The 72,089-nt window shown below is 38.0% G+C and overlaps 2 protein-coding genes across 8 annotated transcripts; both read right to left on the bottom strand.

Annotated features, from left to right (window-relative positions):
- Nucleotides 1–8,347: 8,347 nt before the first annotated feature.
- Nucleotides 8,348–14,387, bottom strand: LOC126596552 (uncharacterized). Of its 4 annotated transcripts, none has more exons than XM_050263173.1 (9): nucleotides 11,083–14,386; nucleotides 10,636–10,986; nucleotides 10,467–10,553; nucleotides 10,153–10,305; nucleotides 9,778–9,900; nucleotides 9,508–9,675; nucleotides 9,155–9,277; nucleotides 8,973–9,060; nucleotides 8,348–8,764 (listed from the first exon to the last, which is right to left on the bottom strand). In XM_050263173.1, the coding sequence occupies exons 1-9, from the start codon at nucleotides 13,354–13,356 to the stop codon at nucleotides 8,577–8,579; spliced, it is 3,555 nt and encodes a 1,184-aa protein (XP_050119130.1). In that variant the 5' UTR covers nucleotides 13,357–14,386; the 3' UTR covers nucleotides 8,348–8,576. The 4 variants fall into 4 exon arrangements, 3 of the variants coding, with proteins under 3 accessions (XP_050119130.1, XP_050119129.1, XP_050119131.1); XM_050263172.1 differs by having other exon boundaries at nucleotides 9,508–9,655; nucleotides 9,737–9,900; nucleotides 11,083–14,385; XR_007613991.1 differs by lacking the exons at nucleotides 8,348–8,764; nucleotides 8,973–9,060 and having other exon boundaries at nucleotides 9,160–9,277; nucleotides 9,737–9,900; nucleotides 11,083–14,387.
- Nucleotides 14,388–35,892: 21,505 nt separating this feature from the next.
- LOC126596166 (probable voltage-gated potassium channel subunit beta) lies at nucleotides 35,893–58,879 on the bottom strand. 4 transcript variants are annotated; one of them, XM_050262676.1, is made up of 10 exons: nucleotides 58,453–58,879; nucleotides 58,148–58,339; nucleotides 57,117–57,453; nucleotides 56,638–56,855; nucleotides 56,268–56,458; nucleotides 55,676–55,957; nucleotides 55,308–55,430; nucleotides 38,502–38,645; nucleotides 38,044–38,208; nucleotides 35,893–36,497 (listed from the first exon to the last, which is right to left on the bottom strand). In XM_050262676.1, exons 1-10 carry the CDS (start codon nucleotides 58,835–58,837, stop codon nucleotides 36,384–36,386), a joined length of 2,151 nt encoding a protein of 716 aa, XP_050118633.1. In that variant the 5' UTR covers nucleotides 58,838–58,879; the 3' UTR covers nucleotides 35,893–36,383. The 4 variants fall into 4 exon arrangements, with proteins under 4 accessions (XP_050118633.1, XP_050118636.1, XP_050118635.1 ...); XM_050262677.1 differs by lacking the exons at nucleotides 35,893–36,497; nucleotides 38,044–38,208; nucleotides 38,502–38,645 and adding an exon at nucleotides 54,841–55,167 and having other exon boundaries at nucleotides 58,453–58,873; XM_050262679.1 differs by lacking the exons at nucleotides 55,308–55,430; nucleotides 55,676–55,957; nucleotides 56,268–56,458; ... (2 more) ...; nucleotides 58,148–58,339; nucleotides 58,453–58,879 and adding exons at nucleotides 40,694–41,300; nucleotides 54,209–55,051.
- Between the last annotated feature and the right edge of the window lie 13,210 nt (nucleotides 58,880–72,089).

Below are 72,089 nucleotides of genomic sequence, written 5' to 3'. Positions count from 1 at the left end.
GATCACCAAAGTTGGCGTCCTAGGTTTCTAGGAGGGAAGTTCATCATACATTTGGTACATCTATCTTTGCAGGCACATTCGCAGCTGGAATATGTGATCTTGTCACTTGCGCTAGATTGGTGAAAGTATTTGGCATGCTCTGAGCTATGCTCTGGAGATCTAATATGCGCTACACTTCAGTTTCAGATTGAGAGGTGTAGGGATCTAAATGAGACAAAGTGCGAGTTGTCCACGATAATTCACGTCATTTTTTAGGAACGTTGACACTCTTATCTCCCCCTAACGACGAGAATATTGTCTCATAGAAGTGACAATCTGTGAAATAAGCGGTAAACAGATCGCCTGTCAAAGGTTCTAAGTAACGAATGATCAAAGGAGAATCATATCGACATAGATTCCAATCCTTTGTTAAGGCCCCATTTTTGTACGTAAGGGTGGCGAAATTGACTTATAGGCCGCACAACAAAAAACGCATAGATGCAATATGTCGGGTTCGTATCCGATAACCAACTGAAGAGCGCTATATGGTTGGGTAGCAACAGGCCTCAGGCGGACCAACATGGCTGTGTGCAATATTGCATGGCCCTAAACAGCAATCAGGCCTCAGGCCGTTCTGGGTGTGAACATGGGGTACAAGATGTTCAACTTCAACCCTAACTGAAATGCAATAGTCATCAAAAGTTTTAAATGTGAATTCTCCAGCATTATCCAGTCGAATAGATTTGATCGGATAATTAGGATGGTGAGCCCTGAGCTTGATAACTTGAGCCAACAGTTTAGAGAATGTAGCATTCCTTTTGGACAAAAGCACACATATGAACAACGTGTGGAAGCGTTAACCAAAACCATAAAATATCTAAATGGTCTGCATGGAGTGTGAATCAATCCATAAATATCCCCCTGAATCCTTTGTAGAAAAATAAGAGGATTCGAACAAATCTTGTCATAAGAAGGCTTAATAATAAGCTTTCCTATTGAACATGATTGACATTCCTTGAATCGAACCTAAACTTCGGGTTAGTGGATGCATGTGTGATGATTTAAAGATACGTCGCATCGTTGTTCATCCAGGGTGTCCTAAACGATCATGCCAAAATGTAATTTTGTGCACGATCCCAGAGGTAGGGCCGACCACCTAGTGGCTTTCTATGAGGCGTATGGTCGTAATATACAGACCACTCGAGATACGCTCCATCTTCTTTAGAATATGCTTTTGCCCATATTCATAGGAAGTTATGCACAGAAATTCAACTCCGTTTTCTACATAGGTTTCAGCGTGGTAATTATTATCTCTAATGTCCTTAAAATTCAACAACATTCTTCCAGAATGCGAAGAATAAAGTGCCTCATCAATGGTCAAAATTGTACCATTGGACAACATTATATGTGTTTTACCGTATCCTTCGATTAGGTTAGATAGGCCTGAAAGGGTTGTCAGAGATGCATTCTTAGGTATGAAGTTAGTGAAATAGATGCGTTCACACAAAACAGTGTGCGTGGTTGCACTATTTGCCAAATAACTAACTTCCCCACTAGTCATACCTAGAATGAAAAATTAATTTGAATCGGTCACATGCATAAAAGTTCTAAAAAAAAATATCCATTCAAAATAATTTTAAGTATTCAAGGATGGTAATTAATTAAAAACTTAATATCCAAAAAACAAATCACCAACAAACAATCCAAACATAAAGAAAAATTGTTCAAAATTAACCAAAACACAAGGGGGTTTGGCCATTAGGTGGAATTCGGCCCCAATGTCTAAATTTCAACTAGAAAAATAGTTTATGTCTAAGATTCTAATCTTCCATAGGGGTAACGGCCTCTTGAAAATCAGAAACCTCAATTTTGGTACTCTCCGATTCGTCCACTTGCATAAAGTTTGATTCCAACTTTTGACGATGAGAATGATATTCAGCTACAACCTTCTGGGGAGTTCGAAAAACATGGGACCAATGGTCCTTTGAACCACAGCGATAACACATATCCACATCCATGGTTTCAGGTGCTTTGCCCTTATTCTTGAAGTTTGGGGCATTGGGAATGAGGTTAGAGTGCTTCTGGGCTTTGTTTCCTCCTTAGATGGGCCTTGGCTCTGTTGACCTTGGCAAGGTGGCTTCTGGCCACCCCTACCACGCCTATTATGGCGTTTTGGGTGTTAATTCGTGCTTTAGTGTCCTTCAAGCATAGCAGCCGCCCCAATTGGTCGAGCTTGATGGTTTTTCATCAACAGCTAATTTTGTTTTTCAGCGAAAAGTAAAACAGAATCAAATCTGAAAATTTAGTGAACTTCTGAGCTCTATATTGTTGTTGCAGGATAATATTAGTAGCAAAAAGGTCGAATAGGTCTTCTCTGAGAGATCCTCTTTGGTCAAAGTCTCGTTACAAAACTTAAAAAGTGATCAGATTCGACAAACTTCAAAATTATATTCATTCACAGATTTAACGTCTTAGAAGTGCAAATGCTGCTATCATGTCTTACTTCCGGCAAGAAGATGTCCTTTTGGTGATCAAAACGATTAGCCGAAGCGACTTATAGTGCTCGTGGATCCTTATCATCTTCAATGGTGGGACGCAAATTCTTTGCAGTGAGGTGAAACCTCACATCTTGGACCCACTTGAGGTAATTCCTTCCACATACCTCCAAAGTAGTGAAGTCGAGTTTGTTCAAATTTGACATGTTCCTATCACAAAATAGATGGATAAGATGTGGTTAGTGCAATGGAGAAAAATCAATCCATTCACTTAGGAGTAGAACATTCAGGTTCTAATAGACATGTATTGGTTAAAATTCGCATGAAAAAACTTCGGGTTTTCATGGGTGATATTTTTAAGCAAAACTTCGGGTTTTCAAACAAGGCATGTTTTTAGAAACTTCAGGTTTCGAAATAATTATGAACTTTAGGTTCATATGTTCCTACAGACAAACGCAAATATATATATACATAAATATGCAACAAGAAAATATGCAAATAGAACTTAGAGTCTATGATTATAATTGAATTAATTAATTGGACTTCGGGCCAAACCTAAAGTGTGGGTGAAAAAATATAAAACCCATTGGGCCTAAAATAATTAGGCAACTAAAGTTAGGGCCCAAAAACTTGGACCAAAGCCCACAGGTAGGCTGAGTAAATTTGAGTCGTGCGGTCTAGGCCCAGAAACTGGACTGGAATTGATTCGGCTGATTAGGCCCCAATATGGTTGGGTTGCCAGCCCAATTGGCAGCAAACGAGCTACAGTAATAGGTCTAAAAATGATAGGCTCATGGAGGCATTGATCAGGTGCGGCAAGAAGCAAACTGGGACTGTAAGCCCACTCGAAGGTGCGCTTTGGTGCTTCATGGTGCAGTGCACTGATGTTCTAGGCTTCGAGCTAGAATCTAGTGTGACGCAGACACAAAGACACCATAACCCTACGGGCTGGTGTTGTGTTAAGGGCCGAGTCATGGCTTGGGCCTTATCAGGCGAGCCTAGGTATGAATTTTTCTTTTCATTCACATGTTGAGGGAGCCAGCCTAATTGGGCTTCAGTTTCAGCCAATCGAACACCCCAACATCGCTGTGTGTGGTAATCGGGGACGAAGGTTGGCGCTACTGTTTCAAGCGGCTGTGTTTTGGTCAAAAGAACTCGGTGTGAGTTAAGGGCTTGACATGGAACTTGGATGGAGTGACGGAGAAGGGTCTCGACGTCCAAAAACAAAAACATAAACTTAGAATTTGAATTTGGTTTTTCAAAATCCGGGGAGATTTAGGCGAATCTTAGCCAAATATAAGTTTGGCGACAATTGCAGGTCGTCGAGGATGGCAACCGTAGTCACTGGGCATGGCTGTAGGCCATGCGTGTGACGTTGGGATGGGCATCAAGGTATTTTTTGGTTGAGTTCCAGAAGCTGTGAGCTTCGGGCTTTGGTTGTGGGCTCGGGTTAAGGTTCGAAGAACCTAGATTACGTTTGCAAATTATTTTTTTCTTTTTTTTTTTCAATTAATTCAAGGCATATATGATATATAATTTAATGCATGAGCATTTATTTGATGCAATTCATGACAATATCAAATTCACATAATTCAACAATTATGAATATAATGCATACACAATTTATGTAGAATCTAAAATTTGAAAAACGTAAAGTTGGGTCATGCATTATGGTGAATGTTCATGCTATCAGGACTGCAAAAATATCGAGATAAAAATTGTTGTTTTGGAAGAATCTGATTGCGTGATGATATGGATGAACTAGTTTGATGCAGAAAGCTTCCACGTCAGATTCCTAAGCGCAGTGGTAGGAGCGTGCTGATAACGTGTTGTAGCCTATTTTATCTGACAATGGGAAGGGGGCCAGCGGTAGAGAGAAAAAAAGAGATATGTGTTTGTAGAATTGTGTAGAGGAATGTGTGTGTTATTCCCCCCTATGTAGTGCCTTTATTTATAGTACTAAGAAAGAGAAGAAATCCTTCATCCCCAAGGAATACAAGTCCATATAGGAAAGAATAACTAGAATCAAATTTAATCTAGGATTTACACAATCACAATTAAACTAGAAAGTTTATAACACAATAAAATATATTCTAATTTTAAATAAGCCAGTGAAGCTTCTTGTTGATGCACAAAATCAGTGAGAACTTTGTATAACAGAAAGTGTTAAGTTTGTGACCTTCGCTAGATTGCTCCTGTCACTAGTGTGGATAAGTATGTAAATGGATAGGGACAGGGAAACAAACACAAGATAAACGTGGTTCACCCAGATTGGCTACGTCCACGGAGTAGAAGAGTTCTCATTAATTGTGAAGGGTTTACACAAGTACATAGGTTCAAGGTCTCATTTAGTGAGTACTAGTAAATGATTGAGTACAAATGACATTAGGAAATATTGTGAGAGAATGATCTATATTTATAGAAGAGAGTTTCTAGTTTCATTCTGACATTGACACGTGTCGTGTTGTGATTAGCTTCTGATGTTGACACGTGTCGTGCTATGATTGGCTTCTGATGTTGACACGTGTTGCGCTGTGATTGGCCTCCTGGTTGGAGGGAAACTCTTTTGGGTCCTTGACGGTAGAACGTTGACCGGTGCTCAGTAGTTTTAGGATTGGTCAAGTATGGTACAAACACTTCTGATACACTATAGTCTATAAGACATCAAACAAACAATATTTACTAATTCATGCATAACAGCTGGCAACTTTCAAGTTCTTTTATTTCTTATTAGGTAAGTCTCATGCATCACTCCCACGTCTCATATGTTTCATACCTTGTGCGACTTTGTGGATTTAGACAATGCATTGCAATGTCTATTTTCTGTTTTGTTTTCTACATTTAGATCTTGGTGTTGCGTTGCAATGTCCGTTTAGGTCAATCCCACACATCACTCACACATCTCTAAACTTCATTCATCACGCGACTCTATGGATTCAGAAACTGCAACAATGTCTATTTCTTGATTTTATTTTTTTTTACATTTAGATTTAGATGCTACATTGTAGTGTTCATTTCTGGTTTACCCTCTACTTTTAGGTTTAGACTCACTGTAGTCTCTGAATTTGGTTCTGCTTTTACATTGGGTTCAGACTTTACAATGCAGTGTCTGTTTATGGTTTTGCTTTTACATTTGGATTCAGACCTTTTAATGCAATGCAGTGTCTGTTTCTATGTTTGATTTTACATTAAGATCATACTCTGCAATGCAGTTTCCATTTTTTTAGTTATGTTTGTTTATGAATTGTCTTCAAGTTTCCTAGAGATGCAAGCATTGCCTTCCACCAATCCAAACACAAATTCAAATACAAAATTAAATAACAAAAATGGTAGAAAATTCGAAGCACGAATTTCGCAGATTTGAACCATAGCTCCATTTCATCCTTAAGCTCATTCCATGACGTCTTCTAAGCCTCATCAATACTCAAGTTAAACTTTTACGACCTTAATCCTGACAAGCTTTCTTCTAGAAACTCTCTTCGGTTGTTGATGTGTGACTACTCCTTCCCAAAACTCGTTGCTACCATCCGCTTCACGTTCTCGTGGAGGTCGTTGATGGTTCAGGAAGAAATTATGTCAATCATGATGTCATAGTCACTGATCGACTGAGCCGTTGGGAGCTAGTGCTACTCGCCATTATCAATGACCTTTTCTTCTTCATAGGAGAGAAATATGGGAGAGAGGGGATGAGAGAAGGACATCATAGAGTGAAGAGATAGAAGGAGAAAGAGAGACACAAGAGAAAGTCAAGAGAAGGGAGTAGATAAGGAAAAAGAGAAGGAGGAGAGAAGGAACACTATAAATTGAAGTGAGAGAATGGTTGAATAGTTATTTTCTAATTAGTCTAAACCTATGTGACATGCTTCATTGACCAATGTCTAATTATTATAAATATTTTATTGATTATGTCCAAAACAAATGATGACCATTAATATATGGCTAATTAGTAAAGAATCTATTGACCTTTGACTAAATAAATTATTAACTAAACAAGCTAACATGCATGTCCCACAAAATATTTCGCAATTGCTGGATCATATATATAGGCAAAGCCTTTAAGTGGAGTGATCTTTATTTTTTCCAAAAAGATGGGGATTAGTTGTAAAACTCACACTACATCGAAATTCAACTATTATAATTGTCTATTTTTCAAGTTACACCTCATGGATTATCCTTACAAAATATTAGCTAAATTGGAAATATTTGGGGCAATTAAATTGAGTCTTAAAAATTTGATGAATACTATGTTTTAAGCATGGTCTAAAATATTCATAATATCCCGATATTTCCATCGAAATTTCCGTGTTTTTTGAACTACCGATATTTCCGATATCATCGATATTTTAGACCTTGCTAAGTCACTCATGTATCTTACCATGCAATGTATAAAGTGTAAAATATTGTACTAATTCATTATATATAAATGATTATGGTGTGTTTAAACTTCTTTCATTAAGTACTACATATTTTCTACACTCACAATGTTTGCCAACTCGCTACATAATCAACTTAAATCAATTATATCTATCATGAAATGCATTTCCTTCCAATTTTTTTGTGATAAACTAATAGATAATTGACTAAATAAACATCCTGCAAAGTTTCAATAAAAATTTCCAAGTTTTTCTTACAATTTCCGTGGTTTTTATTCAATTTTTATCGATATCGATAATATCCCGATATTTCCATCAAAATTTCCGTGTTTTTAGACTACCGATATTTCCGATATCATCGATATTTTATACCTTGGTTTTAAGAAACATTGAAATTTTATCGTGACAATTAAATAGGCACAAATGGTTTTGGATTGAATTGAATTTTTGCAAAGATAGTCTATGAATCCAGGCTTACAAAATAAACGATTTAGATCATTGAAGTTTGATCTGGAGTGGGTTGCACAATTAATCCCTACTTTTTTTTTTCAAAAAATGGGGATCCCTTCTCTTAAAGGACATTATATATAGATGACCTCAATTGGTTATCGTCATGTACATGTGTTCTTCTCCTCTTTTTTTTTTTTTTTTTTTTAACAAACAATATTATCCATACTAAGGGGTGGGGGAGTGAGCTAAGTCTCATAATGAGCTAGCAATAATGTGGTTCAAATTCGTTTTTGGCAAGAATCGAACCTAAACCGCTCACTTCCAAGTAAAGAGGAACACCACTAGACCGTAGTACTAAATGACAATATAAATGTTTAAACAAAGACGTATTATAGCAAAGCAATTAGCTAACCCTACATGTGGCATCCAATAGCTTGCAACACAATGTGAATGAGCGAGCATGTCTAATGTTTGAGTTTTTTGTGGGACTTGGCTTCCATTCCATAAGAAACCAAGCAAACCACGATGCATTGATGAACTACATAAATAGTAGTAATTATATTCCATATTATAGCGTTGTCGATCTGTGTATCGATCGATCATTGAGTAATATATGCCTATGCTTCTTATAATGCGTAGGCATTTATTTAGGATAGGATTAGCCACTAAACATAGATGTTAATTAGTATTTGTTTTCCTTTTGTGTATCAGTTTTTCAAGAAGATGATATAGAGAAGACAATCAGTCCGACAGATATTGATAGGAAGCGGCGATGATGAAGAACAACATATTTCCCACTTGCTAAGCTTCAACGCATAGTTTGCTGGTGTTTGTATATGAAGGTATATGAACAAGAACATCATATATCCAAATGGAAAACGATTTGTCAAATTCAGAAAGCTTCTTCTTTTCATCATCTTTCTTCTTGGTGTGTAACGATTTGCTTAGAATGCACAATTTATAACAAATTCCACAAAACATGTTTTAAGCATGTATACTTTTTCTGACTACAAACCGCCCCATAAAATACTTCCAGTATCCAGATAACAAAATTGTGTATAGGAATGTTTCAAAGTTGTAATACCAAATGAAAAGATGAAAAATGTGAATTTTGACACCAACAACTTAACTCCTTAATATGCCAAGTTCGAACTAAAGGGAATTTATAGATTTCGTTCATGTATTCATCTACGAAGGTCAAAATTTACAGGGATAGTGATTGTATTATGCCGAAACTATTTCTATGTTAGTGAGTCTGACTTACATGCGATTTTACGTTTCATCTACTTGCAAGACTGGGCCGCTTTTTCTGGAGTGCCATTGACATGTCACGCAGCCTATGTGTTATCTCTGTGAATGATGGACGATCAGCAGGATCCGGCGACCAGCACCGTTCCATTAGTTTTTTCCATTCAGAATCACAGCGCTTTGGAATAGAAGGCCTCAGTGTGTTATTTACAATTCCCCCTTCAATGGAAGTTGATGAAAATAGAAATTCAGTAATTCAGATAAAACAATAACAAATCAAGTTTCAAAGTGGAAGGTAACAGTTTATGCAGGGATGCTGAAATCATACGTTTTTCATACTACATTTAGGCAGAATGAAGTTTCTCAACGCGTTTAAGAATAAATTTAGATAAAACCACTCTTTAAGCAATATGCTAGAAAAACTTACCTATGATAGCACCACAGTGCATGTTAGCGTACGGTTCCTCCCCAGTCAGGATCTCCCACATTACAATACCAAATGAGAAGACATCAACCTGTCAAAGAATGGACACCCACATGATCAAGTTAAAATTTTTAGGCATGATTTGCTCAGCCCCATTCATAAAAATGATATTCCAAGTTCCTAACCTTCTCAGAGACCCGGTTACTGCTACCATTTAATAGTTCTGGTGCCATCCACGGAAGGGTTCCTCGAACACCACCAGATACTAGTGTGTTGCGCTTAATTCTTGACAAACCAAAATCCCCAACCTGCAAAGCATCATATAACCACCAAGGAGAACTGTATAGTACCTTCCATGTACAAAGAGGCATTCTTGCCTGGTGAATAAAAGGACTATTTTTAAAAGAACTACTTTTTAATTGAAAAACATAGCGAAACTAGTAATTATGTCTGAATCCGTTGTCAAAAATAAAAAATAAAAAGGTAAAAAATACAGAAGACAAGAAGGGTATGCTAAATTTTTTATTGAACAAATTACCTTGCATATGGGCCGTTCGGGATCCCTCAAATTAACTAGTAAATTGTCACACTTCAAATCAAAGTGAACAATATTTTTCAAATGCAAATACTCCATGCCAAAAGCTGTGTCCATTAAGATTATGAGCCTCTTTTGACGATCAAGCACTCTGCATGAAGAATCTGAAGACTGCATAAATCTTTTTCATGTCAGAGGATATATTGATCAAAACAAAGATGGATCAACTAACCTATCTTTTCTTATTAGGACATGCCTCAACGATCCATTCACCATGAATTCAGCTACAGTTGCTAACGTCCCCCCAGGCCCATCAGGCACCACGCCATAGAATGCTACAACATTGGGATGGTGAAGGGTTGACAGAATCTTTGCCTCTCTCCAGAAGTCCTTAGTCTGTCAAAACAAGGGATGTTTGCGTTTTCATTGTGAAAATATTCAAAATGTTGGATCTACGTTTAACCCCAAGATATTTTGTATGTATATCTCGAGGCATTGGGAAGCTGTAACATAAATTTAGTATATAATTGAATTGTTTTCTTAAGTTTTTGGTTGTGAATAGCCTGCACATTATGATATAATTTACAGTACAAATGATCCCAATATGTACTGTAATTAGATATGAAATTCCGAAATTTGAAAACTAACCAGTCGATCTTGCTCTGATGATCTGCCGGAGAAACAACTCTTTTTTATCCTCTTAATTGCAACATCTGTTCCTCTCCACTTTCCATGATAGACAGTTCCATATGTACCAGATCCTAACTCTTGCAGTTCTTCGAGATCATCATTCTTTATGATCTGTATATAGGGTAGATGATTTTACATTAAAGATAGTATAAGAGAGTTGCGCGAAAAACAAAATTGCATGGTAGAGAAACAAACTAAGCATTCATAATATGTAGAGAAGAGAGAATTAACATCCGATCATGAATATATCAATCAAGATAGTAGTTCTCAACCTGCAAACCATAGATGCCTGCTTCCATTTCAGCTATTGCAACATCGCTAATAGTGTCATGCCTATGACTTCCGTCAGCTGTCACAGCCTATAAAATAGAAAATAGGACTTCAAGTTTACCATCGAAAAGTTCCATAAAATCATTGCTAAAATTTTAATAGGGAGCTTACCTTGTTATCAGATGCTGTAGCTGAACTTCCAGTCTCTGTTTCTCCAGTTGATGAACAATCATCACTGGCCTCATCTTCTATATGCGAAACATTATAGACCACTTTGGAGGCAGGGATACCGGGTGGTGTATTATTAGTCAAGTCTTCTACAATAATCATCGAGTCCGTCACCTTGTTGTCATGCCGATTATCCAGTGGCTGTGATTGGGCAGGGATAGCACCTTCACAGTTGGTTACTTCAGAAGACTGTTTGTTGAGACATATGTTTTCAACCAAATACTCAGGATAATTTCTTGACTCCTTATCATGGAGAGAAAATTCTCTGTCTGGTGCAGCAGTTGTAGCCAATTTCTGAACAGGTTCCAACAGTTGAAATAAAAATATCAGGAGACTTGAGGCAGAGATTCAAAGCAATAAATAAATAAACTCAAAGGGCTGAGTACTTACAGATGTTGAGACTAAGAACTCCTGAGATGCAACAGGTAGTCGTTCACGTGACTGATGAGAAACTGTTTGACTGCTTACCGTCTCAACTGTAGCACACTGCTGATCTCTAGTACAGTTTTGGTTCCTAAGAGAAAACTGAGAAGTTGTGTCAAATCCATAGCCTTGGGGGCCCGTAGTATCTTCAGAACCTTCAGTTTCAGGGTTTGATGAACCAAAAATCCCACTTTCAGGGAACTGTGAATGTTCCATGGCTAAGCAATCACTGAGAAGGCAGTTTGCATTTTGTTCCTTCTTAAATTCTATGACAATATCATTTGATGTAACTTCAACATTTCCTTCTAAGTGTTTCCATTTTTTATCAGCACCAGTGTCATTCCTGTCCGTCTGGTTCAACATCTCCAGACCTCGTTCCTCTTTACATTGGTCAGGTTTCCTGATCGTGAATTGATTACCATGTTTAGCAATTTGATGTTTCCCATCAAGAATCACTTCCTGTTGCACAGACCGTTCTTGCGAGGACCTTTGTATCTTCAATGAAGGTGATTTTTCTAGTCTGTATTTCAGTGAGGACACTGGGATAACTTCTCCTTCGGTGTACCTCTGAACATGTTCCTGCAACTGAGAGTCAGAAAGTACTGCATGCATTATTCTGTGGTAAGAAGCATCTCTTTCCCCAGACCCTGAAGATAGTCCCTCTCTATCTTCAGGACGAGAGAGAGACTTTTCCGAATGGAGGGCCTTTTCCAGAATCACAAGTCTCTCAGATTCCATACCACTTTTGCCATACCGTGCAGAAGGCACAAAATTTTCGCTAAAACTACGATTGTGGGAGTGCAGAATGTGAGACTTTTTAGCCCTATAAGTTTCAGCCAAATATTGGTTATGATGATGATGATTTAACAATGGAGGCCCGTGATGAAGATTATTGTTATAACCTCCCGCATCAAGATAATAGGTATTGTCACATGGATATTTTTCCATACCATAAGGAGCAATGCCTGCATTACCGTCACAATATGATTGGTCCAAATAAAGCTGCACATTGGAACTCTTGGGATCTCTGTGTTGAAGTGGAACCGGGGATATGGGAGGGGATTGATTAAAAGACTTCTTTGGGATCTGAAGAGTAGCTAAGAACTGAGGAGCAGGTTTAGTTAATGTGCCCACTGCACTTGAGGAACTAGGGCTATAGTCTTTGGTCTCAAAATATGCACCGGTAGGAGAGTCTCTATGAAAGGTTGGACTATAATCTGAGGGATTTCCATTCTGGCTGGGCAAACTTTGCTCGCTAGAGCTTTTCTGAGGACTTGGGTCTAACATACCATTAACAGCGAAAACAAATTCGCAGTCAGCACCGATTGGATGTGTTACCCTTGCCTCGACAGAACTTGGGCTCTCTGTTTCAGTTAAAGGTACAAGGAAGAGCCTCAGTCTTTGAGAACCCTCTGTTCTCTCTAGCTCATGATATTCCTCTATCATATGAAGAAGGTCCTCATCGGAACAAACGGATACAAGTGCATCAAGATCCTCACCGGGAAGCTGGTACTTGATAGTGTGATGTTGGTTGCAAATTACAAATGTCTTCTTCATTAGTTGCTCAAAATTGGTGCCTTCGCGAATAGATAAAATCCGTGTATCTCCACCTACATATCGGAGTTTCCCATCATTTGGCCGAGGTAATATTCTTCCCCCAAAGCTGCAGAGAAATTTCCTTTTGAAAGAGAAAGAACCTTCAGCAAATACTTGACCATAAGGAGTGTATGATTGAGGGGAGTCCACAACATAAAAAGGTGGAGTAGTTGGTCTTGGAATAACCCGATCGCGATTAACTTCATCAGCAAACTTACTCGATGCTTTTCCCATGGCACCATATTCCCAGTGGTATCTGCTCATGTTACTAGGATAAACATTTTTCTCCGTGTCCGCTAGAAAACCTTTTGGAGCAACTGGACTAAAATCCGAGAATTCTGAACTGCAATCGGAATCTATTCTCTTCATCCCCATAACGCTACCAAGATCCTCGTAAAGCAGTTTAGGGTTTTGGTGTATATTAGAACCCAACCTTTCAGACTGGCACAGATCAATGCCAGTCAGTACAGGGGCTAATCTTCTTTGTGCAATACGATCCTGCAGAAACTCCATTGAAAATTCCTCACCGGTCTGTAGACAAATATTAGTCACATTTTCGTCCGCAGCATTTCTGTCACTTCGAACATCATTGGTTGTATCTCTGCAAAACTGTCGACCAGAAGTACCAGGAACCTCACCAGTCATGGTCTCAAAAGAAGTTCCACTTCATCTAAAGCTTATCTATGAACACCCTCTCGCCTTTCAGCTTTAAGTCCTTGATGAAAATAATAATTCCAAAATGTTTTTAACCAAACAATGCTCAAAACAAATAAATAAATCTATCTTTAAAATTCATCCCATGATGCACCTACGAACACTCTCTGACCCTCCATGACATACCTTCTAATTCTTCTTTCAGAACAAATTCCAGAGTGAACTTGACATTAAATTCCAAATTGCTGGACTTTGTACAAATTCCTTGACGGGTGATATCCATAATTTCTGTCATCATAAAAGTCACCATTCAAGAACATCCGAAACCAACAAGATCGCGTATCATCACAAATATTAACCATCATCAGGTTTTCATAATAAAAGTTAGCCTGACAACATGGTGCAATGATTTGCATAGAGCTGATTATCAATGGAGAAACGATTTACAATGATCAAACCAACGCAATATCCGTTTCCTCGCCACATAAACAAATAATTTCACATATTAATATGGTTATTCCGTGTACTTTTGACAAACAACTAGCATACAGCATTGAAGAAAATAAAAATATGAGAGCCAAAGCTGACGAAGGGATATGAAAAATGAAAAACGAACATGAACATGAACATGCAAAAGAAGAAAAGATATAGCAAACTGGGTACATTTGCTGTTGTTAAAATCGGAAAGAGGAAAATGGATTTAGGAGCTGGGGTTTTGATGGTTGGTTGAGAGAGAGAGAGAGAGAGAGAGAGAGAATAGAGGGTCGGAGTTGAAGCGACAATAATTACAAAGGATTACGCGGCATTAATACGGCATTAATACAGGGATGGAGGGAAAGGAAAAGACGAAACTGCTCTCAACTAATTTATGAACGAATTTTCTCCTTTTTTCGTTTTCTTTTTTTTTTTTTCTTTTTTTTTTTCTTTTCACCTAGCACATTATCCCCAAATGAGAGATGTCAAAAGATGAATAACAAATATTAATTTAAAGGCTTAGAACATCTTCAAATAGGGTAATGCTAAGTAGGCCTGGCAAACAGGTCGTATTCATGTTGCTTTCGTGTAACATATGTTATCTTAACTGATCGTATCGTGTCACACTCATTATCTTAATGGGTTCTTAACAGGCCGGGTCATTTTACCCAACGGGTAAAATAATCCAACTCGTTATGACCCGTTAAGAGAAATATTTTATTTTCTAAATTTGCACATACCACATTGCCACATAAATATTTCTTTGAAAACTAATTCAAAACGGAAATTAAAGAAACAAAACCAATATTAAATCGAAAACAAATTCGAAGCAAAACCTTATATTTTGAAAGTAGTTCGAAAGAATCAACTATTACCTCAATTAGGGCTCGAGATTTGCTCAATCTAGAGAGATAGAATCAGAGACAAACATAGCAGATCGACTGGTGGTAGGTTACTAGGTCGTATGTGGTGACAATGGTGTGGTGGAGGGAGACTGGAAAGGGTGGTCATGGATTCATGGATGGTCGGAGTTGAGGTTCGAGACTGAGATTCAAGAGTTTAGATCGAGAGAGATAGAGATAACGGCTGAGAGATAAAGTTTGATTTAAGGTTGAGACAAACATTGGACGGCCAAGATTAAATCTTAGCCAATCCAACGGTCATCAATTTTTTAAATTTAATTTTAAAAAAAAACACACACACTCACATATATATATATATATATATATATATATATATATTAACTTTCAACTCAGTTCTGGATTAAATCCTACTTCTATTAAGTATAATTTTTATAGTGGTATAAAATTATTAAATTAATATTTTTCTTATCGTGTAACGGGATACCCACATGTATAATTGGACCAACCCGTCATCTTAACATGTGCTTATCGGGTTACCTGATTACGATTCAATTCGTTACCTGTTAATTTCGTGTTGGTTTGTGTCGGGTTAACGGGTCGTGTCAAAAATTGCCAAGCATAATGCTAGGGAGTCAAAATTTGGAAAATAAATTTGCAAATTAAATGATGTGTCACCAATAGCAATGAGCATGTTTATCGACGCTTAAATAATAAACCAATCATTAACTTCCATGTCTTTTAGTTTCCAAAATTTTGTCTACAAATTTAGTCTCCCTAGCATGACTCTTTCAAAGAAGATGTAAATTTTAAACATAAATTTTAATTTTACAGCCTATGTAGCAATTTGACATTTTTAATGGTATGTAAGAAAATAAACAAATATAATGCCCTACTAGGACCATAATAATAAGTACACAAAAGATCAAAAGCATATTGGGTGTCAAAAGTACACAGTTTGTCTATTTGGAATGTGTTTGGACTGTTTTCGACATTCATGGGATAAAACGAGCGTGCGTTTGACACTCTATTGGAACTTAAGCAAATCAACACATATAATGGCTACTGGGACCATAAGAATGTGTACTCAAAAAATCAAAAGATTATGGTGTCAAAAGTACACAGTTTTTCTATTTTAAGTGTATTTGGACTGTTTTTAGCATTCATGAGATAAACTGAGCATGCGTTTGACATCCCTTGGAACTTAAGCAAATAAACACATATAATGCGCTACTAGGACCATAAGGAGTACTCAGAAGATCAAAAGCTTTTTCTCTCCAACCGACATGTCAAATTAAATTTTTTATTATATTAAACTTTTTTTTAACTTTTTTCTAACAATATATTAAACTATTATAAAAATTGTTTTTACAAAAACAATAATAATATGCATTTAATGATCCTTTAAAAGAAGATTTGAAGTTCTAGTCAATCCATGTCATGCCACATCAGATTTGGTTTTTTTGGTTGGAAAATATTGTTGCTGTGTTTTTTTATTATTAGTGCTAATTTGTACATATCAGTACTAACACTGAAAAAAAGTCCACATCAGCTATAACAATAAAAAAAAGATAACATTAATGTTTGCCAACCGAAATGCCAATTCTTGTGTGGCATGACGTGGAATGGCAACAAAGATGGTGGCTATCAAATTTGACAACAGCTTCAGATAATTTTTACTTAAATATTAAATGTTTTTTATTGATTTTTTATTGGTTTAAAGCATTGCCTTTTCATTTCCTTTCATTACTAATGCACTGTTTAAATATTTTAATACATTTTAGTTTGTTTCCTTTATGTTAAAATTTGACATATTTGGTGAAGAGAAAAACTTTAAGAGATGTCAAAATGTCAAATGAGCTGTTAAATTTAAATTTTATGTTTAAAATTTGACATCTCCTTTAAAAATGACCTTATGTGACAATGTCAATTTTTTTTTCTCACTTATATGTTTTTTGCTACAATAGTAAATGTACGACTTGATTTTAAAAAGAAAAGAATTAAAAGAAATATTCATAATCCATGATTGGTCATTGGACCCACATAATAAAGAATTAAAAAAATAAAATGAACACTTTGTATTCTGTCAAATTTGGCAGCAGGTAGTCCTAACATCAATTCATGTCAAACTAAAGGTATCGAGTTAGTTTCCAAAAAAAAAGGGTATGAAGTTTCATTGTGCCTTCAAGTTCTACTACTTAGTCTACGTGGTGAAATGACTCTTTGATTGGAGATGTTAAATATAGGGTCGGAAAAGGATCCTCTCCGGATCCTCTCCGGATCCCTTCCACCTAATTATCCTCATAATAACTTTAGTCATTTGATCAAATTTTAAAAGCTCGAATTCTTTGATGAAGAGGATTAGATGGAAGAGATTCAGAGAGAATCCCTTTCTATAGGGGTCCAATTCTATTATTTCACACCAACTTTGTTTAGGTGTTTTTTTTTTTTTTTAAGGTACGATATTCATTAACAAAAGGAATACGTACAATCAATGATGATAGGTTTTAAAATTGACTGTTTCACCGTTTGAACGAGTGAAATTAACTTAGTCTTTTAAATTTGACATTGTTTATATTTCTTGTTTTGAATTCAAAACATAAAAAATTAGAAATTCCATTTGAAAAAACAATAATATGAATTCTCAATTTTAAATTTCATGTCAATGGTTGTTGTATCTGAGTTTTCACGAGTGAAAGTATTAAAAACAAAACAAAAACCATGTATGCCACCATTGCCACCTTCACTGCTACACACCTACCACTATCACCACTGCGATCATCGACATCATCGTTGTTGCCGGCATCGCCATATCCATGATCACGGTGGTGATAGAGAAAAAAGATCCAACAAGCTAACCAAATTACGCCTTAATTAATCAAGGTACCACAACCACCTTTACTACCACGTGTTGGAGATATGCCCTAAAAGTCAATCTTTGGAAGAAACCTTTCAGGACAATGAATGAGTGTATAGATGACTCTTATACATCAAAATGCAAAGATACTAATTAGGACTGTCTCAATAAACGATATATGTCCTAAATAGTGAATCCATGGACAATGGATCGATGGAAGAAGTAATCTAATGATGTTAGACTACAAAGACCTTCTTCACATAACCATCATGTCCAAAAAGGTTCCTGGTCATAGGATTGTCAGAGGGATACTGACAATGCATAGACCAGTACATACTATGTCCCCTTCAATTGGAAGGATGGAAAGTCTCATCCCATTCGTGTAGTGACACTAAGACAGGTATGTAGGTGCTCATTATGAGAATGAGTTCACTGAACACAATCGAACGAGAGTACTTGCATGGAGGTCTACTCACATGTCAAGCAAGTAACTCTAATGGTTTGAATTATGTAAGTAATCCTTTGACCTGAGACATCATAGTTGTCTTGGGGATACGTTGCTGATCATTTTGATAATGAGACGTGACCACACCTCATCTTGGGTGTGTTCTATGCATTGTTGGGGTCAGTGATTTATTCTTAGAGGCATGTGAATGATCAACAAGGGATCTCTAATCCTCGTTATGAGAGGATGAATACTCTAAGATATGATTCGGGAATCTTCGGCCGAAGTATCGAGCGTAATAAAGGAAAGCGTTCCTATACGACTCAATTGAATCATATAACATGAAATAATCACATTAGGGGTTTGACACAATATATCCATACCCTAATAATGTGATTGAGAGTATTGTTTTAGAGAAGGATCGAATTACATTGTAATTCCAACTGAATAGGTTCTCCGAACAAATTCTACATTAGCTTGGGTAGCCATGATATATGGTTAGATGTCACTCATGGCTTGTGAGTTCTTCTAGATGATTAAATAAGTAGTCGTCAAAGAAGAAGGAGAATTAAAAGTAAGTTTTAATTCACTAAGTGATTGGATTAAATATAATCAATTGGATTGGTGCCAATCACCTCACTACCTTGCTAATTAGAACCTAAAATGATTGTACACCGATACACTCTTGTAATGAGACAACTAATGGATGATGGAATAAATTAATTGGATTAATTAAGTGTTATGATTGATTAGAAAGTCTAAAGAAATCATAGAAGCGATGAAAGATCGTTTTTGGACTTAAAGAAAAGTTCGGGTTAATATGGGCCCATTAAGCCCAAACCCATTGGGCTTTTATTTAAGCATATGATGACTTGAAATAATAAAGCCCAAAGCCCAAACAACACTAAAGGGGCTGGCCAAATAAAGGGAAAGGGAGAGAGAGGGAGTCAAGTTGTTGGCTAACTATCTTTGAGATATAAAAGGAATTTTTAGTGAAAAGTTTCATAAGGGTTTTGTGTGTTCATTTTTCACAAAAGAAGAAAACATCTCTCTCCAAAAACACACACAAGGCCGGCCACCATAAGGGAGAAGTAGCTAATCATCTTCTCTCCCTTTTTGGGTTATTCCTCCATCCATCTCACTACACTAGTGGGTGTGGATCTTTATAGGTCTTCAACCTTGGAGACTAAAGGAGAACCAATGAGCACTCATTCTAGCAAGGTGGAGGAAGCAAGGAGGGAGGCTAGGCTCAAGGAGTTCCAAGAAAAAAGAGCTTGTCGGTGGTCAATCATTGGTCTCAAGTCTAGATCAAGACGTATAAAACTATACCTTCACTTTGTTCTTCAATAATTTCTTAGATGCATCATATATGAACCTATGCTTCTTGAAGGGGATTTGCATGACTATAGCTTTGATATTATGTGTTAACATGCTTCCGTTGCTAATGTATATAAATTTTGAATTGTATATGCATGCTAGTCACTAGAAATCCCACATAAATCTCATTATTTCCCTTCACCACATCACAAAGCAAGAAACTGGTTTACCAAATTACACCTTAATTAATCAAGGACTTTAAACTTCTTGATTTAGTGAGGTATGAAGAAAGTTGAAGTTCTACCATAAAATCAATTGGCAACAGGGGGAGTAGCCCAGCTACTTATAAACACATGCAAGGTCTCTCTTCTCATCAATGTGGGATTCATTCTCAATACGCCCCCTCACATGTGGTGATTTTTCAAGTCTAACATGTGGACAATACAACTTGGGTGTCGTGAAGCATGTGTGGCCATTGTGCTTCATATGTACCGATACTATGAAGGCACAATGTGACAAGTTGTGCCTAAATCAAGTTTCGATTTAACAAAATCTAGAATTTGAGAGGCAAAGTTGTACCTAACTCAAATTTTGTTTTTACTTTGTTTTATCAACATACAAAAATCAAGTTTAAGCACTTCATATCCGTAGGAGTTTATTCTAGAAAAATTATGTTTATGTTGCAATCCTATTAGATTAGGAATGTGATTGTGTAAATCCTAGTGTATCTAGGGATATCTTGGAATATTATCTAAGTTAGATATTATCCTATTAGGTAAGGATTTAACCTATCTTACTACTATAAATAAAGGCACAATGGGGTGATACAACACACACCTTAGAATTACATCTCTCTTTATCCTTTCTCTTGTCGTCGGCCCCCTCCCTCTCTAGTCCTAAATACAGTTTAGTAAATTAGGCCTACAACACGTTATCAGCATGCTCTTGCCAGAAGCTAAGGAACTGAAGGATCGTGGAGGAGGCTTTCTTCTACAATATCAAAGGCTCAATTCTTTTCTGCCAATCAGGTTCTTTTAAAATAAATTAAGATATTTGAAACAACCTTGAAACATGAAAACATTCCCCATGATGCATGAACCCCCTATATTTATATTTTGAGTAAATTATAGTAATGGTCGCTTAACTTTAATCAAATTGGAGCAATGGTCCCTCAACTAAAAATCCATTACCATTGGTCCCTTAACTTATCAAAATGTGTAACTATAGTCCTTTTCATCAATTTCGTCAAAATTTTGTCAAATAAGTTATGTTGGAATAACCATTTATATAATTAGGGTCCCTCAACTCATCAAAGTGTGTAATTATGGTCATTTTCGTCAACTACGTCAAATTTTTTGTCAAAACGAGTTATGTTGGAAGGACCATTGCTACAATTGGGTTAAAGTTAAGGGACCATTTCTCCAGTTGAATTACAGTTGAGGGACCATAGCTGCACGTTTTGATGAGTTGAGAGACCAATGGTAATGGATTTTTAGTTGAGGGACCATAGCTGCACGTTTTGATGAGTTGAGGGACCAATGGTAATGGATTTTTAGTTGAGGGACCATATATATATATATATATATATTGCATATGTGTTCATATATTTTGTCAATATATATATTTGTTCATGCATTACGCAATTATGCTATGTGGAATTTGTAAGTCAAAGCATCAAAATTAATTTAGAAGCAACTAGGGTTATTAACCCTAGAATTTCGAAAAAAAAAAGGGAAAAATCTGGGATTTCTCGCGGCTGAGCCATGGTACCATGCCGCGCTGCCGAGTTGGCTGGCACGAAGCCAAGCCATAGCTAAGACGGCGTTGTTTTGACACCCTACATAGCACCAGGCCTTGGCCTGGGTTGGTCTTCAAATGGGCATGAAACCCTGAGTCCACTCCAGCAGGTTCGCAAGCCTTGCTGGGCTTTGCCTTGCCTTGACCCTTCACAAATTCAACAAGCTTATGCTTGCTAGGCTTTGCCCGCATGACCCGACTAGCCTGCAACAAGTTATGCTTGCTGGGCTTGCCATCTATCACGGCCCGAGATCGCAACAAGCCAACCCTTGTGGTTGGGCTTGCCCAAAAACAGCCCACAACAAAGCCATCTCTCACTGGGCTTCACAAGCACCCAGCCCCCATGCTGGGCCTATATTTCCCGTGCCTTTTGTGGCCCAAACCAGTAACTTGGCTGCTAGGCTTTCTTTCCAGAACCCGCCCATAGCCTACATCCATGATTGGGCTGCCTTGGCAGCCTACCCCGTGGCCCAATAAGCCTTTAGGGCCTTGCCCAGTACACGGCACCCCATCCCACTGACTTAGGCTGCGATTTTTTTTTTTCATACCCAATGCGATTTTTTAGCATTCCTGCTTCTTAAACTATACTCTTATAATTTAAGATGTTATTTATTAAGCTAATATTAACCGGAATGTTATTGTTTTGATTCTACGATCAAATATGTATGGTTATGATCTATTGAATTAATTAAAATGACTAGCAGTCCATTAATCTGACAATTAATCTAAAATTATTAGCTTGAAGCTCACTTTTTGGAAATTAACGATTCAATAAATTATTTCATTTATTTGAACCGTTGATTATCTTTCATAGTCCCAATGCACTCATACTTGGGTTCCTGAAGCAATCCACAAATTCACCACACTTTATTGTATATTGTATTCTATGTTCTTACAAGTGCCCCTATATATCAACCGAACATTCATAACTAAATCGAATCTGTAGTTTCGAATTAAGTGCCTTTGAAACTCGAATTTTCATTCAAAACATACCACATGGAACCCGTAGCTTTCATGCTTAAATTAAACCAATACATGTCTGTAGAACTCGAATGTTCTACGATATATGTCTATAGCTTTCCACGTTTTTTGTTGTACCCTATATTTTAGGGATATGTCGAACTTGAACAAGCTCGATTTTCACCACTCTGGAAGTATCTGGAAGAAACTACCTGAAGTGGGTTCAAGAAGTGAATCTTTATCTTACCGCAAAAAAAGGTATTAGAGCCACCATCGAGGAACCTACTGACGACAACTGACACACCCCGATCCTAATGTCTGGAGGACAGCAGGATGACCACGTGCTGGCTGACACCCGAGGGTGACGTAAGCCATTTAATGAATGCATATGCCAAGAACATGAGAAAACATGCTTACAAATTTTGCTCGAACTACATAATATAATAGTATTCAGCCGTCCATAAAATGATAATGATAATGCATGACATATTCATAGTATATATCTAATTCAAAATACAACCAGAAGGTGCTATTACAAGTGAAGTCAAAGCAGAGAGGATGGCACAATATCACTGGTAGGAGAATGCCTCGTAGCTCGGATCGTATGCCTCGTTCCTATGTCCTGATATGGCGCAAAAACAAACATGAGTGGATCAAGTTGATATATATATATATATATATATATATATATATATGTATATAATACTGAAACAGTTATTCATCAACGTACTAACTCCCAAAGTTTATGAAAACTCATATAGCATAATAAGTAATAGGTTTTCCGAAAACCCTAGCATGCCATAAAACCTTTCATAAAACATATATCATATAATGTGCTAAATAGTGGTATCATGTATCAGTGTTATACGGTCGAAGCCACCAACCTACGCCCGACCGAAGCCAATATAAGTATCATCGCCCGTAGGCAGAACAATGACCACTAGATACGCACAAAAACATTGAATATAATCTTTCCAACATAAGTACATATATCTCAAAAACATCTTCATAGTATATAGTCATCCATCATATATACTACAAAGAGTGTAAAAACATGTCTATCATATATACTACCAAGAACATAAATTTGGTAAAGTATGGTATTCCAAAATATTCTTAGTTAAGCATGATAATCATAAAGTGTAAATATAATTTACTCATAAAACGTTTAATAAAACGCAACCATTAAATCATGCTTTTCATGTATGCATTTCTAATAGTAAAATATGCGTGTGCCCCAAGCGCCGGCACCGGCAACCCTTCACACATACACACACGTAAACCCATGCACGGCCTGGGTTCTGAGTTGGACCAGGTTTGGGCTTAGGCTTAGGCTTAGGCTTGGGTTCCTTGGGCCGTAGGCCCAAGCTTGCATGACCCAAAAGCCTGGGATTCATTTGGGTTTTGGGCTGAGGGTTTAACTAGCCTAGGGCCCAAGTTGGACGACCCAAGAGCCCAAGTTGGACAATATTGGTGGCATTGATGGTCGAATAGGTCTTATCCAAGAGGGAATCCGGATTGGGTAAAGGATAGGAGACAAAAAGGTAATTTCATAAATTTAAAAATGTGAATTTACAATTAACTTTGGGGTGGGGTTTCACAACAACCCCATCGATGAAGTTGACAAAGCTACTGCAATGATCTTCATTTGAAGACACATCCATGATGCACTGCAGACCTCATTGACGAGTACCCACGTACTTTCTGGCTTGCTCTGGCCGATCGTTTCGATCACCAGAAAGACATTTACTTGCCTGAAACAAGACGCGACTGGCAGCATTTACGCTTCCAAGACTTTAAGTTTGTGAATGAATACAAATTTGAAGTTTGTAGAATTCGATCACCGCTTAAGTTCTGTAAAGTGGACTTAACCGACAATGATCTTCTGGAGAAGACCTATTCGACCATCAATGTCACCAATATTGTCCTGTAGTAACAATGGCTTATGACGATATGTATAAGCGACTAGATACCAAAGAAAGAGAGTTGGATATCTATAAACTAGCTAGAGCAAGGGAAAAGAAGACAAATGACCTAAACCAAGTGAGGTGCATCAAGGATGAGGATGGAAAGGTTCTTGCTACAGAGAACGCGGTTAAAGACAGATGGAAAGGTTATTTTCATAATCTTTTCAATGAAGGACATGAAAGGAGTGCTTCTTTAGGGGAGTTGAGTAACTCAGAAGAGTGTAGAAACTACTCTTTTTATCGTAGAATCCGGAAGGAAGAAGTGGGTGTAGCTTTGAAGAAGATGAAGCATAGAAAAGCAGTTGGCCCAGACGATATACCAATCGAAGTGTGGAAAGTTTTGGGAGAGACAGGTATAACATGGCTCACTGACCTTTTCAATAGGATTTTGAAAACGAAGAAGATGCCGAATGAGTGGCGAATGAGCACTTTGGTGCCTATCTACAAGAATAAGGGCGATGTACAAAATTGCATGAACTATAGGGGAATTAAGCTAATGAGTCATACAATGAAGCTCTGGGAGAGAGTCATTGAGCATAGATTGAGGCAAGAGACACGGGTTTCGGACAACCAATTCGGGTTCATGCCAGGGCGCTCAACCATGGAGGCAATCTATCTCTTACGAAGATTGATGGAAAGATATAGAGATGGGAAAAAGGATTTACACATGGTCTTTATAGATTTGGAAAAAGCGTATGATAGGGTCCCAAGAGACATTCTTTGGAGGATTTTAGAGAAGAAAGGAGTACGAGTAGCATATATCCAAGCTATACAGGATATGTATGAAGGAGCAAAGACTGCCGTAAGAACTCATGAAGGACAAACCGAAAGCTTTCCCATAACTGTAGGATTACATCAAGGCTCATCCTTAAATCCTTACCTTTTTGCGTTGGTAATGGATGAGTTAACAGGACATATTCAAGGTGATATTCCTTGGTGTATGCTTTTCGCAGACGATATAGTGTTGATAGATGAAACTCAGGAAGGGGTAAATGCAAAGCTTAACCTTTGGAGAGAAGTGTTGGAATCTAAAGGTCTTCGCCTAAGCCGATCAAAGACAGAATATATGGAGTGCAAGTTCAGTGCAAATGGAGGTCAAAACGAGTTAGGGGTGAGGATCGGAGATCAAGAAATACCAAAGAGCGACCGTTTTCGTTACCTAGGATCTATCTTGCAAAAGAACGGAGAATTAGATGGAGATCTCAACCATAGAATACAAGCTGGATGGATGAAGTGGAAGAGTGCATCCGGCGTGTTGTGTGACCGCCGTATGCCACTGAAGCTCAAGGGAAAATTTTATAGGACGGCAATAAGGCCGGCGATGTTGTATGGCACAGAATGTTGGGCGGTGAAGCATCAACACGTACACAAAATGGGTGTAGCGGAGATGAGGATGCTTCGTTGGATGTGTGGGCACACGAGAAAGGATAAGATTAGGAATGAGGATATCCGGGGTAAAGTAGGAGTAGCCGAAATTGAAGGAAAGATGAGAGAAAATCGGTTACGGTGGTTTGGACATGTGCAAAGAAGGCCTACTGACGCTCCGATTAGAAGATGCGACTATGGGACAGAGGTTCAGGGCCGAAGGGGCAGAGGAAGACCTAGGAAAACTTTGGAAGAGACCCTAAGAAAAGACTTAGAGTACTTGGATCTAACGGAGGACATGACACAGGACAGAACACAATGGCGTTCTAAGATTCATATAGCCGATCCCACTCAGTGACTTGGATTTTCCAAGTCTCCAATCGAGAAGTTTTCCTCACTCGGGAAATTAAGGGAACACTACCTCAACCTATATGCTCCACTCACAAAGCTTCAACATACAAGCTTCAACAAAAGAAAATTCAAAGAACTTAGCGAAGAAGGCTTTGGTGTATTTAACACAATACGTTGAAATGAAGGAAAGCTTATTTATTGATATCCCCGATAAGTTACAAATATGTACATATACTTGAGTCAAAATAAACAAACAAGAGGGAGCCTTCACAAAGGTTGCTTAGGAGAAGTCTCAGCAGTCGGTAGAGCCCCAGAAAGAGAAGGCACCGGAGGGGGATCATTCGGAGCCTCAGTACTGGACAAAACCCTAGAAGGAGGAGGCATCAGAGATTGATCATTTGGAGCCTCATTACGCAGTACAGCCCCAGAAGACGAAGGCAATAAATGCCTTTGGAACAAACCCACAAATCTCTGATGATCAAGTAAAACCTGACCATCAGATTCCTTCATCTGGTCAAGCTTCCTCTTCATGTTTGTAGCATAGTCATGTGCGAGCCGGTGCAACTGTTTATTCTCATGCTTGAGCCCTCTAATCTCCTGTTTGAGACTCATCACTTCAGCCGCCAATGATTCAACTTGGCGGGTTCGAGCAAATAGGCGTTGGGCCATATTAGACACAGAACCTGCACACTGAACACTGAGAGCCAGAGAATCCTTAACAGACAACTCATCAGACCGTTTGGAAAGTAGTCTGTTATCTTTGGGAGTGAGAAGGTTCCTGGCCACTACCGCAGCGGTCATATCATTCTTCATCATGGAATCCCCAACGGTAAGAGGACCAGTAGGGGAGACGAAGGATGGGCGCCATATGTTATCTGGAGAAGGCGGGGCTGCCTCTTCAATAAGGTTCAAGTCAAAACGACGGTCGGAGGGGCCAGACATTTTCAAAGGTGTTGAAGAGAGAAGAGGTCGGACAAAACAAGATCTTAGAAGTGCAAGAATGGAGCTTCTACTGGTGGATATTCAAGTGTGCTTTGGAACTTAATGTCAGCCCCTATAAAAATCTGCACTCGACGAAGCTTCAGAAATCGAAGAGGCGCCTGCTCAGAAATCGAAGAGGCGTTTGCTTTCTCAAAAGCTGGGCTGCTCAGAGACCACGAGGGTCGATCTCAGAAATCGAAAAGGTGTTTGCTTTCTCAAAAGCTGGGCTGCTCAAAGACCACAAAGGCCGATCTCAGAAATCGAAGAGGCTTGCTTTCTCAAAAGCTGGGCTGCTCAGAGACCACGAGGGCCGATTTCAGAAATCGAAGAGGCACCTACTTTTCCAGCCTTGTCAGCACCTGTCACACGCACACTCAGCTTTGCGGAAATTATGGGCATTCTGTCGAAGATTTCTGGCGAAGTAGAAAGCACATGAATCGTACTGTTCAATCACCCACTTCCCACACGCAACAGTAGCTCATGGGTACCACAGATAACTTTGCCAAAGTTCTCTGACAAAGTTGAGACACGTGAAGCTTGCAGCTCCCACTACATCGCTCTGACCAAGAAGGGTAAAAGAATTGCAAAGAAACAACACTAACAAAGTTTAGACACATAAATTTTGAAGGTCTAGCTACCATATTATTACCCACAAGGGTAAAGGAACAGTACCACTGCTGGATAATTGGAAAGTCCCGGTGTGTCAACCTCTGTGCTTCGTGGCAAGGTAGACTAGCAAACATGCCCAACCTTTACTCACATTCGAGAAAACACTCCTAACAAGATTGCTTGCTCCAAAATCGAAGAGGCACCGCCCTCCGAATCTCGAGAGCCAGACTCCCAACATGATTACTTTCTCAAAAATCGAAGAGAGGGTAAAGGAACAGTACCACTGCTGGATAATTGGAAAGTCCCTGTGTGTCAACCTTTGTGCTTCGTGGCAAGGTAGACTAGCAAACATGCCCAACCTTTACTCACATTCGAGAAAACACTCCCAACAAGATTGCTTGCTCCAAAATCGAAGAGGCACCGCCCTCCGAATCTCGAGAGCCAGACTCCCAACATGATTACTTTCTCAAAATCGAAGAGAAGGTAAAGGAACAGTACCACTGCTGGATAATTGGAAAGTCCCTGTGTGTCAACCTCTGTGCTTCGTGGCAAGGTAGACTAGTAAACATGCCCAACCTTTACTCACATTCGAGAAAACACTCCCAACAAGATTGCTTGCTCCAAAATCGAAGAGGCACGGCCCTCTGAATCTCGAGAGCCAGACTCCCAACATGATTACTTTCTCAAAAATCGAAGAGACACCGCTCTCCGAATCTCGAGAGCCAGACCCCAGCAGGATTGCTTTCTCAAAAATCGAAGAGGCATCGTTCTCCGAATCTCGAGAGCCAGACCCCCGACAGGTCTGTAATCTTCACACGCAACTTCAGCTTTCCAGATACCACAAACCACTTTTTCAAAGTGCTCTGACAGAGTTAAAACATGTGAAGCTGGCATCTCCCACTACCGTGTTATAACCAAGCAGGGTAAAGGAATAGCATTATTACTTGATGTTAGGGAGACTCCTATATATGTCGACTTCCATCCCTAACGGACAGGCAGACCTGCAAAAATGCTCAACCCTTTCTCTTATCTGAGAGGGCACTCCCAACAAAGCCTTTCGAAATATTCAGCTTTCTTTCCCCCCGATAATACCTCTGTAAACAAGCTATACTAGAGCAAGAATATCTCATATCATCAGGGTTAAAAGCAAGAGTATCCCATATCATGCTTTTTCCCTGTCTTTTCCTTTGGCCTTGTTCTTACCTGCAAGACAAGGAGAAAGAGAGCAATCAGTCAGCACTTAGAATCAAGCTTCCAGCCAGGAACTGACTGCCTGGAACCCCTTACCTGATTACTTACTTGGCATTGCTCTCGAGTACTCATCTTCAACATCTTATGCTTCCAGGGAAGATACCGCATCTGACTGAGGAACAGATAGGGCAAGTGAGAAGGATACAAGGAAGCATGTGGAGACAAGCGTAACAGCACACGTGCCGATACATCCACTACTCTATCAAAAGCAAAAGTATCCCATATCAGCAGGGTCGAACGTACTCTAGATTTGATGGACTTGTTTTGACCCTCAAATTCTTCAGTCGGCCTTATACTCTGGAGGAAACCAGAAAACCCTCCAGCCCAGTTCAAGAATAAGCCTGTGGAAAGTTACTTCTTCAAAAGCAAAAGTATCCCATATCATCTCTCCTCATTTTTCTTCTCTTTATCCTTCATGCTGCCTGCAAGATAGGGAGAATGTGAACAATCAGTCGGAGCTATGATTGCTTACCTTGTCTGTCACATCTTTCAGCAGATCCCCCAGCTCGGCGACTTGGGGGACTCCTACTACATGGTTTGTATCTCGCTTGACCAAGCATGAAACTACAAGTAAGCTTCAAGTGAAATTGATACATTACCTTGTGCATCTCCACCAGTTACAGATACCACCCCTGGATGGAGGAAGAGTACTTCCAGAGAAGATGCCACATCTACCTATGAGACAGATAAGGCAAGTCAAGACGATACCACACTCCGGTACTTAGAAGTTTCGTGGCTACGAGATCATTCTCCCACAATATTTCCTAATGTCATTTGTACTAAATCATTCACTTGTACTCACTAAAGGAGAGCTTGAACCTATGTACTTGTGTAAACCCTTCACAATTAATGAGAACTCCTCTATTCCGTGGACGTAGCCAATCTGGGTGAACCACGTACATCTTGTGTTTGCTTTCCTATCTCTATCCATTTATATACTTATCCACACTAATGACCGGAGCAATCTAGCGAAGATCACAAAAAGTGACCGTTTTCGCTACCTAGGATCTATCTTGCAAGAGAACGGAGAATTAGATGGAGATCTCAACCATAGAATACAAGCTGGATGGATGAAGTGTAAGAGTGCATCCGGCGTGTTGTGTGACCGTCGTAGGCCACTGAAGCTCAAGGGAAAATTTTATAGGACGGCAATAAGGCCAGCGATGTTGTATGGCACAGAATGTTGGGCGGTGAAGCATCAACGTACACAAAATGGGTGTAGCGGAGATGAGGATGCTTCGTGGGATGTATGGGCACACGAGAAAGGATAAGATTGGGAATTAGGATATCCGAGGTAAAGTAGGAGTAGCCAAAATTGAAGGAAATATGAGAGAAAATCGGTTCCGGTGGTTTGGACATGTGCAAAGAAGGCCTACTGACGCTCCGGTTCGAAAATGTGACTACGGGACAGAGGTTCGGGGCCGAAGGAGTAGAGGAAGACCTAGGAAAACTTTGGAAGAGACCCTAAGAAAAGACTTGAGTACTTGGATCTAACGGAGGACATGACACAAATGAGCGCAATGGCGTTCTAGGATTCATAGGCCGACCCCACTTAGTGGGAAAAGGCTTTGTTGTTGTTGTTGTTGATCTCTGTTTTACTTCTTGTGAAAAAACAGAATCAGTTTTTGATGAAGAAACATCAAGCTCGACCCACTAAGTTGAACGTCTACCTAAAACGCATGCGACTGATTCTAGCAGCCACAACCGACGGAAACCCCATCGTGGCCATGGAAATGGACAGTAAGCCCACCCACAGGCCCAAGGTCAACAGAGCATAGGCCCACCCAAGGAAATTCGACCCATAAGCGCCAACCCCTTGCCCTTAAGGCCACAAACTTCAAAAACAAGGGAAAAGGTACCACTCAATCGGCTTCCACTAAATTGGACATGTGCTACCATTGTGGATCAAATGATCATTGGTCATGCATATGTCAAGCTACCCTCGAGGCTATTGCCAAGTATCATTCCCATCATGAGACTAACTTTGTGCATGTGGAACATCCTGAAGATGCTACTACAATTGTAGAGGTTTCATATTTTTAGGAGGCATCCGCTCCCATGGAATAATAAAGTTTTATTTTTCTAAAACATGTTAGGGTGTTTTACACCCCTAGTGGCCGAACCCCCCCCCCTCCCCTCTTATTTTCTAGGTTTATGGTTTAATTATTGGACAATTTTTCTAAGTCTTAGGAATTATTTGTTTGGTTTGGTTTGTTTTGAATTATGGATAATTCTTTTTATGGATATTATTTTCTCGATTAATTAATTGAATGAATGGAATTGTATAATGATGTTTAATGGTATTGAATTAACCATTAAAGAGGCACTATGTTCTCCCCGTTTCGAAAGAACATTGCTGAGTTTTAGAGATATTCGAGATAATCAATATCATGTTGAAACCACTGAAGAGAATGGTTCTGAATTTCATTGTATCACTTCTTATGAATATGGCCAGAAGCGTATTCACGAGAAGCTGGAACATCTCTCGAGTGGGTTTTACATAACAACTATTTGATCTATGGAGACCCACCACGTGGCTGACCCTATGCTTGGGTTCCAAAGCACTCTCTGCTTTGGCATAACCAAATTGGACACCCTGAATGAGATATGATGCGCCATATCCTCAAAATATCACACGGGCATCACCTTACGTCTTATCCCATCCATATGTTTTGCAAAGCATGCTCACTGGGGAAGTTGAACATTCAACCCTCAATTACAAAGATTATTCACGACCCCCCCCCCAAAGTTTCTTCAGAGGATTCAAAGGGATATTTGTAGACCTATCTAACCAACATGCGGACCATTTAGATATTTCATGGTGTTGGTTGATGCATCGATGCGTTGGTCACATATCTGCTTATTGTCCACACACAATGCTACATTTATGAAACTCCTAGCACAAATCATTAAGCTTAGGGCTCACCACCTTGATTATCCAATCAAGTCAAACATTGATAAGTTTTAGAGATATTCGAGATAATCAATATCATGTTGAAACCACTGAAGAGAATGGTTCTGAATTCTTTATATCACTTCTTACGAATATGGCCAGACGTGTATTCACGAGAAGCTAGACCGTCTCCCGAGTGGGTTCGACATAACAACTATTCGATCTGTAAAGACCCACCATGTGGCCGACCTATGCTTAGGTTCCAGAGCACTCTCTTGCTTTGGCATGACCGAACCTCAAAGTATCACATAGGCATCACCTTACGTCTTACCTCAACCATCTGATTTGCAAAACATGCTCACTGGGGAAGTTGAACATTCAACCCTCAATTACAAAGATTATTCACGACCCCTTTAAGTTTCTTCAGAGGATTCAAAAGGATATTTGTGGACTTATCCAACCAACATGCCGACCATTTAGTTATTTCATGGTGTTGGTTGATGCATCGATGCATTGGTCACATATCTGCTTATTGTCCACACACAATGCTGCATTTGTGAAACTCCTAGCACAAATCATTAAGCTTAGGGCTCACCACCCTGATTATCCAATCAAGATGATTCGACTGGATAATGCTAGAGAGTTTATGTCACAGACTTTTGACGATTATTGCATGTCAGTCGGGATTGAAGTTGAACATCATGTACCCCATGTTCACACCCAAAATGGTCTGGCAGAAACTTTCATAAAGCGCCTTCAAATGATAGCTCGAACTTTGGTTATGGGAACCAAATTGCCGGTATCTGGCTCGAGCCATGCAATATTGCACGCAGCTATGTTGGTCCGCCTGAGGCCCATTGCTACCCAACCTCATTCACCTTTACAGTTGGTTACTGGATATGAGCCTGATGTCTCATATTTACATGTATTTGGGTGCGTAGTCTATGTGCCAATGGCGCCGCCACTACGTACCAAAATGGGTCCCTAGAAAAGATGGGAATATATGTCGGTTATGATTCGCCATCAATTATTCGCTATATAGATCCCTTGACAGGAGATATCTTTACCGCACACTTTACGGATTGTCAATTCGATGAGAGAGTCTTCTCGTCGTTAAGGGAAGATAAGATCACTAATGTTTCCGTAGAATGCCGTGAATTGTCATGGATTACTGCTACTATGTCTCATTTAGATCCCTGCACTCCTCAATCTGAAACTGATGTGCGACGTATTCTAGATCTTCAGAGCATTGCTCAAAGCATGCTAGATGCTTTTACTGATCTAGCAAAAGTGACGAGATCACATATACCCGCTGCAAACGCACATGCAAGGATAGATGTACTTAACGTACATCGTAATATCGCCTTGGAAGGCCGAACCGTCCATGAAGGTGGGGCGGCTGCACCTTCCACGCAACCCGGTACACTGGCAGCTAGCCAATCATCTGCTTCTACCTTGAAGCATAGTAGACTCATTGGTTCAAAGGATTCATAACCCTGGAAGAGGAAAACGACACAAACTAATGACCCTAGTCTGAATTCGACCATCGCTTACTCATCTGTTCCAATGCATAAGGTTATTATAGATTACGGTGATGTCTTAGACGAGATAAATTGGCCTCCCGAGAATTGCGAGATTTCGATCCACTACGCAGTATTGGATGAGGTTTAGAATCGAAATGAGATGATCATCGACGATACATTTACGTACACAGTAGCTACTGACATCATGTTTCACAGTAGCTACTGACATCATGTTTATCGATGACATTGAATCACGTTCCGTTAATGAATGTCAACGTAGAATGGATTAGTCAAACTGGAAACAAGAAATCAAGGTCGAACTCGATTCACTTGCGAAACGTAAGGTGTTTGGGCTTGTAGGTCCTACTCCACCACATGTGAAACCCATGGGCCACAAGTGGGTTTTCGTAAGGAAGCGTAATGAGAATAATGAAATAGTGCAATACAAAGCACGTCTTGTAGCGCAAGGCTTCTCTCAACGCCCTGAGATTGATTACGAAGAGATATATTCCCCCGTAATGGACGTCATAACGTCTTATCAGTTTGGTAGTTTTCGAAAAATTGAATATGCAGCTTATGGACGTGGTAATCACGTATCTTTATTGGGATTTAGATACGGAAATCTATATGAAAGTTCCAGAACGACTTCAATTGACTGGTTTAAATAGTTATGGACCACAAAACACTCTTTTGATTAGATTAAGGAGATCACTATACGAATTGAAACAATCTGGATGGATGGGGTATAACCATCTGAGTGAATATTTGACAAGTCAGGGTTATGTGAACAACGAACTATGCCCATGCGTGCAATTTATGTTGACATAAACCCTATCAGAACTCCCACAGAGCTTGAGAAAATTGTCGTTCACTTGAAATCAAAATTTGAGATGAAGGATCTTGGGAAAACTCGATATTGTTTATGCTTGGAGATCAAGCATTGTTTGGATGGAATCCTAGTACATCCATTGACCTACACCCAAAAAGTGTTGCGATGTTTTAATGAGCATAAAGCGAATCCTTGGAGTTCTCCTATGGTCGTTCGGACTCTAGATGTAAAACGAGATCTCGTCCCAAGGAAGATGAGGAAGAGATTTTAGAGCCTGAAGTTCCATACCTAGGTGCAATTGGTGCTTTATTGTACTTAGCTCAATACACTAGACCCAACATCTCCTTCGATGTTAATCTTTTGGCTAGATACAGCAATACGCCTACACGCAGACATTAGAATTGTGTTAAAGATATTTTCCGCTACCTCAAAGGTACAATGGATTTAGGCTTGTTCTACACCCATGAATCATTAAGAGGATCCACCACCCTCTCAATCCTCGGGTTGATTCTCACCTCATTAGTTATGCAAATGTTGGTTATCTGTCTAACCCATATAGGGCACATTCGCAAACGCTAGTTGCGACTTCTTCGAACCATGTTGAGATTCTCGCCTTGCATGAAGCCTCACGTGAGTGCTTTTGGCTAAGAGCAGTCATGGAACAGAATCGAAGCACTAGTGGTCTTACTACTATCGTTGACCTTCCTACGATGATCTTTGAAAACAATGCAGCATGTATCAAGTAGTTAAATAAAGGATACATCAAGAGAGACAATACCAAGTATATAGCACCAATGTTCTTTTATTCTCACCAGCAACAACAACATCAGAACATTGAAGTCAAGCAAATCCATTCCTATGACAATCTGGCCGATCTCTTTACTAAGTCATTGGCCAAGGTTACTTTTTAGAAACTCATCCAAGGAATCGGTATGCGTAAATTATCTAAGTTAAATTACTTGTAGTTCTCTTATTTGGAAGTTATGTCTAACTCAGGGAGAGTATCCTGAAGCATACTCACTTGATCTTAATGTACTATTTTTCATATGATTAGGAGCATTTTTTCCACTGGGTTTTTGCTACCTAACGAGGTTTTGATGAGACACCCATCCTGGGATGATCATATTCCGTTGGGTTCACTACTTTCATCCCGTATGACATTTGTTTTAGACATTATGCATACTTCTCACTTTTCTCCTTAGTCTATAGTACATACATTAGGTTTTACCATAGCGAGGTTTTGTGAGTTTTACTACCAATGCATACTTTCTTTAATTTGATACTCGCATTCGCCCATTCTGCCAACGACTTCATCAATTGTTCAACCTCAACTGCTAAAGACCTGATGTGAATGTTTTGTTTGAATATTTACACACTCAAAGGGAGTGTTGCAGTCTTATTAGATTAGGAATGTGATTGTGTAAATCTTGATGTATCTATAGATATCTTGGAATATTCCCTAAGTTAGATATTATCCTATTAGAGCTGTAATCCTATTAGGGTAAGGATTTAACCTATCATACTACTATAAATAAAAGCACAATGGAGTGATACAACACATATCTCTATCATCTCTCTCTTGCCGCCGGCCCTCTCCCTCTCTAGTCCTAAATACAGTTCAGTAAATTAAGCCTACAACGGTTTACACCCAATATTTATCTCAATACTGATAAATTTTCTTTTTCTTTTTTTTAGTACCCAATTATGCCCCCGTGTGGAACGACTTAAATACCAATACGTTAAATAAATCAAAATTTTATAAAACATTTTAAAAATAAATATTTTAATAAAGGATTCAAGGAAAAGTAAAAATCATGGTACTTGGGTCAGAAAAAGAAAAATATTTTAATAAAAATTTTAAAAATAAAATTACCTTAACATATTCGTTGTGGGTCACCCCTTCCATTGTTTTGTAAAAACCCGATGATACTTTGGGTCAGAAAAATAATTTCCGTATACATCTTTTATTTTTATTTTTATTGCATTCTCGTTTATTTTCATCTCTATATTCTCCTTTGATAAGGGGTATACATGGGAGAAAAGTCGTGTATGAAAATCACCTTCCAAAGTTTAATGAGACACATCCATAAACTTTCCTACTTAAAACATTCACATCACCATTTTGGTTCTTGCACACCAAACCAAGGTGGTCGTAGAAGTACAAATGACTAGATGAAATCAAACTTCAGCTTATATGAAAAGCCACCAAAACAAAGACCATCTCATAGCAATGTTAAAATATCTTTAAAACCAAATCCAGAATGCATCTTTTTATTTTTGGACGGTAATACCGGTAAATCCACAAGTCATCAAATAGTTCTGAGAACATCCACGACTCCCCCTCTTACTACAAACGAGGGGGAGGGGGAAGGAAGGAAACATCAATACGAACAACCACCTCCGAGCGTGAAAATGAAAAAAAGATCCAACAAGCTAACCAAAAGCACCACAAGGCATGAGTTTCTATTCCATTGCGTTGGAACAACCTAGTCTGCTATGCAATGAGTAGAAATATGTGGAGCCTGTAAATATACCGTGTCTACTTTACGCATTCTGGACGCTTTTGCTTGCTTTGAACAACAGCCTCAATCTTTTCCATGACAGCGGGAGTTAATAGAGGGATTACATCTACAGCTTTCATGTTCTCTTGAATCTGCACACAGACGAAAACAGCTTTTTCGTAACTGTAGAAACATGACATAACAATTGCTATTTTAGTGCAAATCAGAGGACATTAAACCTCTCTTTGCTTTTCCAGATTATCACCATTTAAAACAAACCAGAGTTCTCCCTTCACAATGGAATAACTACACGCCTATTTAACAGTCATGTCACTGTACAGTTTTTAAAGGCTCTTCCCTCTCCGTTTGCTCTTTCTCCCAAAGGAATTGGTCATTGGTTGAATTGGCCATATTGTTTCCATGTAAAACCATCTCCATTGGAATGGAGACTAGCAAACAATTTGACATCAAAGTGAGGCATGTAAAAGCTAACATATCACTAAAAAGTCGTTTTGTTTCTTAAGGTCACGTTTGGTGCCTGCCTAGGATGAGATTGGATTGGATAACTCACTACATTCAAGGTATGTTGAAGTAAGAAATGAAGGCTAACTTCCAAGTTTTGTCCAACTTAAAAGGTATTAGATGGATTAGCAATAAGGTACTGATATCCTACCAATTTGTGGGGATTGGAAGGAGTTTCCTTCATGATGAATCCATCGTCTACCTTTAACTTGGACAATTTTGAATGTTAGCCTCCATTTCTTCCTTCAACATACCTTGGACCTGGTAAGTTATCCAATCAATACAATCCTAGGCACCAAATGTGGCCTAAGTTTAAACTGAAAGGAATACAATCTAGGATAAGCTGACGGTCACCATGCTGACTGAAAGCTTTATAGCCTCCATTCTCCTTATCTGGGTTGTTAGACATTTTACGGGTTGTTTTCTTCTCCCCTCCCCCGGGTTTAAAATCTGGGAAACCGACATTGAAGACCAAACTCTAAGTAAACGACCACTATTTTAAGAAATTAGAACAAGTTTGGAGTTTTTCACAACGCATAGGATGGGCTACACTACAAATTACAAATTAATGACATGAAACTGGAAGATCATAACAATATTACCCTTCATATGGTAATGACCAAGATTATGGTTTACCATAACATAATAATATGGGGAATGCTAGCAATCTTCTCACTTACCTTCTCATTTCAACCTTCTCATTTCTACTTATGATGTATTGCACTAGCACGCAAAACTAAAAAATTAAAATTTTAACAACAAAGGAAGAAAAATAGCAGGAGTTTAATGTAATTAGAATTTTAGTTTTGAGTACTAGTGGAGTACCAAGTGGCATGAGGAGAAGTGTAAAGGTTAAAATGAGAAGGTAAGTGAGAAGGTTGCTAGCATTTCTCTTATACTGTTCTCTTGGTCGGAAGCTATTCAGATAACAGGATATGACACAAAAAGAAACTATAAAAGAGCAATACTGCCCAACCTGTCTCAAATGGTGATACTTGAACACCGAACTGAAAAGTAAAGTTCAGACCCGCCGGAAAGATAACATAGACAGGGATGAATTCTTTTCCCCAAATTGAATTAACTTCACAGTAGTAGTGTAGTAGATCAAGCAATGCATAGAAGCCAAGAATGACCACCTTACAATTATGTCACAAAGATGAATATCTTAAAACTAACCTGGGACTCCTTTGTAGCACCAGTAATAACTGACGAGACGTTCGGATTAGCAGCACACCATGCAATTGCTAGTTGAGCTAATGGTACACCTAATTCATCTGCAATTGGCTTAAGACCATTAACTTTTTGCAGCACGTCATCAACCAGTTTTCGACTAGCTAGATTCTGCGAGGCATAAATCAAAACGTTAGCATCCTACCTACAAGGGAGGAAAAAATTTAAAGCAGTGCGGAGCCTTGACACCCGAAATATGATAACGGCTGCAATGTCTATTAAGGGGAAACACCAATGATTCTAATCCAGAAATCAACCAATGCATGTCATTACATTGCATCCCAGCAAAAGAAAATTATATGGCGGGTGCTGCTTAGAATATTAGGGTCATCAATCTAGACAAATTAATAATTGCATGTACATAAAAGCATAGAGTTAACTTTGTCATTAAATCCAAGCCTTACTTTGTAATTGTCCAACGCAAATCGGCTATCAGGAGGTATATTTCCCTTGGTATATTTTCCAGTAAGAACACCAGAAGCAAGTGGACTAAAAGTGGTGAGACCCAGGCCATAGCTGGTATACAGTGGGACGAACTCAGTCTCGACCTGCACCCACAGACGAGTTGAAGAAATAACGGATGAGATGGGGAGAGAGCAATCCTTTCTTCACAAGCTATAACAGCAGTATTCTTGTTCCCCTCGTCAGGGACATATATCAAGATACACAAGGCAATGCAGTTGATGTAGTATAACCACACAAACAGGATAACTATATACAATATAAGACCGAATTATAGGCATGCACATGGACTTCAATTTAGTAACCTCTTTTAATTAGAAACAAAACATCTATTAAATTACAACAGGGGACAAGGTGTCGACCAATTTACAAGTTTTCCATCCTACAAAACTACAAGTAAAAGGCATAACAGCCATTACAAAAATTACAAACAGAAAACAGAAAGACAGATAAAAAAACATCAAAACCCTAAGATACAGAAGCTCTCATATCAGAAATATTCCAGAAGAAAGCCATTAAAATTTGAAGACACTGATGTCCATATCAAAGTCCAAAACTGGACCCTTTCCCGTAAAGACTGCAATACAGTAATCCATAGACTACGAATGTAGATGTGGATGAGATAAGTTCAGGCAATTTATGGTAATCATTCAGCTAGCATACTGATAGAAATTAGATTCTTTTTACTGAAAATATGACTTCAGCCCTTAAAACTTAATTCTCTCCACATAAAGCCCGACATAAGTTTTTTACTTGAATAAAACCTATGACTAGATTCCACATCAACAAATTCATTAATTATATTTGACTTTACACAATTAAAAATTTCCGATACCTAAAATATCCTATTTGAATGTTTGATGTATACAGTTAATTCCATACGAATAGTAAGGGAGAATTAATGGTTTTACCAAAAAACAAATAAAAAAATCATGGCCTAATATTATAATAACAATAAAACATGCCTAATATATGTGATAATTCATGCTTAGTTAAGTCAATAAAATTGTATTTAAATTATTTCACACACATATATATAACAAAAAAAAATTACATTCATGCAAAATAATTTACATACAAAAAAAATATTACTTGTTTCAGTGCACCAACTATTTAAATTTTAAAATATTAGACTGCATAAAAAAAAAGCAAATTAATTTCCCCAATATATGTAAAATGCATGCAAAATAATTTACCTACATAATAAAGCAAACCCACAATACATGCAAAATCATGTACCTACATAAAAAAATGATATTTTTTTTCAATACTAGTTTACCTATATTCGTACATATAATAATAAAATGTGCCAAATATAAGTAATAATACATGAAAAATAAATTACCTACAAAATAAAATAATGTCATTTGATTCAATATCAATTTACCTATGTTTTTGCTCATCATAAATTCACATAGGAGTATAATACGTTTGATCATATATGTAGTACTGTTTTCGACAAAAGAAAATATATGTAATACAGTGCATATATATATATATATATATATATATATATATATATATTTCAACGTATAGTAGTACTCTATATATAGGTAAACAATATATATATATACACATATATATGGAGGTTATGGTAGTACTATATACATTAACAGAAAAAAATATTAACAGCAACGAATGAAATCTGGCAAAAACGAGGTTGCAAATACTGCCAAGGTGAAGTTGTGTGTACACAAAATAGCCAAATACGCGACTCTTCACCGAATATTACATGACGAAGGTCATGCTCATTAGTCATTATCAATCTGCTCTGGCGACTATGACTGGGTACTTTATCATTACCTGGTACCTAGTCAACTGCCCATTATTTTCATCAGGATATAGCAGGAGACTTCCATCATTTGTAAACATCTAGTCAACCAATCTAAACCGGCCCTACCAAGTCATCCATTAACAATTGTATCATAACGCTTTATAAGTTTATAGCAGTGGCAAAAATTAATAAGCACTAATTTTCTTTAACTGACGTATTTAACAACAAAACCGCATTAATTCAACCAATATTGTGACTTTCCATCACCATTACTAAAAACCCAACCCAAGTTGAAAATTCCACAAATAAAACGTCAAACAATCCCCATGTGGGCACAACAAAAACAAAGAAAACACAGACCTTGTGCCTGGAGAGCAAATTGTACTCAGGCTGCTCAACAATGGGCCCCACCAAATCCAACCTCTCGGCGATCCCCCACGCATCCGTGATCTGCTGCGCCGACCACTCACTCGTCCCCCAATAAAACGCCCACCCTTTATCGATCACGTAGTTCATCGCCCTCACCGTCTCCTCGATCGGCGTCGTGGCGTCCGGGCGGTGGCAGTAGATGAGATCCACGTACTCCATGTCCAGGCGCTTCAGCGACTCCTTGGTGCCCTCGACGATGTGCTTCCGCGACAGGCCCTTGTCGTTGGGGCCTGGCCCGCCCCAGAAGATCTTGGTGGAAATGACGACGTCGGAGCGCTTCCAGCCGAGCTCGCGGATGGCCTGGCCCATGATCTCCTCGGCGCGGCCGGAGGCGTAGACCTCGGCGTTGTCGAAGAAGTTGACGCCGTGGTCGCGGCAGGTCTGGAGGATGGACTTGGCCTCCTTGACGTCGAGCTGGTTGCCGAAGCTGACCCATGCGCCATAGGAGAGCTGGCTCACTTTGAGGCCCGAGTAGCCGAGGTTCTTGTACTGCATATTGTTCGACGCCATTGGAGAGACTGAGAGAGACTGAGAGAGACTGAGGAGTCAAAAGGTTTGAGTTGATGGGAGTTTATAGGAAAGGAAGGAAGGGGTTGAAGCACACGTGGATTTATTTGGTTTTTCCATTTCGAAATATATATATATATATATATATATATATATATATATATATATCGTGGGGATGTAGTGTGTGTGTGTGTGTGTGTGTATATATATAGCGTGGGGATGTAGGCATTGTATGTAACGTTCTTGTGGACCTGACTGGATTTATCATGCGAGCTAGTATTTGAGTGTCTTTTTCGAGAGTGGGTGATGCATTGAATCGGATTTTTCGATAGGAGTTGACTGTTCGACAGAGACGGATGGATCGACGGGCCAATGGCGCTGTGGCCGCTCGAATATGGAATAAGGGGTGGCCGGCGAGAGTTGGTATTGGGTTCAATCAATGATGACGACGAAGGAGGACGATGAAGGAGGACGATGATATTAATCTTTTCTTTGTTAATTTTATTTTAACTTTTTATTTTTTTTATTTTTAATTGATTTTAATTATTTTTTAAATTTCAAACCACTTTTTAAGAAAAAGAATTTAATTTTTTGTATTTTTCACATGGCACCATATTATTGTAGTTGTAACAACCCTTCCCAATTTTTATTTACAAATTTTGGAACGAAGGGGTAGTTTGGTAATTTCGGTGGGGTTGATAGATATTTTAAATTGTTGCTTTTGGGTCTTGTTTGGTGTGCCCAAGCGGGACCCACCCTTGGTTTTGTTCCCCCGGCTCAAACACTTCATCTATCTTTCCTTATCTCCCTCACTTTCTCTCTTTCTTTCAACTCCCCTGAGCTTTCTCTCTTTAGCTTTCACCCCTCTCAGTGCACCGTTGTTCCACCACCACCGCCCACCTCATCGGCGAGCCACACCACCATCACACCAGTTCGTCTTGCCTCTCTCCTCGAGACCTAAACTAGAACTAACCCTCGGACGTCTCTCGCACGCTCTCTCTGCTCACAGCAAGGTCCAACGGGCTTCGAGCCGATTTCCGGCCAACTCCAGCCATTACTGGGGAAACCAAAGGTATAAATCTAATCTACACTTGGTTGTCGTCAATTTGGTGGGTAAATCGTATGTTAGGGTTGAGAATCGAGGTTGACCGGAGCTTGGGAAGCTCCGGCTTTCGTCTCCGTGAGAACTACTCTAAAAACGAGTCAAACCCGATCCACAAAACCTGAGTTGGCCCAACTCGTTGGGCCATGGAATTCAGCCCAATTGGCCAGCCCAACCTAATAAACTTAGAACCCAAAACCAGGATGTTGGGCCACACAACCCAGGCCCACCTTTATAACCCGACCCAAGACCCCAGGCCTAACCTTGGAGCCCAGAATCAAGCCCAAAACCCTCGGCCCAAACCCAGTCGGATCCTAGAACCTGGCCAATGTGTGGGCCTGCGCGTGGGCCCGCGTGTGGGCCCGCGTGAGCGGATGTCTTGGCCGGCGCGTGGAGCACGCGCACTTCCACCGGAGGTACTGTCTCTGCCGCCTTCCACGGCAAGGCCAGCAACAACACTGACGACTTTTCCAGCCAACTTTCCTGCAACTCAAATCGGCCCGTGTGGCGGTGAGTGGGGGTACCTGAGGTCCCCCTTTATGTTTTTCAACGTCCCAAATTCTTTTATGACGTCCATTTCGCAAAATTCAATCATTATGGTATAGTTTTATTAATTGGATGCTTTATGTGCTTAGGTTTATTTATTGTGGCGTTTCCATCTTCACTAATTTGCACGGCTCTTCGACGACGAAGTATCTGTAAGTGAACCCTTTCCAAATTGCATGATTTTACTATTAGAAATGTATACATGAAAAACATGATTAAATGGCTACGTTTTATGAAACGTTTTTTAGTAAATTGGAGTTACACTTTATGATATATCATGCTTTATCAAATTTACGTTCTTTGTAGTATATATGATTTATGATTATATACTATGAACATGATTTATGATATGATGTTTGAGTTATTGAGCTCCGTTGAGATATATACATATACTTTGGAAAGATTATGGTCAATGATTTTTGTGCTATCTAGTGGTCACTATATGCCTACGGGCAAATGATATTTATATATGGCTTCGGTCAGGTGTTGTAGGAGCCTACGGGCGATTGATATTGATATATGGCTTTGGTTGGGTGTTGTAGGAGCCTACGGGCCTTCAGGCAATACTGATATCATTATTTAGCACACTATATATGATATATGTTTTATTGAAGGTTTTATGGCATGTTAGGGTTTTCGGAAAACCTATAACTTATTATGCTATATGAGTTTTCATAAACTTTGGAGGTTAGTAAGTTGATGAATAACTGTTTTAGTATTACATATATCAACTTGGTTCACTCATGTTTTGTTTTGCACCCCCTCAAGACTTAGAATCGAGGCGTACAATCCCAACATCAAGGCACTCCCGCATCGGCATCTTCAAGTCCTCTCGATGTAGGACCCATCCTTTGTTCATTCAATTTTATATTATTCTTTTTTAGTGCCTCAGATTAGTTGTATGCTCTGAACACGATCCACAATTGCATATTCATTATAATTAAATTTACAAGTTTTATTTATGTCGATTAATTGTTTTTAGTTCTCATGCATCCTAACATGGCATCGTCACCTTCGAGTGTCGGCCAGCACGTGCCTACCCTGATGTTTGGAGAATATCAGGGTCAACCGTGTCATTAGGAGTAGGTCCTACATGTGTGCCATGTGGGCACACTAACAAAAGTTTTAACGAAAATCTAACAAAAACTACATTAATTTACAACGTCAAATTTCAAAAACGATATAATTTTCAAGTTATGAGACCAAATGAAGAGTTTGGTCTATTTCAAAGACCATTGTGATAAAAACCTATTTCAAATTATGCCTAGTTTTACAGCTTTATTTCCTTTCTTAGTCAAACTGATAAATATGATATTTATGTAGTGCTAAAGTTGATTTTTTTATTTTTTTTATCGAAGGGTGCTAATAAAAATTGAGGTTGAATTTATTTAGAAATAATTTTTACGCTTTTAAATTTAGTAGGTTATTCATTTTAATCTAGGCAAGCGTTAAGAGTATAAATATTCAACCTTGATCATGGTTTGTTATTTTGTTGCCCCATTATATCCATAAAAATAAAAAATAATACATTGAAAAAGAAAAATAAAAACATGTTGTAAACTTTCCTAGTTTAAGTGTGACCGTGTAAATCCTAGATTATATTTGATTCTAGTTATTCTTTCCTATACGGACTTGTATTCCTTAGGGATGAAGGATTTCTTCTCCCTCTTATTACTATATATAAAGACACTATGTAAGGAGGAATAACACACACATTCCCCTACAATTCTACAAACACATCTCTCTCTTTTCTCTCCTAGCAGCCAACCCCCTTCTCTCTCTCTCTTTTCTCTCCATGTCGATGGGCCCCCAAGCCAAGAACCCATCCTGGAGCTACAGCTCCAAGCCCAAAAACCAGAACCAACGCCCAGAAAGTGTCGCCCACCCTAAAACCACTGTGACGCATGGCCTGCAGCCATGCCTAGCCACCTTGGCTACCTCCCCCTCCCCGATGACCTGAAGATTGTCCACCGATGTCACTTAGCTGAGATTCCTTCGAATCTCATTGGATTTCTCGAAATCCCGATTTCAATTTCTAGGATTTTTTGGTTGAATCGTTGAGATTTCATAATCTCTGTTCGTAATCATGGTCGAAAACATCCAAAAAGGGTACCTTCAAGTCTCCCCGTCCAAGATTTGGCCACGCGTAGTGACGGCACCGATCTTCTTCCCTAGCGACACCCCCTAGCTCTAGGATTTCTTGGTCCAAAACCGACCCTATTTTTTGGCCTGGTATTGACTTGAGTTGTGATGTGAAAATTAAGTTGACACACAAATTAAACCCTATTGATGACAATTGTAGTAATGATGCAAGTAGGGATCGTTCTAGACCGGGGATTAACTAGGGATGCTAATCAACACAAATAAGACTCAAAAACACTAAACTAGACTCTATAGACTCAAAACTAACTCAAAACACTCAAAACAGCTAGAAACAATAAAAAAAGACTCAATTCTAGACCTAATAAGTGATTTGGACGAAAATAGAACTTAAAAGACTCAAAAGACCAAAAGAAAACAGGTTTTGACTCTAAAAACAAGACTTAAAAGCAAGGGGTTTGGTTTTGACGAAATTGAATTTTTAAAACATAAACTTTGTAAACAAACTTAAAGACTCACGAAATTGATGAAATAGAATGGTGAAAGACTAGTTAGAGGGTTCCTTCTCCACACATGAAACATATGCATACGACTCGATTTCCAATTACTCTTTCAACAAACCATGAATGACAATGCCCCAAATTAACTAGATTGCACCAATTAATTCTCAGATTTCCCTAGATTCATTGAATTGAATGGAATACGCATTACAACCAAATTATTCTTATCAAGGACCCTAACTATGGAATACGCATGATAGAGACACATATCAAAGATCATTAAGTTCAATAGAAATCATAAGCATTGACAAGGCATTCATAACTATGGAATACGCATGTTACTCTTGCCAAGGATTTACTTAACACAATCGTGACTAGCGACTTTTACTACTTATGAATATAAGTTAATAACGATTAGGTGAAATTCCCTTATACTCTAGCATCAAATTCATGCATGCAAACTAAGTGTCGACCCTCAATCAACATACATAAACATGTTATCAATCAAATAGATAAGTAAACCACATTCACGATTTATGAAATCATAACTAGAGGAAATCAAGTCATATAAAACATATGATCATGGCTTTGAATTCCCCTCTAACTATAAAGGAATTAGTTCCTCATGTTCGCAAATAAACAAAGATAAATAAATTTAAACATTGACATAAAGATAGAAAACACCTAGAAACGCTCCAACAATCCAAGCTCCTTGAATGGCATGCACGGCTCCAAGAGTCTCCTTCCTTCTCCTTTGCAAACTCACGGCACAAGAGGAATGTTTGGGTGAATGGTGTAGTGAAAATATGGTAGAGGATGGTGTCTAAATGGTGCAGCAAAGGATGGTATTTATAGGCTGAAATTCGCAGCCCCTATGTAGCAAAGGAAAAGGATTTAAAGGCCTAATTTGTATAGGATAATAACACACAATCCTTGAAGGAAAAGGCTAAGGCTTTTAGAAACCAAGGGGGAAAGGAATAATCAGGTTTCCTAGAAGTTCTAGAAAGGTTTAGGGCCCCAGATTTTTAGGAGAGGAGATAAGGCCTTCTAGAAAGCTTGTTTTGTGGCTGATTTCCTAGAAAAACAAGGGATAAGGTGCAACACCTTTGTAGGAGTGGATAAGGGCTTCTAGAAACCTATTTTAATGTGTTTTAATTCTGAAAATAAATCCCCTTTGCAACTGGAATTAAGTTAGGATAGAATTAGGATAGGATAAGATAAGATAAAGTTGGATAAGATTTTGGATAATGTTCTTTCTTTTGAGCTGATTTCTTATCTTCCTTGACTTGGATTTATTTCTTCACTCTTTTCAGCACATTCCTAGCCTCTTGAACTTCAAATTCGTCCATCCATCTTGCTTCATTCATAAGCTATCCATTTGGTGCCCAAAACTGCCTCAAAATGCTCCAAATTGCACTTTCTTGCCAACTTTGTCATATGGACCTACAAACACACGAAAATAGCTTAAAACACTATAATAAACACAAACAAACTATGAAAATGCAAGAAAACAAGCTAACTAAGTCGCATAAATATGCTCCTATCAAGTTGAAGAAATTTTATTTTTCTTTAGGCTCGCTACTACAAGCCCAACCCAACCCCACACTTGGCTTAACCTGAAAAAAAAAAAAAAAAAAAAAAACCTACCTTGGCTTTAGCCCAACTCGCAACACCAACCCATATGGCTTTGATGTCTCGCAACACCAACCCATATGGCTTTGATGTCCCCGTGTCCGCACCGTACCAAATCCCAGCATGTAGCTGGAGAATCGGTGCACTGCACTGCATCCCATCTAATCCACGCCCATCTTGGGCCTTTGGTACATTGGGCCTGAAGTTCCCTTGGCTTAATCTGACCATTCCAGTCTTTTGCTTGAGCTTGGGCCGCCCGGCCCAAATTTGCTCAGCCCGCTTGTGGGCTTTGGCCTTATTTTGGGCCCCTAGTTTAATTGTTTATTATTTTTAGACAATTTGGGTTTTATATTTTTTCACCCACACTTTAAGTTTGGCCCGAAGTTCAAATAATTAGTTCAATTATAATTATAGACCTGAAGTTCTATTTGCATATTTTCTTGTTGCATATTTCTGTATATATTTGCGTTTGTCTGTAGGAACATATGAACCTGAAGTTCATAATTATTTCAAAACCTAAAGTTTCTATAAACATGCCTTGTTTGAAAACTTGAAGTTTTCCTTAAAAACATCAACCATGAAAACTCGAAGCTTTTTCATGCGAATTTTAACTAATACATATCTATTAGAACCTGAATGTTCTACTCATATGTGAATAGATTCATTTTTCTTTCTCCATTACACTAATCACATCTTGTCCTTTATTTTGTGATAGGAACATGTCGAATTTGAACAAACTCAAATTCACCACTTTGGAGGTCTCTAGAAGGAACTACCTCAAGTGGGTCCAAGATGTTAAGCTCCACCTTACAGCAAAGAATTTGCGTCCCACCATTGAAGATGGGACAAACAACCCGATTGGCGAACCCACGTGCACTATGGATCGCTTTGGCTAATCGTTTTGATCACCAAAAAGACATCTTCTTGCCTAAAGCAAGACATGACTGACAGCATTTGCACTTCCAAGACTTGAAGTCTGTGAATGAATACAATTCTGAAGTTTGTCAAATCCGATCACTTCTCAAGTTTTGTAACAAAACTTTGACCGAAGAGGATCTTTTAAAGAAGACCTATTCGACCTTCTCTGCTAATATTGTCCTGCAACAACAATATAGAGCTCAGAAGTTCACTAAGTTTTCGGATTTGATCTCTATTTTACTTCTCGCTAAAAAGAAAAATCAATTGTTGATGAAGAATCATCATGCTCGACCTACTAGGGTGACTGTTGTGCCTGAAGCACACTATAGCACAAACCAACAACCAAAACACCAAAAAATGCGTGGTAGGGGTGGCCAGAAGCCACCCTGTCAAGGTCAACAGAGCCAAGGCCCATCTAAATGAGGAAACAAAGCCCAGAAGTGCCCTAACCTCGCTCTCAAGGCCCCAATCTTCAAGAATAAGGGCAAAGCACCTGACACCATATATGCGGATATGTGTTATCGCTATGGTTCAAAGGACCATTGGTCTAATGTTTGCTGAGCTCCCCAGAAGGTTGTAGCTGAATATCATTCTCGTCGTAAGAAGTTTGAATCAAACTTCGTGCGAGTGGACGAACTGGAGAGTACCAAAATGGAGGTTTCTGACTTTCAAGAGGATACCACACCTATGGAAGATTAGAATCTTAGACATAAACTATTTTTTTTAGTTGAAATAAGACAATGGGGCTGAATTCCACCTAGTGGCCGAACCCCCCTTGTTTTTTGGTTAATTTTGAACAATTTTCCTTTATGTTTGGATTATTTGTTGGTGATTTGTTTTTGGATATTAAGTCTTTAATTAATTTCCGTCCTTGAATACTTAAAATTATTTTGAATGGATATTTGTTTATAAGAATTTTTATGCATGTGACTGATTCAAATTAATTTTTCATTTTAGGTATGACTAGTGGGAAAGTTAGTTGTCAGGCAAATAGTGCAACAACGCATACCGTTTTGCATAAACTCATCTATTTCACTAACTTCATACCTAAGAATGCACCTATGGCAACCTTCTCAGGCCCATTCAACCTCATCGAATGATACAGTAAGGCACATATAATGTTGTCCAATGGTACAATCTTGACCATTGATGAGGCACTTTATTCTTCGCGTTCCGAAAGAACGTTGTTGAGTTTTAAGGACATTAAAGATAATAATTACTACGCTGAAACCTATGTAGAAAACAGAGTTGAATTTCTATGCATAACTTCCTAAAAATATGGCCAGAAGTGTATTCTAGATAAGATGGAGCATATCCCGAGTGGTCTGTATACTACGACCATACGCCCCATAGAGAGCCATTATGTGGTCGGCCCTACCTCTGGGATCGTGCACGAAATTACACTTTGGCATGATCGTTTGAGATATTCTGCACAAATAGCGATAAGCCATATCCTCAAATCTTCACACGGGCATCCACAAACTCGAAGTTTAGGTTCGATTCAAGGAATCGCATGTCAAACAAGTTCTATAGGAAAGCTTATTAATAAGCCTTTTTATGACAAGATTCGCTCGAATCCTCCCATTTTTCTACGAAGGATTCAAGGGGACATTTGTGGACCGATTCACACTCCATACGAACCATTTAGATATTTTATGGTTTTGGTTAACTCTTCCACACGTTGGTCACACGTGTGCTTGTTGTCCACTAAGAACGCTGCATCTTCCAAATTGTTAGCTCAGGTTATCAAGCTCAAGGCTCACCACCCTAATTATCCGATCAAATCTATTCGAATGGATAATGCTGTCTAATTTTTTTTTATGACTATTGCATGTCGGTTAGGGTTGAAGTTAAACATCCAGTACCCCATGTTCACACCCAGAATGGCCTGGCAAAGGCATTCATTAAGCGCTTAAAAATGATTGCTCAATCGTTGGTCATACGTACCAAGTTCCTGATCGCTGCTTGGGGTCATGCAATATTGCACGTAGCCATGTTGGTTCGCTTGAGGCCAGTTGCGACCCAACCATATAGCACCCTTCAGTTGCTTACCAGATATGAACCAAACATATCGCATTTGCGCATTTTTAGTTGTACATTCTATGTGCCGATTTCACCATTCTTAAGTACAAAAATAAGGCCTCAGCGAATGATAGGAATCTATGTCGAATATGATTCTCCTTCGATTATTCGTTACTTAGAACCTTTGACAGGCAATCTGTTTACCGTTTGTTTCGCGGATTTTGACTTCTATGAGACAGTCTTCTCGTCATTAGGGTGAGATAAGAATGTCAACTTTCTTGAAGAACGACGCAAATTATCGTGGATGACTCCCACTTTGTCTTATTTAGATCCCCGTACCGCTCAGTCTGAAACTGAAGTGTAACGTATATTAGATCTCCAGAGCATAGCTCAGAACATGCCAAATGCTTTCACCAATCTAGCGCAAGTGACAAGATTACTCTGGAGGCCCGGGATGCCAACTTTGGTGATCTACGTACATTAGCGGCTAGCCAATCATCTGCCCCTACAGAAAAGCATGGCAGACCTCTTGGTTCAAAGGATTCACATCCCCGGAAGAGGAAACCCAAGGCACAGGCACCTGAAGAGCCTACCATGAATCAGACTGTCGCTTACTCATTTTATCCAACTTATGAGGAAATTCTAGATTACGGAAGCGTACTTGAAACAAATCCACCTCCCGAGAATCGTGAGCTTTCAGTCTATTATGATAGCTTAGATGATGTGTAGTGTAGAAATGAGATGATCGTCGACAATGAATTAGCATATGCAGTAGCTAATGAGATTATGTTGAGCGATGACATTGAACCCTGTTCCATTGATGAATGTCGACGTAGAACTGATTGGTCAAACTAGAAACAAGCAAGTCGAACTCGATTCGCTTAAGAAACGTAAGGTGTTTGGACCTGTAGCTTCTACTTCTCCACATGTGAAGCCCGTTGGCTCGTAATGAGAAGAACGAAATTGTGCGTTACAAAGCTCATCTTGTTGAACAAGGTTTCTCATAACACCTCGGGATTGACTATGACAAAACTTATTCACCCATTATGGATGTGATTACTTTTCACTACCTTATCAATTTGGTAGTTTCTGAAAAACTAAGTATGCAGCTTATGGACGTAGTAACTACGTATCTATATAGGGATCTTGATATGGAAATTTATATGAAAGTTCCCAAATGACTTACATTGACTAAATCAAATATTTCCAAACCCCGGAACACGCTCTCAATTCGGCTGAGGTGTTCAATTTACGGTTTGAAGCAATCTGGAAGAATGTGGTATAACCGTCTAAGTGAGTATTTGACTAGTCAGGGATATGTGAACAACGAATTATGCCCTTGTGTGTTCATTAAGAAGTCACATTCCGGTTTTGCATTAGTTGCAGTATATGTCGATGACATGAACCTTCTCAGAACTCCTGAAGAGCTCGCAAGAACTGTCGCGCACCTGAAGTCGGAATTTGAGATGAAAGATCTAGAAAAAACTCGATATTGTCTCGGTCTCGAGATAGAGCACTGTTCATATGGAATCTTAGTACATCAATCGAACTACATCCAGAAGTTGTTGCGCTGCTTTAACGAGGATAGAGCGAAGCCTTCGAATACTCTTATGGTCGTTCGATCGCTAGATACATAACGAGATCCCTTCCGTCCAAATGAGGATGATGAAGAGATTTTGGAGCTTGAAGTTCCTTATCTAAGTGTGATGGGCGTTTTATTTTACTTAACTCAATGCACTAGACCCGACATCTCATTCGCTATTAATTTTTTAGCAAGATACAATAATACACAAACACACAGACACTAGACTGGTGTTAAAGACATCTTCCGTTACCTTAAGGGTATTACGGATTTAGCTTGTTCTATCCCTACGGATCCTCGAGCGATGTCGCACCCCCCGCTTCTCGAGTCAATTCTCGCCTTTTTGGTTATGCCAATGCAGGATACTTATCTGATTCACATAAGGCGCATTCTCAAATGGGTTATGTCTTTACCGTTTGAGGCACCGCAATCTCTTGGAGGTCAACTAAACATACCTTGTTGCCATTTCGTATAACCATGCTGAAATTCTCGCCTTACATGAAGCAACTCGAGAATGCTTTTGGTTAAGAGCAGTTGTGGGCCATATTCGAAGCTCCTGCGATCTTTACCCCGTCGTTGATGTCGTGACGACGATCTATGACGACAACGCAAAATGCATCGAACAGCTCAAGAAGGATTACATCAAATGAGACAAAACCGAGCACATTGCGTCGAAGTTCTTCTCACATCAACAACAAGAGCATCAGAAGATTGAAGTCACGCAAATCCGTTCACAAGACAATCTGACCGACCTCTTCACCAAATCACTACCGAATACGATGTTTCAAAAGCTTGTTCATGGAATTGGTATGCGTAAATTTTCTGAGTTGTAACATTGCTAGTTCTCTTTGGAATTATGTCAAACTCAGGGGGAGTATCCTGAAGTATACTTGCTTGATCTTAATGTACTCTTTTTCTCTACGATTATGAGCATTTTTCACACTGGATTTTTGCTACCTAACTAGGTTTTAACGAGGCACCCACATTGGGTTAATCATATCCTTGATGACGTCCCGTAGATGTTTCATTTGACTTTGCATTACTTACGCATTTTTCCTTAGACTATAGGTTTTGTCTCTACTCGGGTTTTTGCCATAGCTTTAGGGTTTTTTAGTGAGACTTTCTTCTTTATGCAAGTTCCTACCTTATTGAGAATAGCGTGGTTCCCAGAATCAGTACCAACAAGTCGACTTCCTCAACTTCTACATGATGCTGAATCTACCTTGAGTATTTACACACTCAATGGGGAGTGTTGTAAACTTTCCTAGTTTAAGTGTGAGTGTGTAAACCTTAGATTAGATTTGATTCTAGTTATTCTTTCATATGTAGACTTGTATTCCTTGGGGATGAATGATTTCTTCTCCCACTTATTACTATAAATATAGGCATTACGTAAGGACAAATAACACACACATTCCCCTACAATTCTACAAACACATCTCTCTCTCTTTTCTCTCCTTGCCGTCGGCCCTCTTCCCTTTGTCAAATAAAATAGGCCACAACAAAACCTTTATTTTTCTTCTAGTTTTCTTTTTGTGTACAATTGGGCAAAAGGAAAAAGGTCTTTCTTGTTGGGCTTTAACCTGTCCCGTTGTACCCAAAAAAACCTAAGGTCATTTCCAATGGAGATGACTAAAGGTCTAAAAGCAAAAACATGGTCTAATTTGTTCAAAAATTCATCTACAACCAGTGGTTGGGTTATAATTCTATGGAGCCTACTAAGTCATTATTTGGGAAAATGTAGCCCCCCTCTCTGCCATTTTCTTGGGCCGAGCTCCTCAGTTGCAATAATTAATCCAAATTCACCAATTAGATTTGAAAAAATCCAAATATAGTTTAATCAAGGTTCTAAAAGACGCTAAGCGCTACTCGGGCGCTAGTCGGGCAACAAGTTGGGGCCTAGCGCCTAGGCGGCTAGGTGGGGGTCTAGGCGGACTAGGCGGACTAGGCGGATTTAATTAAATCTATTATATTTCGTATAAATAAGTATCTGTTTATACTTAAAATACATATAATTTCATCATAAACTACAAAATAGAATGATATGTATATTATGAGCTATTGGAATATAATAAAAACATGGGGAACAAGCGTATAATATGTGTTCATTTAAGTATTCAACAAGTCTCTTGTCTTGGAAAAAATAAAAATGTAAATGAGAGTTATCTATTTTTTATCTAAATGAGTCACAACCTAGGTGGGTGCCTATGCGAGTTTGGGCGGGCTAGGCGGGTACCTGTGCGGTCTAGGCAGGCGCCTCAGTAGGTTTAGGCGCCCTTCCTTAATTTTCAAATGCCTAGGTATTAATCGGGACCGTAGCCAACCACCTAACGCCTAAGCAGGGCCATAAACTTAAAACTAATAAATTATCAAGGGCTATGTTTAGCCCTTTCGGTTAGAGATGATATATAAGTATGACCTGACACTATTTTTTTAAAAATAATTTTTTGCAGAGCTATAATTTTAAACAGGGTTATATTTAGTCTTTTTGGTTGGAGATGGTACGAGGAAAAGAAAAAGTGGCATGGGGCTTGTACCTCGATTAGTTCAAGAGCCTTCTTCTTTGCATTTGAGGTCTAGTCTTGTGTTCGATTTCCGTAGCCGATTTTTAATTTTGTCTTCAATAGCAACCCCCTCCCTCCTCCTCCTCCAGCAGTACCACTTGCACAAAAGAAGAAAGTTTGAGTTTGGGCTTCAAACGACAAACTATTTAATTGAGGGAGCAAACAATTGCATCGTCCCAAAAACCAAGTCCAAACCTAACCCCAACTAAACCCCCATTTGAGTAGACAGGGGAAGAGCTTGCAGTTCCAAATCTAATTAAAATTTAATTGAACAATTACCCTGCAAAGACTAACATCATCTCCAAGAGAGAACTTTTTAGTAGCTTTTGTTTACAACAATGGATTCACTGGGTGATGCTTTGTCCAATATGTGACATGTTTTACACCCCAAGATAAGATGCTGGTGTACATATGACCATTTTCCAGGAAGAGTTGCATGAATGTTTTGGTTTATATCGTGCTTCTGCAACATACATGAGGGTTCCGGAGAGTCGGAAACCATCTTTAAAGCATGGAGAGGACGTGCCAATCCTCGAAACAATCTGGCTCTTAAATTCTCGAACAAAATCGATTATCCAACAAGGTTGAAGAGGCTAAGATCGAAATTTCTGTAATCTAGGTTTTAATAACAAGAAAATGATACACATATTTACATATTCAAATGTCAAGTTTTTCCTGTCGTTACTGACAAGGAATTTAGATACAAGAATTTAAGCCTAGTCAAGTGATGTGACTGTAGAATTGTAAGTTTCAAAGATTGAGCTTACCGAAGAATTTAAGAGAAACAAAAAAACGCATGCACAGCCGGAGCACGAAAGAGACTACTAGGAAGAGGAGAGGAGAGAAAACATTCCAAAGAGTGGCAAGTATAGAGAGAGCACCACAGAGTGCAATGCAGCAGAGAGGGAGGGCACAGAGGGGGAAACCAAGGGCTGGCAATTGGACAAGGACAATGAAAGTGAGTGCCAGTGTGAAATAGTAGGATTAATGGATCGAAAAACTATTTTCGTAGCAACAGAATGAAAGCGCAAGTCAATTAAAATCCGTTTATTGTATTGAATTAAGAAAGCACCTTTGCAGACAGTGAGCACAGTTCAGGTTGTCGCACAATGTATACTTGATCACCGTGGCTATCTTCCTTATACATATCTTGATTCCGATGCCAAGTCCATAGAGCATAAGTAGAATTCACAACCTGCATTTCGATATATAAAGGTCATGGAAGACGGTTATGAATGTGTAACTAGAAAACACTGAAGACATCACGAAAGATCACGCTTAGATCTATTCTACTTTCATGGTTTGCACCTCAGAAGCAAGTTTCAAGCACACGTACTATTTGCATTTGCTAATCATGGTTAAACTAATAATTAAAATCAAACATTGTGTGAGATAAGTTTGTTTAACTAGAGAAGTAAAAACAATGTTACTAAGTTGTACCTCAAGAATTCCATGCCCAAAGCTGCTTTCTCTAAAAGCACTCCACTCCGGCTGTTTGCTCCAACAAAAATTGCCTTTTGCAGGCCCTGAAGAAAAGTTCAAATGGCATACCCCTCCAAACTCCGGTGTGTTGTCTCCAGCTGAAGGACACTTTCCAGGGTCATCAGCGAAATCAACATCAACTTCTTCAATATTTCCACCATCTCCAACTGTTAAGTAAAGAGGCCCGCACGGATCCAACGTATAGTTATATACTCTATTCATCCGTTCGTAGGCATGCACCTGCACAGCAGATAGCATATTACACATTCAACATCTACAAAGAAATTAGTTTCAATGGTGAGATCATAAGGTGTTTTCCACTTTTATCTTTATGGCCTCTTCGAATTGTCTGCCATGGTATCTTGTATCTGGCTCCAATATAACGTCATGTATAGAAAAACCTCTGTAGTTATCAATCAGATGTAACTTCTGTTATATGTATTGCTATTACAGAAGCATATTGCGACATAACATGAAATTGGCAAATTTTGCCAAATAAATATGCATACAAATGTTTACGAGACTATAGACAGAATCACTTTAAACTTACATGACCAGAAAAAACAATATCAACACCATATTGATAAAGAAGTGCTTCCATTTCTTGTCTCATGCATTCAAATTCCTGATAGTGAGAAGAATAGCTGTTATACCAAGGAGGGTGCCATGCTGCTACGAGCCAGGGAGTCACTGTACGGTCTACTCGATGTAGATCATCTTTAAGCCAAGCATATTGAGCACCTAGAATGAACATAGATAGGACATAACAAACAATTAAAAACCAACAGTACCAAAAAAGTACACCGGTGCTTACACTTTCATAATTCAGCATTGCAGAGCCAAACCAGAATGTTTTAAATTTATCATTTGTCATTATTAGTAGCGAATTTATAAGTAAGAAGCGTTATGGCATCAATTACCAGTAGCATTGTAGTCAATATATGCTCCCAACATGATAAAATGTACTCCTCCAGCATCAAAAGAATAGTAGAAGTTACTTTTAGAGCCGGATTCCTCTGATGGCACTGCAAATCTTGTCAAATAGGATTCGAAAGTGATTCCAGAAACTTGGGGCTCAATCTCATGGTTGCCCTCAATAACCATCATAGGAACTCTCGAGGTTAAAGGCTCCATGAACCTGAGTTTCCACTTCAACCATGTTAATCAAAACCAACTAATTCAGGAAAATGCAGTATCACAAACTGGTCAGAATTAAGATATCAGCATTTATTACATATTGCTTCTACTTAGCTCCAACAGATTAGCTAACTAACATTATGGATTGACATTGACAAATTGTAATTTCTGTGACAAATCTTCAACATAAACTGAAACAAATGCTAACTCATACAGTGAGGTAGGATGTAAAGGCATTCAGATACTAATTCATAAAGTTTACCTTCCCCACCCATCCCAGCGGGGTTGATATGTTTCTCTGATAGGTGCATCTGGGAATGCACATGAAAAGCATGAAGCTCCTTTCCCACCAGTTGTACGGTACTGGTTTGCATAACATAAGTCCCCAACCATTAAAATCATTGAAGGATCATTCTGGATTAAATGATCAATGGTTGTACTGGTATTGCTAGTGAGACCCAAATCTCCAACGACAGCTATTCGACGAGGATATGTGTTTTCGCCAGGCTCTGGTAAAGTTTCAAGGGCGTGCTCTTGACTCATAGCAGGGATAGAACTATCCCCACACTTGTAATAATATTTCATACCCGGTTTAAGACCTACAGCAAAGGGGAACTCTTGATCTTAGCAGAACAGATACACTCGATCTAGTTTCTTCGCTTATTGTCTACTAGGTGTTCAATTATGTAACTAAACAACCATCCTGTGACATTCATATCAAAATTTACCACAGTAGTTTAATCAAATATATCAGAATTCTTTCAGGATGTAAATTGACAGAATGTTTAAATATGCCAACCCCCAAGGGATGAGAGCTTCCTCAAATTGAAACATGAAATATAGGACTTATAGGTTTCATTAATGGGATTACAAATCCATGTCTGTAATTAGTGAATTATGCGATACATCGAGCAACCGTCAACACCATTATCAATTGACAATAAATTTTGATTCACCCACCAATATCAGAATTTTTCTATACTCAACAATAACAAATTCACTCAATTAAGGGTTCTTTTTCTCTTTCAGGTATATGCTCGAACTGCAGGAAGAGGCTGTTCGTAGTACTATTTGGCACAGAACAAACGATTATGGATATTGTACAAACAATTAAGCTACGTTTACTAAAATCAGAACTTGTCCTCCAAGCAAACGATTGGATCAAATTAAGAATAACAGTAGCAATTCCGCTGAAAAGGATTGCCATTTTCTGATGCAAAACATTATGTGCATTATAGTAACAAACAATCAACAAGTCATTACAACTAAAAGAATCAAAATTGATTTCCATACCATCAATCCTGACATGATGAATGATGGCAGAGGTGTAATTCAAGAGGCCAGCAAAAGGGTACAATTGACTATAAACAACTGAAACCCCTTTCTTCACACTCGTATACTTGCCACTTTCTTCCCCATACCTCACCTCACTCCCAACTGTTGAAGGATCAAGTGGTCTCACAGTTTTACCAATCTGGGCATCCCCTGACCAAACAAAAACCACCCCAGTTCATCAATTCCATTCAACTTTCATCCCAAAAAGTAAAAAAAAAAAAATCAACCAAACAACACAAATATTGAGAATTTGAATTTTGTACCAGTAACCCAAGAAACCCACATTGCAGTGGGTGAAGAAATAGCAAGGGCAATCTGTTCTGGGAAATTCGATGTCACGTTCTTCTTTAGCCTGGGATGGTCCATTGGCAAGTCATCACTGCCTCTGCGAAGCGATGGATCGAAGCGCCGAGTTGCAGGCACGAACGGGCCTTCTAGAGTGGTGGGAATGGGAGACTGAGTCAGTGCCACCGCCATTTCTGTTACAGTCAAGAAAATGATCAGAGTGACCCATGGTATGCAGTTCGGCATGGCATTGAAGATGGAGGTTGAAAATTCTAGCTGGGGATGATGAGGAATGTGAGTAGGTTTGATCATATCGTGTTGGGTTCGTTTGTTGAGTGACTTGAGCTGCGAATCGATTCGCATATTCTCGTGGGAATATGCTGTTTCTTACTTTGTTCATAAAAAGTAATAAATAAATAAATAAGGGCAAAATATCCCCATCCCTACCGCAACCTCCCACCCAATCTGTTTTGAGCTGATTAATTGGTATGAACTTGATGATTGTCTTGACCACGTGTTGTTAAAGGAATTAAATAGTTTATTAGTTTTATTTTAAGTGATTGTAACTGCCACTTTTTGACAAAATTACAAAAATAAAAATATAAAATAAAATACAATACAAAAATTGTAATTGCCACTTTATAAAGGCCAATGCGGTGATCCGTTGGGCAACAGTCATAATATCAATAAAATACAATATTACAAAAATACATCTCTTTCTATCTTCTCGTTCCTTCAACCATACTCTATTGTTGCTAGTGCTACTTGTAGGTCGAGATAGGGTCTGGAAGTTGATCATATCATTAGTATAAGCCTCTTTTCTGGTGTCCCACTTGTATGCCCCGCCAACCCAAAACCTCCCGCAACGTTGCCATAGACGTTTGTTCAGCCATACTCCATTTCTGCCACTCTGTCTTCTCCCTCTCACGACATCCATACTACACTTGCAGTCAAATTTGAATAATTCCGTCGTGAGCTCTCTTTACATGGTGGCGATGGTGCTTCCTCTTTAGATCCAGTGTCTCCACCACCAGATCTCGGTGCTCCACCATCAATACTGACTGATGACGTTGATTTTCGCAACATCACAACTCACGAGAGCATTTTGATGGTAGAGGCTATACTCCCAGGCCTTAGGGGCATCAAAGCATTGATTTTTCCGGGTTCATCGATGGTCATGGTTTCTTAGCTTGGATCTATAAAGCCGAGTAGTATTTCACCTTCTAAAATGTGCCTAAAGCTCATAAATTGATCACTGTCTCCTTTCATTTTGAGAATAAGGCACTGCAAGGGTTTCGTTGGAAAGATTGCTTGAACACCACACCGACTTAGGGAGATTTCACAAAGGCTATTTGTCAGGAATGGGGTCATCAGAATTTGTAGATGGCACATAGGCCTTGTTTAAACTCAAGCAAATAGGTAATCTCAAAGATTATATCACTGAGTTTCGTAGATTGGCTAATCGTACAACTAATGTAGGATCTATTTAGTAGAAGAAAAAAAAATTGCATTTTAGGGAGGTTGAAACATGAGCTGAAATTGGATGTTAAATTGTTAAAACCCTCCACTATGCACAATGCAATTGCTATTGCTTTACAAGTTGATGCCAAATTGACTGAGTTAAGACCACCAGCTCCTATGTCTTTTCCTATCCAAACATTTATGCATACTACTTGTCATTTACAAAACTTACCCCAGAATAAGTACAAATAAATAAGGATAGGGGGAATGCTAGTTCTGTAAAGAAAAATGGGTTGGGGCACAAGTGTGCACATATAGCAACTCTTAATGCCGGATGTATTGGATGATGAGATAGAATTTGAAATTACAAAGGAAGCACTGCATATTGAAAAGCCTGAGCTACAGCACATGGACTTAAGTGAGTGTGCTTTTTATGACACCTCATCCACCTAAGCTTTACAAACAATGAAAGTAAATGGTGTAGTGAATGGTCAATTAGTAAGATTCTCCTAGATTCTGGTAGTACCCATGACTTTGTGGATGCTAGGCTAGCTAAGAAAATGGGGTGGCAAATTCAAAGTAGTAAACCATTTGAAGTAATGATTGTTAATGGACAGTAAGGTGAAAAGCTAGAGGTATTACAAGCAAGTGCTAATGGAAGTGGGAGATTACCATTGTGGTACTGACCTTTATTCTTTACCCCTGGGAGGGTGTGACATAATACTAGAGGTACAATGGTTGTTTTCAGTAAGTCTAGTGCTTTAGGATTTTCGACTCCTTATTATGGAATTTGAAGTGAGAAGGAAGAAGTACAAATTGGAGAAATTGCACTTCCACAGCCCATAATGCCTCTAGGAATTTTATTGTATTCTATGAATACTGAAAAACTTGAGGCCTCAAAACTTACATCACAACAGCTCTTTGAGTTACAAAATTCATTGGGGAATTTTGAGGAAAATTTTGTCATTCCCTCAACATTTCCACCACCTAGAGACCATGACCACAAATCCTTTTGATATTAGGTTCTAAACCACCTAGTATCAAGCCTTATCATTATAGTCAATTCCAAAAATCTGAGATTGAAAAGGCAGTACAAGAACTCTTGCACCCAGGGTTTATTAGGCTTAGCCACAGCCCCTTCTTCTTTTCAGTGTTGCTTGTGAAGCAAAAAGAAGGTACATGGAGATTATGTATAGACTACATTGAGTTAAATGCAATCACAATCAAGGACAAGTACCTAATTCCTTTGATTGATGACTTGCTAGATGAGTTGTTTGGTGCATAATATTTCTCTAAACTTAATTTGAGAGCAGGATATCACCAAATAAGAATACGCTCCTTAGACATTGAAAAGATAGCATTTATGACACATAAGGGACACTATGAGTTTCTTGTGATTTCATTTGGGTTAATGCTCTAGCGACCTTCCAAAGTTTAATGAATGACATCTTCAAGTCATTCCTTAGACAACTTGTACTAGTGTTCTTTGATGCTATCCTAGTATACAGCAAAAATTGGGAAGAACACTTGTTTCGCTTGTAGTTGATATTTAAGCTATTGAGAAAGCATCATTCGTATGTTAAGAAACAAAAATGTTCTTTTTGGCAGAGTAAGGTGAAATATCTAAGACACATTGTATCCAGGAATGGTGTGGCAACTGACCCTACAAAAATACAAGTTGTAGTGGATTGGCCAGTGCCTACAAATGTAAAAGAGCTTAGGGGATTTTTAGGACTCACATGTTATTACAAAACGTTTGTGCCTAATATGGTAAGATATGTCAACCCCTTTATCATTGATATGAGAATGATGGGTTTCAGTGGAACTAGGAAGCTCAGCAAGCTTTTCAACACCTCAAGTATGTCATGATCTTTCCATAGGTCCTAGCCTTACCTAACCCTTCCACAAGTCCTAACCTTACCTGATTTGTCCCCTCACTTTGAACTTGAGTGTGATGTTTCAGGAAATGGCATTGGTGTTGCACAACAAAAGGGCAAACCAATTGCTTTTACAAGTCAAACCCTGGTTCTTAGAAACCAAGTACTCTCTACATATGAGAGAGAATTGATTGTCATAGTCCATGCCATCAAGAAGTGGCAAAACTATCTCCAAGGTCGCCATTTTGTGATAAAAATTGACCATAATAGTTTAGTGTACTTGAAGTTGATTCTTATCAACTACAGTCACTAGCCTTATATGCATATCATAAATTGCATCCAAAATTATATGGCCCATTTGAGGTTTTGGAGAGAATTTGGAATATAAATTGAAATTGCCTCATACTACAAAAATCCATCATGTTTTCATGTGAATTGTTTGAAGAAACACTTGGCACCAAATGTAAGCCTCATGCATGTTTTACCAATGGTCATAGATGAAGGGTTGCTTCGTCAGGAACCCATAAAGTTATTGCATAAGAGAGTATAAAAAAAAAGACAATGTTATAGGTGACCAATTGCTCATTCAATGGAAGGGAGGTAGCTTAGAATATGCAACTTAGGAAGATTATGAGGAGTTCACTGCATAATTTCCAAATTTCAATTATTAACCTTGAGGACAAAGTTATTTCTTCAAGGGGAAGACAATGTTGTGAACTGATTAATTAGTATGAACTTGGTGATTGTATTAATCACGGGTGGTTAAAGGAATTAAATAGCTTTATTACCTTTATTTTAAGTGATTGAAATTGCCACTTGGCAAGTAGTGTTTTGTGGTGTTGTATAAAGGCCAATGTGGTGACCTGTTGGGCAACATTCATAACATCAACAAAATACAATATTACAAAAATACATCTCTCTCTACCTTCTCCTTCCTTTAGCCATACTCCATTGTTGCTAGTGCTGCTTGCAGGTTGAGATAGGGTCTGGAAACAACCTCAACAAACATTCCTCAACCACCAAAAATTAGAAAATAAGAAGTTAAAATGAAACTCCTCCAACACCCCCTTCATATCTCTTTTCTTCTAAACATATATCTTCCTCGTTGGGTATATACGACGCCATGGTTCCTAGTATAGCAAGCCGGCAGTGACTCGAACAATAATGAGAGCTTGGGAATTTTGAGAAGAATGTCATCGGAACTCTGATCAGTCTGTAGCGCAAAAATATGATCCATTTTGCACTATGCTCCTTTGTGACTCAAGTTAGTAGGGGCATAGAGAAAAAGATATGGAGGTGAATTGGGGTTACTGTGGAGGAATGGACCTCTGACCTCAGTGGGGCAGGAGGAGGAAGGTGAAGTGGAGATTATGTGAATTTGTAATATATTTTGGTTAATATAAATGTTACTTTACAATTAACCTTGATAAAAGGCGCATGCGCTGCAGCCTGCATATAATATGATTTAACAACAAAACTAATATAATTAGACAAGGGTGGTACATTAGAACTAAATGTGAAGTTTAGGTGGTAAGTTGCCAAAATAAATTCATTCACCTCACCATAAAAATCTAGGTGGTATTTATGCAAATTCCTCATTTAAATATATATATATGAAAAGGTATAGCATAGGAAGAATTCGTAAGTGTATTATTCAACATTTTTTTTTTTTGAAAATAACTTGTCATTTGATCATACTGAGAGTTGTTGGTTCATAAACAAATGAATTATATATTGCTTTGTTTTAGAACTCTATAGAAAAATTTAAGGACATGTTCCCATATTTCTTTTTCTTAAGGATTAGGGTGGTCCTATCTACACACTCATTTTTGTTTCTCACATTTTTTCAAATTTTGACTGTTGGATAGTATTAGTTGAAAATTAATGGTCAAAATTTTATAAGCATATGTGAGATGTAAAAGACGTGTGTGGATTATTGTCAATATTGTTATATACTAATATGATTGGTGACTTGACAACTTATTTGTCCAGAAAGGCCCAATCATACACTTTGGACTTGGGACTAAGGACCCAAAAGTTCAAGCATGATTTATTTTTTGAAGTCGTCATATTTTTTAGGCCCAAATATTTGATTTCCCATTGCAAAACTTGGTAGAATTTGAAAGCCTGACCAAGTTAAATATAGAAACTAAAATTTAAAGCCCGACCAATATAGGGTTTTTATAAGGGGCGTTTCTAGATGCCTTAATTTAGAATTTTTTAAATTAAAATTGTAACTTAAGATTTTGATCAAATATTCTTTAATTAATTTTAACTAGTATAAGCTCACACACAAAGTGTGTGTGAAATATTTTATTTTTGTTTTTAAAATTGAAGGAGAGAGGAAGAGGGGGAGAGGTGTTTATTTTTTTTTTAATTTTTTAGATTTTTTTTTACCTTTCAGTTTTTTTAAATTAGAAATGTTAAATTACCTGTAGGTGAGGCATAAAAAAACATTAAAATTTTGTTTTGTGAAATTATGTTACTGTCCTTAACTTTTTTGTTGTAATAGAAGACTACATAGTCTTTTCACCATTTTTTTTATTGACAAAGAGATTTCTATTAATATGTAGTTTATATTAAAAATTATGATTTTTCATTATATTTAATTTATCAATAAATTCAAAGAGTAATTAACATCACAAAACTCTTAAAATCTAGTAGATCAAACTTATCTTATAATAATTTGTTTCAAAAAGAAATTTTTTTCTTACTCAAATAAATAAAGGTTTTTAAAATTCTAAAAACACAACAAAAATCCTATTCACATAAATTATGAGAAATGATATATTCATCACACACACACACACACACACACATATATATATATATATATAATGTACCAATAATTTAGTACATCATTGGTACGTTATTAATCTTAATTTGGATACATATTTATATTTTGGTACGTTATAAAATACTACTTTTGGTACGTTACATAATCCTTTAAAAGGGTGAGAAACAAATTATGAATCCAGTTGTAAATAAATGGTCCACATGTCACATTTTAAATGGGAGTATCAGCGGATGACGTGATAGTATGGTACAACCTAATTTTTCTTGGAAATTGGAAGGATTGAAGTTTTGAATTTTAATTTAAAAATGTTTGTCCTAATTAAGGAACAAGTTTCTAGTTTTTATGGAAATGAACAAAAAAAAGTGTGGGGACAGAGAGAGAGAGAGAGAGAGAGAGAGAGAGAGAGAGAGAGAGAGAGAGAGAGAGAGAGAGAATATGTTGAAGATTAGGAAAGGTTTCTCCAAATTGAAGAACAAATTATTAATGAGGTGCGAGAATGAGTGAGCTAGGCAGGAATCTAAATTATATATGTGTTGAGAGCTTGAATTTGAAGTTGTAGTGCATGCGTATGGAATGAAATATATTGCATGCCGATTTGGTATTATAGCATAAAAATTCTATGGTGCTTCAAAATATAGAATACTTCAGACTTTATAATCATTAGATTTTAATTAATTTTTATATTTTTGAGCATAAAGATCTATTAGTGAAAAAAAATATGAATTGTCCCATACTCCATGAGAACAAGTAATTACAAGTTCTACAAAACTTTAGGTTATAAAGTGGAAGTTTGCATACGGAGGAAGGGCACTTTTTGGTAGGGTAGGGTAATGTTATCCACACATTTATTTTTACTTCTCACACATGTTTTTTATTTTTGACCATTGGATCGAGTGAATTAAAAATTTATGACAAAATATTAATAAGGATATTTAGAATGTAACAATAAGTATGTCAATAGCACTTTCCTTTTGATATTGCACGTACCAATTGTCAACCAAAACAATCAAAGGAAAATGGAATTGGGGTGTTTTTTTCTTTCCTTAATTGTAGGGAGAGTGCACGTGAAATCATGTGGCTCGGACCCTTTGTGAGCCCTCAATGGCTACATGCGTGCACGCCGCCTTACATGAAACCCTTGCACTCATTCCTTGTCTTGAGAGACTTTGAGAAACTTGGGATTATAACATGCATGAGAAGACGGCCAAGGGATTTCGATTAGGTCGATTCCCTAACTTAATTGAATGCAGATTATACATCGAATAATATTAGGTAGACTAAATCTGTAAATTAAATTTGCAAACTAAATATGTGACACCAAAAATAAGCACGTTAATTAATAATTAAATAATAATCAAATAATTAATTTCCATGTCATTTAGTTTACAAAATTTAGTCTATATATTTAGTCTCCTTAGCACTATCCCTATGCATCTTAGAAAAATAAATCCACTTATTACAACACGTAGACAAACATGTGTGGACGTTGAGATGCTTTGATATTAGGGAACTTTAACGAAAAGCACCTGGTACTGTTCACTTTAACGAAAAACCACATTTTTACACTAAAAAGTCAATCCTGGTACTATTCACTTTACCCTTTATTTTGTCCTTATCATTAAAACTCAAAGTTTTCAAGCCCTTTTCATTAGTTTTCCTTTATTACTATATCAAAGCATGTACATCCAACTTTGAATTAATTGACAATAAAAAAAAGAAACTCAATTTAAGTTCTTAAGCAATAACTCTCTAGCTAAACAACTTTTATGCCAGGTTTGGAGGAGAGAATTTAAAATACTAAGGAATTTTAGATTTAATTGTTAAAACTATACGGCAATACCACTACAAATAAACTCAAACACTACAGAGTTACTATTAATTAAAACACTACAAATACACTACTATAAAGAAAATACAAAGAATTTTTAAATGAAATCTTTCAAAGTCATTTAAAAGTTCTCTCAAATGTATTGAATCATATTACTTTTTATGTGGGTGTATAATTTTTATAACAAATTCAATCTCAATTCTAAGAAACTTTAAAATCTCTCATCCACACACACTATTAGAAATTGACCAAGAAGTTATTTATTGATAAAGCATAAGCTGGATTGAAAGGAACAAGATAGAAACTATATATGCACATACATGCATATAGCTTTCATCTCAATGGTACATGTACAATTTATGTTTCCTTTGTGAACAACACTTCATGCACATGTGGAGCATACATGACCATGGGTATTGTAGTTGTCCATAATCCACAGTATTTTCTTGTTTTCCAATGCCCTTGGATCCTAAAATAGTTAGCACCCCACACTAGAAACGATAAAAAACAAAAAGAAAATAAAAGGACAAATTAACTCGTACACCGACACATAGATACAAAAGGATGTCAATGTGCATGTCTACTACGTTTACTTAAACACTACATAACAAGAGAATGTATTGTTCTTAATTTGTCCTTTTATTTGGGTCCCTAAGGATGCCACACATTCAGTCTATCCATAAACTTTAGATCAAATACGTACGTAACATTAAGGTGGGATGGAACAATGACGGATTCTAGATTCAAATGTTGTCGTTTTCTGATTTAAGCAAATACACCGAGAGAGAAGGATTCGAACGTCAAACATCTCTTACGTTGAGACATATAACTCAAGGGGATTGGATGTGGCAAGTCGTTCATTTTGGGAAGAGCATGCAATATCTGGTACTGAACTTAAACAATCAATCAAAACATAAAAACAAAGAAGTAAAATATAAGCAAAGATTTCCAAACATATAAAGCTCTAGCCGCGTAATTAAATAGCTGGAATCAAATTGTAGATTGAAAGGTGAAACGATATATAGGTGAGGCTTTATATATTTAGGTAGCTTGAACAAAGTGATGATATATTGACTTGTTTGCGAAAGCATCTTTAATTAAAAGGTGACTTTATAAAGTTGACTTTTTTTTTTATTCCACCTTTTAATATTGTAAGTAAAGCTTTTAATCTCATAATCTCATTACAGCTGCAAATCAATAACTAACTAGGTTTTAATATCATAAAGAATGCGTTTCTACAGATCATAATTAACATTTTGCAGTAACACATGTTTCCAATATTTACCTTTAGTCTTCTGGTTAAATCTTGATTATTGTACAAAGCTTGGTTTAACCCATTTGAGTGTGGGGTTAATTAACATATATAATGCATCATCTTGTCTAAGCCAATTTGATTACATTTTAATCTTGTTAGGCAAGCAAACAAAAATGTCAGGAAATTAACAAGCCGCATGAAGCGCAACAATATGTAAAACTTTATCTCGAACGTTTTAGTTTCTGATTTTTTCCTTACACATCAAGTATATAGGGAATTGATGTTAATTTAATATTGTAACCTAGCTAGCTAGGTCTGCGTTACAACTTCATAGTAATTAAGTTTAGTAGTGTTGGAAGATAACCTATCGATGAAGGTTGAATTTTAAGATTTCTTGATCCGGAATCCCAAACAGAATAGAACATATGATATCGAAACATGGGCGGGTTCGAGATTTGAGTATCGCTTTCAGCAAGACTTGTTATAAACATCTTAAGCTAAATCCTTCCTAAATACTCCATGCTCCAGTAGCTAGGGTTTGGGGTTTTTCATTTTATTTTTAACCAGCTCTTTGAAATTTAGGCTGGTCGATCAATAATTTTTATACAACAAGCTCCTCTACTTGTGTTTCTATATTAAGGGGGAGAGGAGATGATGTAGCACTATGTTGAAGAGGAAAGCCGTAACCACCAACAAAATGACTTAGATTTTAAACATAAGTTGTATACGATGAAAGCACCACAAAAAACAAGTTCAAAATCAGACCCATTTTAATACCCTCTGACTACAATTTCGTTGTTATTTGAATTCCATATGATTAATTAAAAAATCCCGTTATTCGTAATGCATGTAGAAAGAACTTAATTATAGTTTTGCCATTTAAAACAGTCAAGTAATATTCCTTTTTACTTGTAAGTAAGAGGTCTTAGGTCCGAATCTCGCCAAAAACGAATTTGAACTACATTATTGCTAGTGCATTGTGAGCCTAAGGCTAACCCTCCCCCTTAGTGTAGATAATATCGTTTGTTAAAAAAAAACAAATTATAGCTTTTTGCAACCAATTAACTCTCTTAATTAGTTTAGTAGTAATTCTCGTCTTAATGTTTTAGGGGTTCGAAGTTCGGCCTCTCCATTATTTTTTTATTAAAACAACTTGCTAAAAGAATTAGTTCCACGTACAATATAGGGCATATGAATTCATTATTTTTATTTAGTAAGAAAGCCATTATTAGCATTTAATTAGGAGTGTAAGGAAAGCTATAACATATATTGATTGAAGACTAGTCCTTTTAACGTGTGCGTTCGTACATCATAGTTTAGAAGGTTACTCTTGTCATGAAGAGACTCTTAGGCCTGATTTGGTACTGAGGTGATTCTAAAAAAAGTAGGTATCAAAAAAAGCTGGGAGCTTTTTTGTGTTTGGTAAACATTCAGCTTCAACTTTTTTTCACAGTTTTGGGTGAAAAAAAGCCAAAAACACAAAGCTGCAAAACCCAGCTTTGAAAAACCGGTTTTTTTTCACATCTGTTTTACATAAAAATTTACCAAACACTATAATATTGCTTTTTTTTTTTTCAAAAGCACTTTTACAAAAAAGTTTATCAAACACTCTGCTGCTTATTCTCACAGCATAGTAGAAGCAGTTTTTTTTTCAGAGCACAGCAATACCAAACCAGCCCTTATTCTAAACTTATATAGTGATTAACAACTCATGGAGAGTGATTTGCGCCTTTCAATCTCAACAATTTGATCTAGCATGTTATCCGAGTTTAGTTAAGTTTAAAACAACGTCTCTTCTGACACTTTTCTTACACTGCTTCAATTTAATTTGTTGAAAAATTTACGCTTATATAAACTTTAGTACATGGTGGTGACTGAATTTTATTTATTTATTTAGAGGAGTAATGTTCTATTTTGATATTTAGACAGAAATTCAATTTGAATGCAAATGAATAATTATTCTGGTTTAATTCCAAAATATGAGAGTACAAAACCCTTTGTAACTGGTCAAATTAAAAGGGAGCATTTTTGCTCACCACCTTAAACTTTGGTGCCTTATCATTTGTCACGTGTCATTTCACTTAACTTCGGTTAATTTTCTTCAAAATTGAAAAAGTAACATTTAATGTGAAAGCTAACTAGAATTAAGTGAAAAAACACATGACAAATAATTAAGCATATGGTGAGCATACACCATAGCTATGGTGGTGACCAAAAATACACTCTAATTAAATAAAAAATGATCAAAACCCTCTTTACTCTGTTAGTCATTGTCTCTCTCTTTTTCTCTGTGGATAAGAAGCTTTAGATAGACAAGATTCTTTCAGTTAGGATGGTTGCATTGCATAATTTTTACATTTGCACCGCCAACCAAACCAGCTGCTGCCTTTGACCGTACGTACAATCCACCTGGACTCTCTGCTGATGCTGACGTGTCAAAAAGGAAGTCTCTCCCGCCAATCACTCCGCAAGCAAAACAAATTTCCAATATTTCAATTAAATTAAAAAAAAAATTAATAATGAAAAAGGGAAAAGGGAGGAAAAAAATGAGAAAGTTCCTGGATGGTGGGCATGTGAGTGGGCACCGCATGTGCCGCTGTAGTCGGTTGGTTCATGGGTGGCTCCCATCGTTGGTCCCCACTCCGACCACATTTGCGGACCCACTGGAAAGGGTTGGAGTCTTGAAGAAGGAGGTGGTTCATGAATGGGTCCCATTCAGGCTTCAGACCACCCATTTAATCCCCGGAGGTGGGAGTTGCATGCATGCATGCATGTTTGGTTGCTGAGAAAGTGAGAGAAAGAGGAAGGAAAATGAATATTCATAAGATTTGACAATTGGCGTCAATTATCTTTTGCTGTGTCCTGCATGATATATTTTCACTGAATTTTATGTTATCATCTAACAAGCACTAAGCATTAAGGGCATGTTTACATAGTTTGAACGAAAATGAGTATAAGAAGCAATGAGATAAGAACGAATTGGGGTGGGATGAACGACCCTAGCTACCTTGTTGACAGAAAAGAAAACCATCAACATCTTGTTGCCATCACCTGCAACACGGTCCATAGGGGTGGTAATGGATCGTGTTCAGATTATCAATTTACATTTGTGTTGAACCTTCTCAACTCACGGATTAGTCAATAAATGCAAGTCGATACAAAAATAATACTATGATAATTCATACTATTCATACATAAAGGAGGAAAGTTACTAGTGTTAATCATGAACCTATCAATTTCTATACTTATACAAATTTGGAGTCATATTAACGTGTCATGTTTGAAATTGTTACCCCTAGATTCAAATTAAAAATGTTTCAAACTAAGTCATCACTTCAACCCTTTTTCTAACATTTTTACCCATCTGGCCAAGTTTACACTGTATTTGGATCTCATGTCGTAATGTCGAGTGATGGTTTGAGCCATTGAGAATACTCTGTTTGCCGATCGTAACTAGTTTTTTCAATGAAATCGATCGTTTCTTTAATTCAAAATAAATAAAAAATCTCAATGCAATTAGTTGTGGTTTCTCTCAACAATCTTTACCATTTATTATCACCAACTCCATAAGCAATCATTAGTTTTTGTAAATCAGTTAGGGCAAATGATATATTGCTTAGTTCTTGAGCCCTTCAATATATTGTCTCACCAGCCCTGAAGCACTAGATCTGTTTTTGGCAAATTTGGGGGTCATTAGGTCACATGTCATCATCTGGTTGTGGATGTGCCACATCAAACCCAAAGAAAGGTTACAAGGAAAACGAAAGCCAATTTTACTTGCAACAAGAACGACATGTTGTTGGATTAGTCACGTAATGATATTACATTGCATTGAAGCATGTAGGGTGGCTAACTTCATAGATAAGGATGGGGATTATACGAAAGCACACCAAACATTTCTATACCTAAAACATCCTGACATGCTTGCTTTGTTTTGGGTTTGTGCTAAGGTACTACTGATTTTAACTTCTAGAAACATAATTAATCAATACAAGTTTCACATGTTAGGAGTTTCAAAATCAGGGATTTCCAACACTTAACAATGACGTATAACTACAGCCGGACAATGTAGTATTAAAGCGTCAATTGAGTCTTGCATGTTATCTTTCGCGTTAGACGACCTATCATACCTGAATCACATACATTCTTGTGAGAGCCTAGCGAAATACGTCGTGAACACCCAATTTTCGTTAGCGAGGATCCAAAATTCTCACCCATATATAATAAAGTGTGTACAAATAGTTTTAAAATGCAAATAATGTTGAGAATGAATCATACGTTGATGGGAGGATGGACTTTGCATGGATTTATAAGTAAGTTGGGTTACTATTTATATTGCCAATTGGTTTTATTGGTGGAACCTCAACTTTCTTCATGGTATCAGAGTAAGTTATCCC

The sequence above is a fragment of the Malus sylvestris genome, chromosome 13 (genome assembly GCF_916048215.2).
Source record: "Malus sylvestris chromosome 13, drMalSylv7.2, whole genome shotgun sequence".
Classification (NCBI taxonomy): Eukaryota; Viridiplantae; Streptophyta; class Magnoliopsida; order Rosales; family Rosaceae; genus Malus; species Malus sylvestris.
Note: the sequence above shows the minus strand (reverse complement) of the source record. Positions and strands in the feature narration are given on the sequence as shown.

Excerpts from the sequence above, each read along its gene's own strand:
- LOC126596552 (XM_050263172.1), bottom strand. The coding sequence starts at position 13,356 with ATGACTGGTGAGGTTCCTGGTACTTCTGGTCGACAGTTTTGCAGAGAT. Across the intron at positions 10,987-11,082 it reads AGTTCTTAGTCTCAACATCT|AAATTGGCTACAACTGCTGC; the intron begins GTAAGTACTCAG and ends GAACCTGTTCAG. Across the intron at positions 9,278-9,507 it reads CCGAACGGCCCATATGCAAG|GTTGGGGATTTTGGTTTGTC; the intron begins GTAATTTGTTCA and ends GATGCTTTGCAG.
- LOC126596166 (XM_050262676.1), bottom strand. The coding sequence starts at position 58,837 with ATGCGAATCGATTCGCAGCTCAAGTCACTCAACAAACGAACCCAACAC. Across the intron at positions 57,454-58,147 it reads TCATCATGTCAGGATTGATG|GTCTTAAACCGGGTATGAAA; the intron begins GTATGGAAATCA and ends CCTTTGCTGTAG. Across the intron at positions 38,209-38,501 it reads TTGCGTTGGACAATTACAAA|AATCTAGCTAGTCGAAAACT; the intron begins GTAAGGCTTGGA and ends TATGCCTCGCAG.